The 72,089-nt window shown below is 36.3% G+C and overlaps 4 protein-coding genes across 16 annotated transcripts in view; 1 reads left to right on the top strand and 3 right to left on the bottom strand.

Annotated features, from left to right (window-relative positions):
• Positions 1-4,923, bottom strand: part of LOC136202855 (uncharacterized) — a 6,622-nt gene extending 1,699 nt beyond the window's left edge. For 2 of the 9 annotated variants that reach the window (XM_065993790.1, XM_065993791.1), the window contains exons 1-12: positions 4,644-4,923; positions 4,325-4,382; positions 3,600-4,168; positions 3,245-3,508; positions 2,766-3,155; positions 2,420-2,698; positions 1,450-1,760; positions 1,197-1,373; positions 990-1,100; positions 820-893; positions 649-747; positions 430-559 (exon numbers count right to left, since the gene is read on the bottom strand). In XM_065993790.1, the coding sequence (XP_065849862.1) occupies positions 848-893; positions 990-1,100; positions 1,197-1,373; positions 1,450-1,760; positions 2,420-2,698; positions 2,766-3,155; positions 3,245-3,508; positions 3,600-3,641 (1,620 nt within the window). In that variant the 5' untranslated portion in view covers positions 3,642-4,168; positions 4,325-4,382; positions 4,644-4,923 and the 3' untranslated portion in view covers positions 430-559; positions 649-747; positions 820-847. Of the gene's footprint in view, positions 560-648; positions 748-819; positions 894-989; positions 1,101-1,196; positions 1,374-1,449; positions 1,761-2,419; positions 2,699-2,765; positions 3,156-3,244; positions 3,509-3,599; positions 4,169-4,324; positions 4,383-4,643 lie in introns of all 9 variants that reach the window. The other 7 variants (XM_065993785.1, XM_065993788.1, XM_065993787.1 and 4 more) reach the window with 7 other exon arrangements.
• A 7,403-nt stretch (positions 4,924-12,326) lies between these two features.
• On the top strand, positions 12,327-17,555 carry LOC136202416 (uncharacterized). 2 transcript variants are annotated; one of them, XM_065993023.1, is made up of 7 exons: positions 12,327-12,370; positions 12,466-12,580; positions 12,948-13,045; positions 13,931-14,221; positions 15,546-15,782; positions 15,865-16,082; positions 16,876-17,555. In XM_065993023.1, the coding sequence occupies exons 4-7, from the start codon at positions 13,961-13,963 to the stop codon at positions 17,144-17,146; spliced, it is 987 nt and encodes a 328-aa protein (XP_065849095.1). In that variant the 5' UTR covers positions 12,327-12,370; positions 12,466-12,580; positions 12,948-13,045; positions 13,931-13,960; the 3' UTR covers positions 17,147-17,555. The 2 variants fall into 2 exon arrangements, with proteins under 2 accessions (XP_065849095.1, XP_065849094.1); XM_065993022.1 differs by lacking the exon at positions 12,327-12,370 and having other exon boundaries at positions 12,377-12,580.
• A 1,112-nt stretch (positions 17,556-18,667) lies between these two features.
• LOC136202415 (MLO-like protein 13) lies at positions 18,668-36,189 on the bottom strand. Of its 4 annotated transcripts, none has more exons than XM_065993021.1 (14): positions 36,067-36,189; positions 34,990-35,047; positions 33,607-33,824; positions 32,606-32,722; positions 30,036-30,090; positions 28,803-28,897; positions 27,089-27,163; positions 26,923-27,011; positions 26,796-26,845; positions 25,220-25,260; positions 24,567-24,764; positions 22,515-22,582; positions 21,432-21,492; positions 18,668-19,062 (listed from the first exon to the last, which is right to left on the bottom strand). In XM_065993021.1, exons 1-14 carry the CDS (start codon positions 36,181-36,183, stop codon positions 18,868-18,870), a joined length of 1,437 nt encoding a protein of 478 aa, XP_065849093.1. In that variant the 5' UTR covers positions 36,184-36,189; the 3' UTR covers positions 18,668-18,867. The 4 variants fall into 4 exon arrangements, with proteins under 4 accessions (XP_065849093.1, XP_065849090.1, XP_065849092.1 ...); XM_065993018.1 differs by having other exon boundaries at positions 24,567-24,602; positions 36,067-36,183; XM_065993020.1 differs by lacking the exon at positions 24,567-24,764 and having other exon boundaries at positions 36,067-36,183.
• Positions 36,190-38,828: 2,639 nt separating this feature from the next.
• On the bottom strand, positions 38,829-42,729 carry LOC136202271 (endoglucanase 25-like). The gene is made up of 6 exons (XM_065992789.1): positions 42,135-42,729; positions 41,747-42,057; positions 40,565-41,023; positions 40,025-40,160; positions 39,652-39,824; positions 38,829-39,553 (listed from the first exon to the last, which is right to left on the bottom strand). Exons 1-6 carry the CDS (start codon positions 42,514-42,516, stop codon positions 39,152-39,154), a joined length of 1,863 nt encoding a protein of 620 aa, XP_065848861.1. The 5' UTR covers positions 42,517-42,729; the 3' UTR covers positions 38,829-39,151.
• Between the last annotated feature and the right edge of the window lie 29,360 nt (positions 42,730-72,089).

Genomic DNA, 72,089 nt, shown 5'->3' with positions numbered 1-72,089 from the left:
TCTGACAAACATTTTGTTTCCTATAGTAACATTACACATCCAAAACTGTTTTCAAACAGTGAAAAAATACAAATTTTAAATATAGGTGAAATGAATAATACTCTGTTAACCGAGTTTTAAGTTTAAAATTGATTTTTTGGGTCATCAACGGCTTAATCTGACCAAAAATAAAAGATCAGAGACTTAATCTATCTAAATACAAGATTAAAAACTTAATGAACCAAAAAATGAAAGATGAAAGACCTAACAATGCTTTTTGCCATTTAAGTTTCCTAAGGAAGTATCTGTTTAAAGAAAAGAACGAGCGAAATATAACAGTGAATTCAGTGGAGAAGCTTTCAATAAAAATTGAAAATCATTAAAGCTTAAAAAATGCTCAAGAAATATAACTCAATGGAGAAGCTTTCAGTAAAAATTGAAAATCATTACCTTGGGGGAGACTAGCAAGCTTATAAACTCACTATAGGAGGGAGAATAAAAACATTATAAAATGTCGAGCCCAAATATTCGAAACCTCAAGAATCTCGTCTTCTGTATATGATGAAGTTCGTGCAAAAACCTTGAAAAATAGAAAAAGGTAAAATGTAAACAAAATATTCAAGAGTGATATACATGAAGATAGAAATTAAAATATATAACATAACTTACATTTGTTACATCTTCACAATCACGATGATGCAAAACTATGTCCAACATGTATCGCATTACAAAGTATCCACACTCTTTATATCCACTTTGTTGAGGACACTACACGTAAATTTACAATACAATAAATACAATTACAAAATCCGACTAAACAAACTTCAATATTGTACGTACCTTTCCAACAATCCATGTCCAAGGTTTTTTAACCCCCCCGTTTAGGTTCCAACTGTTGATAGGCTAAGAAAACCCTATAAATTTGAAGCAGAAACAATATAGGCATGTAATTATTATATACTGTAATCAATTAAGTAAATGGAAATAACATTAATACAATATACGAGTACCTATTCAGATGTGACTTAATTATATTGTGTCCAAACTTCGACGGCACTTTAGGATCAAATGAGTAGACTGCACAATTCTCCATACAAATCACTAGAAGAATCCAATGATTCCTACATTAAAACGATAAACATATGATATAAAACAATGTTTAATAAACATATACTGAACTTACAACTTTAAAAAAAGAGTAAAGTTCACGGATATACCCTTCATTGTATGGGAAGAAGATGAAACGCTTGGCTTTGTATCTTATGATTGTGTCTACGAGGTACTTCAAAGACTCGTCTTTTAAATTTTTAGTTTGCAACATGGTACTCAAAACTAGATTCGGGCACAGGAATCCAATTGAGTCGAGATAACGACTGTACAGACTTTTCAAAGCACTATATAATATAATAAGAGTTAGATATTTAAGGAAAAACTCAAAATTCGAAACAAAATAAGTTGAAATTATCTTACATCATGAACACTTCTAGAACTGAAGTACTGAGCCACTTTCCAGTTAGTAGATGAGTCACGTCTTCTACTCCAATATAAATCGTCATATCTTCAGAATGACCAAAAACATCCTTATCAACTGGAACCTCAAACATATGATTATCGGTATAATCATCCAACATAGACTGCATAAATTTGCACTTCTTAGACAACTTTGGTAAGGTAGCCTCATGAGGATCGATGGGCTTTTTTAGTTGTACAACAGACTCGTTTGTCGCGTGACCACTTTCACTCTGTTTCCTTTTATTCGTCCGTCCCTTCATACTGTTTGCCTAATAACCAATTAATTAGTAAATATTAGTGAATATCCATAACCATAGGAGAGGATTAAACTATCAAAATTAACATGAGTTAGTAATTCCCTATAGTAATTAATCATAAGGTATCTTAAAACATTCTATATATATAAACTGAATACAAGTTAAAATTAGGGTATTGCTATTTACCGCTCCCAAATTACTTATCACCGCCCTCATTTGGACAATTTTGCCCTTTTCATAAAAAAAAAATTCAAAACTGATTTTTTTTTTAGAGAGAATCGGCCAAATTTTGGCCTAGGCGTATGCCGCATCCACCTAGGCCAAATTTTGGCCGGTGCAAAATCGTAAAATTTTTAGTGACGAAAAATATGAAATCGTTCAATTTGTTACGAAAAATGCAAAATCGTCATAAAAAAATATGTATTATTTTCATGAGTTCTTTGATAAAAAAAACGTAAATTTTAATATTTCTGACTCGTAATCATCCATTTCCGGGGTTCGGGTTGTCACACGTCAATTATTTTCATAAATTCAATTATTGTTGTTCGGTTTTATGATTTTGTATAGAGAATTTCCAGTTTTTGACCAAAATTATGAAAAGGGCAAAAAAGTCCAAATGGGGGCGGTGATAAGTAATTTGGGGACGGTATTTAGCAGCCCACTAAAATTACCTGTATGTCGGCAAAAGGATCAACACCACCAGAGTGACAACTACTTTTACCCAGGGTAGAGAAAGCGGCATCAACCGGCCTAGAATCCACAGGGACATCCGCCTGACTTGGTATCTGCATTCCCATTTCTGAAAGAAGTAATTTGACCTGTTTCCTAATCTCTTCAGCTTGAAACTGCTTACTTCTCTCCATCGCTGCCACTAATCCTCTAAACTGAGCCTGAGTAATGCTTACTTTCGCACTCTTAATCAACAATGCTAGCCGACATGGTGTAGTTCCCTATAGTAATTAATCATAAGGTATATTAAAACATTCTATATATGAACTGAATACAAGTTAAAATTACCTGTATGTCGGCAAAAGGATCAACACCACCAGAATGACAATTTCTTTTACCTAGGGTAGGGAAAGCGACATCAACCGGCCTAGGATCCACAGGGGCAACCACCTGACTTGGTATCTGGATTCCCATTTCTGAAAGAACTAATCTGATCTGTGCCCTAATCTCTTCAGCTTGAAGCTGCTTCATTTTCTCCATCGCTGCCATGAAATCTTTAAACTGAGCCTGAGTAATGCCGCCCCGGCTATAAGACCCAAACGCAGTTCTTATGACGGCCTTACCACCAATTCCACGTACACGACCACCGGGCTCTGGCTTTTCTAGGGAACGATTTAAGACATCATCTGTGCTACATGGCACGAATTCCCTATCTATCCTCAACGGTTCCCAATGATCCTACACATCCATTTAATATTAATGTTAGTAACATGTTCGCTGATAATGTACTATTTAACATATCTAATTGCACAATTTAAAGCACTCACAATTTTTACTTTTACTTTTTGCGTCTTCTCATTCGGCACAATCAAATTACCTTCCTCGTCAATTTTGCTTCTTGCAAGAATCCAATTTCTCCCCTTAATCGACAAACTATTCATCACACGTTTTGATTCCCCACCTAACGGAGAGGATGAGGAATATAACCCTTTGTTGCACCATATAACTTCTTTTTGAGCATATGAGCTTTGCCCCATATAACGAGGATGCTCATCGTAAGACTTGCTTATTTTAGCTTTATCACTAATAGCCTACATGTATAGGGAAATAAAATTGTTAGTACACTAATAACAACAATAATAACATTACAACTAATAATAAAAAACTTAACAAAAATAATACCTTGAATTCCTCTTTAGAAACTCGACCATCTTCGTATGACATTTTTTTATCGGGAGAGGGTTTATTGTTGATGTATTTTTCCTTCAAATAGTATTTCCAACGCTTCGAAGCGTCATTACATTTCGATATCAATGCCGCTTTCTTTCTAAGATCGTCTAAAATGTGGAACTTTGCTATGAAACTGTCCTCTAAGGAAGCTATACTCTGCTCGGAAGAAAATCCAAAAGAATCTGAAATTGGCTTCTACACAGAGAGATAAAATGTAATCCAAAAGAATCTGAAATTGGCTTCTACAATAGCAAATGGGAACATGGAACGAATCATCAAAATGAAACCCATAGAGGAAATAGAATAAAGAAAATAGAACCAGTGATCGAAACCGAAATGACACAGGACTGCCACCTAGCTGACACGTGTCGTTTTGGTCAACTCGGTGGCAGGCACATGTTATCTAGGTTTTAGTTAGGTATAGTTTCGGTCAGCAGTGAAAGTTGAGTACTGCTGGTGTGGCAGTCAAGTGAATTACTCTTGAAGTCACAGCAATGGACCAATGATGCATTTAACCCATTCTAGAGGCATTAAGAAAGTCCAACAACACGCAAAAAAAAAAAAAGTGTAAAACAGAATGAAAGCAAATGGGAACATAAAACTGAAGAACAAATCATCAAAATGAAACCCATAGAGAAAATAGAATCAGCGAAGTTTAACAATAAGAGAAATCTAACCACAGGGACAAATGACGGTGACGTAGATCCAGTATAAGCCAAATAACAGACCAAAAACCTAAACCAAAAGAGAAAATGTAACAAATTAGAAAACATGTGAACCTGAATTCATAGTTCTGATCTAAATTTGGAACCGGCAACAACGGCATAGAGGGAAAATGCAAAAACCCATCGGATATCAAGTTCAGCAGTTGTTCTAGGCTTGAATTGAAATGCATGATTATTTCTTTGATTCATTACCAATCTAGAACTTCCTAAATCCAAATGAAAGAGAAATATTGAAGCTGAAAACGATTAGGTACTTAATATTGAAGCTTACCTGAAACGCTGAAAGAGAGCGGACTGACGGGCGAAGAACGAGGACTGAAGGAGTTTGAAGCTTCAATTCAATTGGATTTGAGCGACTCAAGTATAGCGTTTGGAAGAAGAACTTGCAAGCTTCAACAATTAAACTCAATTTGACGAGTGAATTGGGAAGAAATTCTCAAATTGAAAATTGGGAATTTAGGTTGTGTTTCGGAGTTGGGAGTATTCTGGAAGTTTGCGTTTGGAGTTGGGGCAAATTAGAAAACGGCAATAACAATTGGGGTCGGTTCTTGTGTGACCGATGCCAATGGTAAAATATAATATTTTAGCGACGATTGTAAAAGAAAACTGACGCTAATGACATTTAATTAGTGGGTTGCTACTTACCGTCCCCATTTTTCCTACTTACCGCCCGGAGAAAGACATATTAGCCCCTTCCCCTACACATTTAAAAATTTCCGAATTTTAGCCTTGGCGGGCCATTTGGCCCACCAAGGCAAAAATCCGGAAATTTTTAGATGTGTGGACAAATTTTTCGGAATTTTGCCTTGGCGGGTCATGCACCCGCCACTCCTTTAGGGATGGCGGGTCATTCACCCGCCAAGACAAAATTCCGGAATTTTTTTAAAAAATTGAATATTTTCTAAATTTTTTAAAAAATTAAGGGCAAATATGGTAGAATAGGGGCGGTAAGTGGGAAAATAGGGGCAGTAAATAGCAATACCCAATCATTAGGGTCAAGCGATCCGACCCCGATGATAATATTAGCCACGGTTTTTATTAAAAACCGATGTTAAAGACCCTTAATTTAGTGCGTATCTAAAAATGATAGTATTTGCGTCGACATTTTTGGGGCCAGTTCATACTAGCAACCGACCCTAAAGACCTTTAGCAATAGCTTATTACAGAGACCGTTGTCAATAAGGCGTCACTAAACAATATTTTTCCACTAATGAGTCCGAAGGACGTCACAGGATGGCTTTGGAGGTTATGACACACCCTTAACATGGATCCGGAGATAGAAGCAGTTATGCATAAAAGGAGAAATCACGGACCGGAGAGATAGAAAATCATCCCACCTTCTCCAAAAAACTATAAATCACGTGCGGCAACATCCCTTTCATCAGTTCCAATGAAACATCTGAAGAACCAACTATCTACAAAAGTTCGAGCCATTCCCGAATAACTGGCCCCTGTAAAATCTCCAAATGACAAAACCCTAAAGAGCTTCACGGGTCAAAGGGAACATCTGATATCATGCAAAATAATATCAGGGTGCATGTGTCCCAATCATAAGGTAACGAAGACATCCAGAATAACTGGAGCTGTCAGATTAATCTAAATAAAACATCGTTGTTCCTCAGAAACGTGGATCATTAGGAAAGCATCTGTTTACAACTCGAATTGAGCCCACTAAATCCACCAATGATTAAGGAAACTCGGATCAAGTATAACTCAACTTACGTAAATAACGTCCAAAGCTGTCTTTCGAGGAATTTGCCTTAAACCCTATAATTAAAGATAATAGTGTCCTATAAATATACCGTAAACCATATAATTAAGGTACATACACATTCTCTGTAATTACTCTCAATTGCTTAGTGCTCCATCATATACTCTGCTAACTTAGACATCAAAGTAGAATTGTCTGTCAACTGATCCCCGATGATCATCTTTTTGCCTTATATCAGGCACCAGAAAGATCACCTCAATCACCAAAATACTACTTTACATAATTTCTTATATCAACTACCAGCATTTCAATGTAGGATTGTACTATTTTAAACATTAGGGATAAAATTGTTTCGGCCGTCTACTTTTAGCATATTTCCTTCTTCACTTTATCTCAATTATATAGTCACATATTGCTCTTTGTAGTCTTTTTCTTGCTCTTTGTAGTTCATTTTTTTTCCTTTGTGGATCTTATACTAGCTATTGCCTGTATGGGTGAGAAGTTTTATCGTGCTGTATTTATACTTTGTGATTCTATAGAATGAAATTTGGTATTTTTATATATATAAAAAATTATATAGTCACATATTCAATTCAATGTCAATCATAATTTTGAATTGTATATGATTCATGAATTAATTCAACCCATACCTTTGCAATAACAAATGATAAGCAGCAAAATGAATGTTAGTCTGTTACAAGCACCCCCTCATAATTAATAGGGTCCACCAGCCTAAAGCAGTTTAGTTTAAACAATTTATACTTTTATAATGTTTATATAATAAAGGCTTAATACATCATTTGCTCCTGAACTTGTCCGAAAATTTTGATTGGTCCCCTGAACTTTTAAAGTATCCCGATAGCTTTTCAACTTGCATTAACTATTCAGTTAGCCCCCTAAACTTGCACAAAATATAATCAATTGATCACTCGGTCTCAAAAAAGTAAGTTAAATGCGAAAGATGTATTCCACACATCTCAATAAAAGTAAAACGACTAAAATCGGGGTATATGGTTCTAATACTAGACAAAACAAGTTTTATAGTTGAGCAAGTAATAATTTTCTTTTTAATCTATTTTTTAATTATGTAATAACATTCTAAGATGCGTGGAATACATCTTTCGCTTTTAACTTACTTTTTTTGCGACCGAGTTATCAATTGATTATATTTTGTGTAAGTTCAGGAGGCTAACTGAACATTTTATGCAAATTGAGGGAGCTATCGGGATACTTTGAAAGTTCAGGAGGCCAATTAAGTTTTTTTTATACAAGTTTAGAAGGCAAATAATGTATTAAGCCAATAATAAATTAATATCTATCTATATAATTAAAAATAGGTTTAATACATCAAAACCTCATAAATTTGTCCTAAAAGTTTGATTTTCACCATAAATTTACAAAGCGTTTTATTAGTCCCCTCAATTTACTTAAAATAACCTATTTGCCACTTAAATTTGTTTAAAGTGATTTATCAGCCCCCTGAAGTTGCTTACAACGATCTATTTGCCATCTGAACTTGTTTAAAGTGATATACATTGCAAATTTTTTAAATCTGTAAAAAAAAAAAATCAAAACTTAAAAAATAAAGGTCCAATTCGTAATTCTAAATCTGTAAAATAAATTAACCTTTTGTTTTGCATATCTTTATGACTCTTTTTTTTAGATTTAGGGATTTAATCGTAACACTTTAAGCAAGTTTAGGGGGTTAATAAGACACTATGTGAATTTAATGGTCAATCAACTTTTTTAGACAGTTAATGGGGCAACTGATATATTAAACCTAAAAAATATAAAGGGCTATTTGGTTATTGTGGTATCCAAAAATTTGTTATTTGCCTTTATGTATCATTTGGTAACATTTTTCATCACATATATTCTTATATGTGACATTTAGGGTACGTTTGGTAAGACGTAATAGACTTCGTAATGGAATGTCCATTACATCATAAACTCATTACTACGTTTGGATGCAATTTTTTATTTTATTGGAATGTAATAAGAAAACCATAGGTTATATTTTGTTCAATAAAGCTTGTAATCCCCATTACATAGAAAAAGAAGTTGAATTCTCATTACATTCAAAACATGTAATCCTAATTGTTACTCTCAAAGCTTCTCTAACCTCTCATTTATCAAATCTCACACCTCAATCTAACTTCTTATCATTCTCAAAAAATGCAAAAGATAGAAAAACATGAAAATTTAAAAACGAGAAAAAAATAATTTTTTATATATATATGCACTAATTAAATGGATTTCAGCTAATCTAATTTTGTATTTGATTTTTTTTTGTTTTTTTTTTGTTTTTTTTTTTTTGCATTTTTCATGTTTTTCGTTTTTCGCTTCATCTCATTTTTCACGTTATCATGTTTTTCGTTAATTTTAATTGTGCAAATAAAATTTTATGATTATATTTATTTAGGCAAACATAAATATTGTAATAGTAATTACATTGTTTAATTTTTTTTATTTAACAATCATACATGGTAACACTATTTCATTACAAATTTGATTACATTACAATTTTGATTACATTACATTGCATTATGGCATACCAAACGGACTTTTAATCCATTTTGGATAAAAACAATTAACCGATTTTTTAATTCTTGTCATATGACACAATATTTGACACCTAACATGTACACATGATAATTGTTTTAATTATTTTTTTCATATAGAATACGAATAAATGAGAAAAATATGATCCCTTATTTTTTCACATATTAAGTCTATGTGGATTTTTTTTAAAACAATTGTTCGTATATAAGTCATGTATTGAAAATTGCATCATGTGAAAAAAAAACTAAGAAATCAAATAATTTCTCATTCAAAATGGATTAAACGTGGTCTATGAGATTCTCATAGAGCAAATATTACCAATTGATATCATATGGAACAAATTACAAAAATTTTAAATACCACATGGAACAAATCCTATATAATAGAATATAATTTTGGATTATATAAGCTTATGTGGTATTTAAAATTTTGTAATTTGACCTCTTGTGATGTCGTTTGATTACTCATTTTTTTCTTGTCTGGCTTTTCACTTTAAAATGAAGATATTTAGGTGTTTGGTTAGACATATTTTGTTTGATTTTCACGGCTGAAAAGTAACTTTTTATAAAAGAAGAGAATCCATGCATTTTGAAAAAATAGTTTTTTCAAACAGCAAACAACAAACCGACAAACAATAAGAACAAATATTAGTTAAACCAAACAGGCCCTTAGCCCATTTTGAATGAAAATTTATTTAATTTATTATTTTTTCACATGACATAATTTTTAACACGTGGCAAATAAACTTAATGCGTGGATAAATAGAGAATTAATTTATTTCTTATTTATCCATATATTAAATCTATTGTCTATGCTTCAATCAGATCTGAACCAATGGCAACGGCTAGTGCTAGCCTAAATCAATATTATGTTTTTCTTTCGGCTCGATCGGGCATAGAAGCTTTTCTTAACTAAAGTATTCCCTTTCCCGTTTGACTGGTGCCCAATCCTTTTGGGATCTGAAAAACAGACCCCTGGATATCCCGATTGTGTTACTGCTTCTGTTTTCCAAACAAGAAGAATTTCTTTCACTAAATGTAAAAATAATTAAAACAATTATCATATATTAAATCTATCTGTATGTAAAAATAATTAAAACAATTATCATATACGTATATAAAATGTTAAAAATTATGTTATACGATAAGAATTAACAAATCGATTAATTTTCACCCAAAATAAATAAATATAAGTTATAAAAATATTAGTAAGGGTAAATATTATCCAATGGTACATAAGGGTAAGTAACAAAATCTTGATGGGCCCTTTATGCCTTTTATATATATATTTTGTAGTTTGTGTTTTTTGTTTTTTGTTTTTCTCTCCTTATTTTTATTTTTATTAAGAAAAAAAAAGTCAACAAAATTCTTCTTCCTTTTCTGTTTTTTCAAACGATAAGAATGAAAGCAACACTTTCTAGAAAACATATTTAAATTTCAAAACATGAATCAGATAAACAAGAAGCAATCCAAGTTGTGTTGATTCACAAGACTGGACCAAAGCGAATATTTTATTAATTTAATTAAAAAATTATTTATATTTTGACTAATTAATAAAAAAGGCTTAATACACTATCGGTCCTCAAATTTATTCAAAAAGCTTGATTGTCCTTTAATTGTTTTCGCAGTATATATGCATATTATCATATAAGTGATCCAAAATCAATTTTTAACGTACCATTATAAAACTTTTTAAAATTAAGTTTTATTTGGACTACAAAAGTAAAATTAAATACAAATTCAATTAGTTAATTATCATCTCAAATAAACAGGTAAGAGTTTGGAATTGACACTACTCGCGGATCCCTACCCGTTACCATCCCTATTTAGGGGCGGAGATAATGGACCTGAAGAGGCAGATCCTCTCAACCACCGAAACCACCTCTACTATGGATGATTTTGGATCTTTTGTTTCAAAATAAGATTTGAGATGATAATTAACTCATTGAATTTGTATTTAATTTATATTCAATAAATCATCCATCTAAAAATTGAATAAATACCGGGTACCATCTAAAAATTGAATAATAATATTTTTCAATATATAAAAGAGTTATGACGGATAACAGGTGTCTGGAAAGGTCAGACCCTCTCAACCGCCGAAACCACCTCTACCATAGATGATTTTGGATCTTTTGTTTCAAAATAAGATTTGAGATGATAATTAACTAATTGAATTTGTATTTAATTTATATTCAATAAATCATCCATCTAAAAATTTAACAAATACCGAGTACCATCTAAAAATTGAACAATAATATTTTTCAATATATAAAAGAGTTATGATATGTAACAGGTACATGGTACTTGAGTAGTGGCGAATACAAGATTGCTCGGTTTGGGGGCCGATTTTACACGTGGTGTGTAAAAAAAATTTTTTTGCTAAATCGGTGTCTAATAGAAAAAATTCGGATTTAGAGAAGGCCTAATAGGTAAAAAAATTAGAAATTTCGATTTAAAAAATGCCTAATAAACCCCAAAAAAATTAGAAATTTGGACTTAAAGAGGGCTTAACAGGCCAAAAACATTTAAATTTTGGATTTAGAGATGACTTAACGGGACATGGACCAATTTTGTGGTACTAATATAGCATATGAGCTAATTTTTTTGAAAACAGGAAGACCGGAATCAACACAACCTTAAATTTTATGGAGACAGGGGGGCCGAAACTACTTGTGGCCATAGTGGTTCCGACGGCTGGAGGGGCCCGGTCCCCCTATCTCCTCCCCTGTACCTGAGGATATTCCCATTACACTAACGGATAGGGCTGCACAAAACTAACCGGAAAATCAAAAAACCGATTTCTAAAACCGAAAAATAAATCTAACCGTAATCGATGGACTAGGTTATGGTTTTTAATTTCAAAAACCGATGGTTAACCGAAACCAAAAAATAAACTGATTATGTATTAATACACATAAAACCAGTATAAACATATGTAGAAATTTAATTATCAATATAAAAATATATATATTTATATTTAATTTTTAAGTTAAAAATATTAAAATAATTTAAAATTTATTTGTTTTGGCGATTTTATTAATTAAATTTAAAGTTAAATATTTTTATTTCATATTTAAATAATTATATTATTTTAAAGTGAATAATTATAGCTTTAAAGGGATATTTGCTACGAAAAATCATCAATGGTTAATAGACCGAAATATAAGTTAACCGACCAAAATAATAGGTTAATCGAAATATGGTTAACCGAATTAAATGGATTGGTTAACTGACCATGTGCACCTCTACTAACGGGTAATTGTTTTGATCTTGTAACTGTATCCACGCGTATCCGACCCTAATGGGACTACCCTGTATAAAAAGGTATGAAACTGAGTCTCATACCTTTTTATACAGGGTACATGTAGTCTCATTAGGGTCGGATACGTGTGGATACAGTCCCCGTTGCCATCCCTACCTCCATGTCCCCTTGTGTCCGCCCCTATGCGGGCTATCGAAATATTTTGAAATTTTAGGGGTAAACTAAGCTTTTTACACAATTTAAAAATAAAAAAAAAAACTATTTAGATTTTGACTAAATAATAAAGAAAAGTAAACGAGTTGGTTACCTCCGATTCCAAACAAACACATATTTGAACATTCTAAGAAAACCCAAATTAATTAATTAATTATTTAATAAATAAATAAAGATACACATTTATCTTTCTTTAAACAAGTTTTTTAAATTAACTTTAAAAAAAGATACCAGCAAGCAAGCATAATGTAAGACTCACGAATGACTTGCTAATCTCCCTGTCTGCGTTCATCATTCATCATCTCTAACAAATTTCCTTTCCCTTTCCTTTCCTTTTTCCTAGTTTCTCTGTTCCTGAGGACCGACGCTCGATCGGCTGTTATCGGCAGCGGCGGCGGCGGCGGCGGCGGCGGCGGCGTTTCAGTCGTACAGCGATATACGTATTTCTATTTACAAAGGTAAAGTTAAAGTTAAAGAAGTTTTCTCTCTACTCTCTAAGCCCTAATGGTAATGGATGCTTCAACTATTGTTTATTCGATTGCTTATTCTTTTCAGCTTACTAGTTACGCCTGTTAAACTGATTCTCCCTCTGTTTTTAGTTTCTCGAGTTTTAGATTTTTGTAAGATGGATTATCATTGGCTTTTTTTCTATTGTTATATGCCGAAATGGGTTAGCTATTGTGAAATCGAAAAAAATTCATGTATGTGAAGCGTAATTGGAAAGAAAAATTAATGTAGGACTCACGAATGACTTGCTAATCTCCGTATCTGCGTTCATCATTCATCTCTAACTCTAACAATTTCCTTTTCCCTTCCTTCTCCCAGTTTCTCCGTTCCTGAGGTCCGGACAACGACGCTGGATTGGCTGTTATCGGCGGCGGCGTTTCAGTCGTACAGCGATATACGTATTTCTATTTACAAAGGTAAAGTTAAAGTTAAAGCAGAAGTTTTCTCTCTATACTCTTAGCCCTAATGGTAATGGATGCTTTAACTATTTATTCGATTGCTTATTCTTTTCAGTTCAGCTTACTACTTACGCTTGTTAAACTGATTCTCCCTCTATTTTTAGTTTCTCGAGATGGATTATCATTGGCAAGTTTTTTTTTTCTCTTGTTATATGCTGAAAGGGGTTAACTATTGTGAAATCGAAAAAAATTCATGTATGTGAAGCATAATTGGTAAGAAAAATCTTTGATCAAACATGTATGTGGATTTTTTTTGAATGAATCGTCATGTAAAACCCTCTCCAATGCTCAAAAGAGGACAAAATTATGGATTTGATAGTCTTTTTAATCAATTTAATTATGTTTGTGGCTTGTGAATATATGTTTTTCATTTAAAAAGGGAAAAAATCATGGAGTTGTGTTTCTTTTTTCAATCAGCATGTGTTTAACTGATTTTCGTCTGTTCAACTGATTCCCCCCCTGTTTTTAGTGCCTCGAGTTTTAGATTCTTATAAGATGGATTATCAATTATCATCTGCAAGGTTTTCTGTTTTCTTGTTATCCACCAAAATGGGCATCTATTGTTAAATAAAAAAAAGTTCATGTATGTGAAGCATAATTGGTAACAAAAATCTTTAATCAAACATATATGTGGAAGTTTTTTGAATGAATAGTCATGTAAAACCCTCTTCAATGCTCATATGGTTTTGACAGTCTTTTTAATCAACATATGTTTGTAACTTTTTCATTTAAAAAGAGAAAAAATCATGGAGTTCTGTTTCTTTTTTCAATCAGCATGTGTTGACAAGTTGTAAAGTTTGGTTACTTTTTTCGTATTGAATATGGTTAATTTTCTATTTATAGGTAGTCTCTATAGATCTTCATAAACTTGAAATGCTAGAGCCCTCTGAGGAGTCAAGGAAAGAAGCTACAAATTCTGATCATCGTGTATATGTAAGGGAAGACAGTGAATATGTTAGGCTTGTTGTACCCATTGAACAAAGGGTACCTCCACAAATTCACATCTCACAGGCTGAAGCAAAATCAACATTTAAATCTTTGAGTTGGTGGACTAAAGCTCTCTCGTTTTTTGTTCTTACTATTGTATTCCTTTACTTTTTCTTGAAATGGGGAGTGCCATTTCTTTTTGAGAAGGTATTTTCTCTCTGCACTTGCCATGTCTTTCCTTTATCTAATGTTTTGCTTCGGTTTCTATGTTCTAAATCAATTCTATATATGCTTAGTTCTTCAATTTTTTGTATGCATTGCTTCAATTTCTATGTTCTAGATCAATTCTATATATGCTCAGTTCTTCAACCGTTTGTTCTTTAAGTTTTTCATTTATTAGGACTTGGTGGGTTATGGCTTGAACTACCAAAATCATAGTTGTTAATGGCGCGCAAAAGGCGCATGGCACACAAGACTCCATGCTTAGCGCCTTAACACCCTCAATTGCAGGCGCAGTCGCCGTGGCACGCCTCTGTGACATATGTGCAGTTTTTGGGGGTTTTTGAAGTATTTAATGTAGGTTTAATGTTCACCCTTGGATTAGACACTTCTAAAGGTTCAAAATAAGCAAAAAGATAATATTAAAAAGGAAGATACACGTTTGAATTAGAAGAGGAAGAGACAAAATCGCACAGTTATTGAGAGAGAGAAGCAGCGAAAAACAGAACAGATAGAAACAAAACAAAACGTACGTGAAAAGTGAGCAGCCAAAGGGAGAGAACTGTGGGATGATGATGAACTCGTGTTTGAAGATGATAATCTGACATGGGATTCAGTTAGTAGGGCTGTTAGAGTTGAAGAATGTGCTTATAACACTAGAGCAGTAGGAAGAAGGGTTAAAGTATCATCTTCTTGTGTTCGAGGAAAAGCTCCTGCATTTCTTCGAGACTAGGAGGAAAAAGAAAGTGATTGTTGATGAGGATGAAGAGGATCAGTTTCTTGAACAAGAGTTTGAAGATGTGTTAGATAAGGAGTGTGATACTGATGTGTTTGGAGAGTTTTGATGAGGAGTAGCCATTAGTCAACTTAGGATTTACTATTTAGTTGAACAATCGAAATTTAATTTAGAATACGGGGTTTATTGTATCTTAGATTTACTTATGATTAAGAATATTGTCATGGTTTAGTATTTCGTGTTGCTCCATTCTTTGAAGCCCCAGTGGTACAGCAGAATTGGCAACTAAATCGACCCTGCCCCTAAGTGTGCCGTGTGCATTCAATAACTATGATCAAAATTACACTCTATTTGACCATCTCTTTGTTTTCTTATAACCTTAAGATGACGGTTTTTAAATATTATCCTCTGAAAAGCTTTGAATGATACAAGTCCTTTTACTGCAAAAGCAACACACAGTGTGCTGCATATTTCACTGGCGTACACAGAAACACGTGTATGAATACAAGCTTGTAATTAAATATTTTAAATGAAACTGCCTGAAATATATGATAATCTTGCTTGATTTCGCTGTAGGTTCTGTTTCCCATTATGCAATGGGAAGCAACTGCCTTCGGCCGTCCAGTCCTTGCCCTTGTACTCGTTGCTTCTTTGGCTCTTTTCCCAGTGTTCTTAATTCCTTCAGGACCTTCTATGTGGTTGGCTGGAATGATTTTTGGTTACGGAATTGGCTTCGTTATCATCATGGTTGGAACAACTATTGGAATGGTCCTTCCATATTGGATAGGACTACTACTCCGTGACCGCATCCACGTAAGATAATTCTTGTTTGAATTTTATTTGTCCCCCTATCCAAACTGAGTCTAAAATAATCTTTGTTCTGTCAATTGCTCAGCAATGGTTAAAGAGATGGCCTAAGAAAGCTGCTATGATCAGACTTGCTGGGGAAGGGAGCTGGTTTCAGCAATTTCGAGTGGTTGCCATCTTTCGGGTTTCACCGTTTCCATACACAATTTTCAATTATGCAATAGTGGTGACAAGTATGAAGTTTTGGCCTTACTTATGGGGCTCAATTGCTGGAATGGTGCCAGAAGCATTTTTATATATATACAGGTCAGTTCTCATGATGATTTCCTAATATACTTATCTGTTATTTCCAAGTTATCTTATGTTGCACGGAAACGGACACAACAACAATAACAATAACAAAGCCTTAGTCCCGAAATGATTCGGGGTCGGCTAACATGAACCATCATATAAAACCGTGAAATCAAGTCGTGTCAGCGACACAAATTCTCTCCGTGCAACATAGAAGTTATCTGATGGATAAATATCTTTCACATCATCTGAATGCATACTAAAAATATGGCAAAGTTCTAACAACTTTTCATATTTCTCTAAAAAACGAAAAAGGAAAAAAAATGCGAATTAAAGTATCGTGAGGCCCTGATCTTTTATTTTCATTTATACATATTGAATACTTAGAAAGCTCAATTGAGCCCTTCGATCAAGGGCACGTGTATATTCATAAATGATTAAGGGCTCAATATAGAGGGCAAGCCTTGGCTCAACAGTAAACGTTGTTCCCATGTGACTGAGAGGTCATGGGTTCGAGTCTTAGGAGCGGCCTCTTGCCCAAAAAAATTGGCAGGGTAAGGCTTGCCCCAGTACACCCTTGTGGTGGCACCCCTACTCTCGCTTAGCAGGGACGCGTAGTGCACCCGGCTGCCCTTTAAGGGCTCAATATATGGGTTTATAACTGATCAAGGACTCGATGTATAAAAATAAATGATCGAGAACTCGATGCATAAAAATAAGAAAGCTTGTTCGAGGGGTTTTTTAAGATGCTTCGGTCCTTTCTTTTACTCCATCCGCTTTTTAAACTGGTTGCGATACTTTTATGCAGCGGTCGTTTAATAAGGACATTTGCTGATGTGAAGTATGGGAATTATCACTTGACTACTGTGGAAATCATATACAATGTCTTCTCCTTCATTGTGGCTATCGTTACCACGGTTGCTTTCACCGTGTACGCGAAAAGAGCGATGCATGAGCTCGAAGAGAAGGGTGCTACGGAAGAACTCCCTGCCTCCAGCCATGGAAGTTGTGAGATGGGGAAACATACACTTGAAAGGCGCAATGATTTCGGTTTGTCTTCTGAATCTCGTTCATCATAGTCCAGACATTTTAGAGAAAAAATTAACCTGTAAAGATGAAAAAAAAAACATATATATGCTAGAGGGGTTTTGCATTCCCTGATCATTTAAAATGCGTTGCACGGAAACTAACACGTACACAGAAACAGACACCGGGAACGCGGTTTCCAAAAAAATATAGCTAGGAAACGGTAATGATCCCACGATCAATTTCCTTATGGAAATGGAAAAGAAACGGAAACGGATACGAAACTCGGAAACATGGAAATGCTGGTGACGGAGAGTTTCCGTGCAACATAGATTCTGATTATTTCTTAGGCATTGTAACTAGGAATACGCAACACATAAAAGATGATTCCTATGCCTCTGTAAAATATTAGACTTTGGAGGCCATAGCTTCTGATGTTTATCAAATCGCTTTATTTGTTTAGTTAGTATTCCCTCCGTTCCACAATACATGTCCTTTTAGAAATTTTTTTTTGTTCTATAATAAATGTCATTTTGTTTCAATCTATGCTTATTAATTTACTTTTACCAAATATATTCCTATTTAAATTGAGTTTTTACCGTGGGAATAGATAAAGTTACTAGTGGATGCAATTAATACAAGGGTAACAAAGTCTTTTACTTAAAATTAATTGTATTTCTTAGTTAGTGTGCATTAACCTTAAAAGATATGTATTGTGGAACGAGAGTATTATTTTTTGGATAAATTGCTAATAACCCCCTTGAGTTTGACATTATATACAATTTGCCCCCTTGTTATAAATTAGCAATTTCAGTTCACACACTATCATTAAGATTTTGGAAGATAAAGTGTTCCATAATACAACGACAAATATAGAACAAAAATGTAATGGAACAAAAATGATTGATTTTTACGACCTTAAAATGAAAATTTTCAAGAATGAGAACCACATATATCATAGAATCACATTTTTTATTTTTCAAAATTACTATTTTCGGAGCTTTTTTTTCTCTTAACCAAACAATGCCTATATAACATCAAAACAAAAAAGTTAGAAGAATCAAAGTTGTTTGGAATATTATTAATTCTTAAAATTTTCTATTTCATCAACACTTTGATGCGTTAATTGAAATCTAGTGATCATAATGTTAGAAAATGTAAAGTTTAGTAGCTTTTATGCTATGTTTTGAAAGTTATTGGCCACAATATTAGTTGAGGTAAAGTTCAGTAGCCATGTGTGTAATTTACAATAATTTTGGGTATGAATCAGTGTTCAGTGTTCATAGTTATTATTAGAGTTATTCTTTATTTAATTTATTTGGTAGAATAGTATGGATGTTAAATTAAGGATTTATAATTTTAGGGTAAATTACACTCATGGCTATTGAACTTTATTCACTTTCATAATGTCATTAAACTTCAAAATATAACAGGAAAGCTACTCAATTTTACATTTTTAACATTATAATCATTAAACTTCAAAATATAACAGGAAAGCTACTCAATTTTACATTTTTAACATTATAATCATTAAACTTCAATTAACACCTTAAAATGTAACTTACCCGTATAATATAACTACTTTTAGCCATTGGAGTTGTAACATTTAAGTAATACAATGTCCAAATATAGCATGGATAAAAAAAGACAAAAACCAAGAAATAAATTTGTTTTGCTTTGTGCAAAAGATTTTGTAGAATAGAACCATGACATGGACAGCCCAACAAATAATTGATTTACAAATAAATAATAATAATTGAGATTTGACATTTAATTAAATGTGGGAATCTGCAGCCATTGATATTGCTGTTGTATTTGGTTCAATAAAAACCATTTCTTGTGAATTACTCTGAGTTATGAATTTATGAGAATGAGAGCTTCCTTCTTCATCAGTAGGCCTTTTAGCCCATCTACTTATCATTGATTGCACATGATCATGGAATATGCTTTTCTTGAAATTGCTTCCCATCTTTCCTCACCAAATCAACCAACAACAACCAGTTAGCAAATAAGATTAATAAATGCAATATGATAAAATTACAAATTTAATACATATAAAAATAATAAAAAATATGTACTTATTAAAATTATTAGGGAGAAGACCAGGCCATTGCCGGGCTCAGACCGGGTCCATCAGGCTTTTATGTAAAAGTACTAAGTCAAGTCCAGCCCAGCCCACTATAAATTTAGTTGGGCTGGACTTAGATTTAAAATTCAAATCTCAAACTCAGTCCATATAAACAAACCTAAATATATATATATATATATAATTTTTAATTATAAAAAATAAAATTTATATTTAAAAGTAAATATTTAATATATAAATTTATAAATTAATTAGTTAATATTAATAGGCGGGCCGGGATGGACCGACTCGTATTATTTTAATCAATCCCAAACCCGTCTAAAAAATAGACGGACTTTAACGGGTCTGGGTCTAAGCTTAATTTATAGGGTAAATTACACAATGATCATAATTAACAAATTATTTATAACTGTGTCAGACTCTTAAACAAATTTATTTAAATGTCAAACAAATTTATTTAAATGTCATATTTGGTGGTTTTTTTAAAATTGTTTTTATTTCCTGCAACTGAATAACTGAAAATTTGACAAAAATAGAAATAAAATTATGATATTCTGATATTTTAAAATTTAAAATCATATAATGATAAAATACATAAAAGCGATTTTCATAATTGTAAATAGTTTTTAAAATATGAATTTCTGTGTAATTTTCCCTAATTTATACTGTCCAAGCCTGGTCCAAGAGACACGGACCGGGCGGAACGGGCAGGTACCCGAGCCCGTGGATAGGTTAATGGGAGAATGTACCAAAATAGGATTATGGTTTTTGGGGAAGTATTAATTTAGACTTCACGTAAAAAATAGTACTGATATAAGCTTAACATTTAAAAAAGGTACCAATTTAGGCCTCAATAATGAAACGTAGGCAGGTACCCGAGCCCGTGGATAGGTTTACGGGAGAAGTACTGAAATAGGGTTATGGTTTTTGGGGAAGTATCAAGTTAGACTTCACATACAAAATAGTATCGATATAAGTTAACATTTAAAAAATGTATCAATTTAGGTCTCAATAATGAAACGTGACACATCATTCATATTACTCTATTAAGTTCTGTCAATTGTACGTGGAGAGAGAAATCAGAACTTAACAGATGAATAAGAATGATGTGTCACGTTCCGTTATAAAGATCTAAATTGATACTATTTTTTAAACGTTAAGCCTATATTGGTATTATTTTGTACGTAAAGCCTAAATTGATACTTTCCCAAAAACTATAGACCAAGCACTCCATCTTTCTTCCCAACGAGCTCATTTTTTTCTTTTCATTTGGAAGACGGCCTTGCGTCGGTTCGAAAGGAATGGTTTTCAGTAATGGTTTTCAGTATGTTTCCAGATAGGTAACTTATCCCATATTATTAACACCTAAATATAATAAAATAATATGATATATATTTTATAAAACAAAAATATAATTTTATAACTCAATTTAAATTATATAATTTAAAAAACTTTCAAATATTTTGTACATATATTTAAAGTTGAAATGCCAATTAAAATTTATTAGTATTGAAAAGATTAAATATTTTTTATAATATTTATTAAAATATAAAACAAAAATAATAATAATTAATATTTGAATATTTTTTTTCACATTATATATGTATATATATATATTTACGTTATTCATCATTAATTAAAGAGATAAAGTATCAAAACAGATCTATAATTTTTGAAAAAGTATCAATTTAGGTTCTACGTATAAAATAACATTAATATAGGTTTAACATTTAAAAAAATATATCAATTTAGACACCGATAACGGAACGTGACATTTCATTCATATTACTCTGATAAGTTTTGATTTCTCCCTCTACGTACAATTGACAGAACTTAACGGAATAATATAAATGACGTGTCGCGTTCCCAAAAACCTATATTAATGCTATTTTGTACATGAAACCTAAATTGATACTTCCCAAAAACCATATCTATTTTAGTATCTTATCTCTTAATTAAATGGTGATATAGTAGTAAGTTGAAGTTCAAGGTTGAAATTCCATTAGTGTCAAAGATTTTTTTTAAAAGTAAATATGAATAAAATTTAACCCGATCAAATCGTTCGGATTGGGTCAACCTCATGGTTTACCCGGTCAGTTCGAACGGTGTTGGTCAATTTTTAAAGGAGAAAAAATCGAACCACCTCCGATTAAAAAAAGTAACCGATTTCGGTTGAACCGTCGGTCCCGATCTAAACAATTATGGTAAAAAGAATCATTAATGGTGTTTTGGTAGAAATTTGAAGTATTTACCTGGGAAACTAAAGCATATAAAGGTAAGGTACTATAACTGCATATCACTTGAACAAGCACCCTGCAAAACACAAGAAATTATTAACAAAACAACCTAATAAATAGAGTAAAATGCATCTATTACCTCCAAATTATGCTAATTACACTTTATTTTATGAAATAAAAGTTTTTAAACTTTATATTATACTAATATTAGAGTCCAAATAAAAAAAATTGTTCAAAAAATTAACGAAATGATAATCTCGAAATAAATATTTAACCACAATTTATGGTGATATGAATAATAAAAGAATCAATGATGTAGTCAAACTTGTCTGTCATTTCGTTAGTTTTTAAAATGGATTTTCTTTTCTTTGGACTTTGGTGCTAGCGTAATATAAAATTCAAAGACTTCAATATCACGAGATGAAGTTTAGGATAGGGCGGCGTCCGACTCAATAAAAATTCGACCAAGTTTGGATCGATTTATAAATGAGTCAAGATTAAGCACGATTTTGAGGCTCGATTCGTAAATGAGTCAAGTTTGTGCACGACGGAAGCTTACGAACATATTTGATTATAGGTTTGTGAACAAGCTTGAATATAATGTTCACGAACTGACTCGTGAGCAATCTCATTACGATTATTTTGTAGTAATAGTAATTTTACAAAGAAGAAAATGTAAAACTACGTAGTTTTGTGTGAAACTTTGTTGTTTTAGTTTTGAAAACTACGTAGCTTATGAACATAACTAATGAGTTGTTCGCTAGCAAAGTTCATGAACAAAATTAACGAACTGCTTGCGAGCAAAGCTCGTAAAAAAATAAACGAGTTGTTCATGAGCAGATAATTTTCTTAATGAATTGATCTCGAATATGATATTGAGCTCAAGCTCAATTATCGAGTCGAGTATGAACATATCAAAACTCGGCTTGGTTCGATTACAGTCCTATTTAGAGACTGTAATGCTACAGACATTATAGTTCAGGATCATAATGTTAGTAGTGTCTTAATTTAAGGGTCATGAATGTATTTTACCCAATTAGTAATGTGTTTTTTTTTTTCAAATAGAAAGACTAATATTAATATGAATGAGTAAATTACCCCATGATAAGTCTTGGAATGATGTAGCCAAGTTTCTCCATGATGCATGATTCAAATCCATATGTGAACTGTTCCAAACCAATTTTTCTTGTAATTTGCACATTTGGAACTCATAATAAGGGTAAATTATATTAATGAATATTGAATTTACTCATTTTTACAGTATGACCTCTAAACTTCAAAACGTAATATAAAAGTCACTTAACTTTACACTTTGTAACGTTATGGGACACACAATTTCAATTAACGTCTCAAAATGATTGTCGATGACTTAAAAATAGAAATTCTTAAATTTTTTCGTTTTGAGGTCATTTAGGTATTGTTTGGTTAAAAGAGAAAGTGAATGTTTAGAGGAAGAAAACTTTGAAAACTGTGATTTTGGAAAATAATAATAAAAAAAAAAGTAGTTCCATAGTTAATGTTGTTCTAAACAACTTTAATTATTGTACATTTTCATTTTGAAAGGTTAATTTGAGTTTAGTAGCTATAATGTTAGAAAGTGTAAAGTTGAGTGACTTTTATGTTATGTTTTGAAGTTTAGTGGTCATACCGTAAAAATGAGTAAAGTTCAGTGGCTATAAGTGGAATTTGAGGTGGCAATTTCGATAAGAAGATACAATTTACAGAGACAACTCGACTGACACGAAAATCATTTTTCTAGCATTTATATATATAGGGATGTAAACAGGGGATTTGTAACAACCCGGTCCGGAGTGGGTGGCGCCGGGGTAAGAAGGCCTGAGCAAGGAGCGGCCTTAAAGGATGGCGATGGGAACAGGAATGAACTGAATCCCACATCGGAAATGGAGAGGGACTGATTGGGGCTTATTAGTAAGATGTGAATCTAATACATGCAGACGCGTTTTAAAGTCGTGAGGCCCAATGTGTTGGAATTGGGCCAGAGCGGACAATATCTACATGGTATTGGAACCGAGTTTTACAGGATTCTCTGTCCTTAAAACCTAAATGGAAACAGTTTTGTTTTGTCGCCATTCCAACCCCACGGGAACCCATCCCCAGTTTCATTATATTGTTTTAATATATATATCAAATTTTTCTATTTTATCTCCATTTGCTTGACATTTGGCATAATGTAGCGATAAATAATAAAATCAAATTTGAATTGAGTGATGGAATGAAAGAATAAAAGCAATCTTACCTAGTAACTCTAAAAAGAATCACAAAAACAATATATACATACAAAAATAAAAATAAAATAAACTGGAAATTAATCAGAGAATCCGTGGAGATCCTCGTGGGGACATATCGAGAACGGGTAGAGGGTTCCCCACAAGGTGGGGATACCTATCCCCGTCACTGCTTGTGGGGGACAAAACAACCCCCATCTAAGGATGTAAACGGGCACGATGGGGCAGGGCAAGGTAGGGAATGCATTTCCCATCCTTATTTCCCCCGCGAGTTAGACGGAGACCGATTTATCCCTATCTCCGTCCCCGTCCCCAATTTACAGATTTCCAAAAAGCTTATCTCCATTTTCCGCGGAAATCATCGTTTATGTTTCAAATCAAATTAGTAAAGCCTAAAACTTTTAAGGAGGAGTCTCTAATAATACCACACATCAACGATGATTCTCAAATTTTCCAAATCACCAAAAAAAAAATTTGAATAAAACCAATCATCTGGTTACAATGTATTTAAATCATCCAAAAAGATCAATTATCACGGGAATTTGTCGGAGATCCCCATTAAGGATTAACAGGGCGGAGATCACATTCCCACCACGGGAGACAAAATTATCCTCATCTCCCTCTCATGGGAATTCTTATAGGGGATTCCCCATCCCAACGGGGACAGAGAATCCCCACCCCATTTACATCCATATCCTCGTCCCCGTCCACTGAGATTCTAATCGAGGATTCCCCATCCCCGTCGGGGCGGATTTCCGATGGGGACAGAGAATCTCCGCCCCATTTACATCCCTACATATATATGAGTTAATACGATTTTGATACGAAACCCGAAATTACCACCTCTAATCTGTAATTTACCCATGATAATGATGATAAAATTGAAAATGAAAAAGGAGATTACCCAAATCCAGAAGAAGAAAGCAATCTCAAAAGAATTCTGAAATAGAATGAAATGAATCAAGTGAAGCATAACAACTGGATTGTGAAACCAAAAATGTTTATCTGATGGCTCTACTGCTTTATTATGCAATCTCTCATCTCCTTCTTGAGCTAAACCTGTTATTACATGTTCCAATTTTGCCCCCACCAGCAGCAAAAGCTATATATATATATACATATATGTTATTTCCACACTCAATTTTTAATGGCATAATACCCATTTCCCTCCCTAAACTAAGTCTTCAAACTCAATCAAAACCTTAAACTATCAAAATCATCAATCAGATCCCAACATTAATAAAAAATCATCAATTGAAGCATCGTCGAAAATTATATGGTTGGACAGTTTCAGACCCTCTTTTTTAAACCCATTTTGAACCAACACAGAGATTATCATGGTCTATATCAAATAGTTACAGTTTCTGATTTTAGGATAAAATGAGGACTCAATTGATAATTTTTACTTAGTTCAAGGACCTTATTGATAATTTTGATAATTTAGGGTCCTAATTGATCTGAAACTTTAATTTAGGGACCCAAATGAATGTGGTGCCATTTTTAATTAAACATGAAATAAAAATAAAATCATCATTTGTGTATCAACAAACCACTTACAATTATAGGCAAAAAGGCCAACCAAAAATAGGTATGCCATCCTGCACAAATTCATTCCTTTGCTAGAGTTATACATAAATAGATGTGATTAATTCAAAAATAAAACAGGATATAAAAATATGCAACAATAATAAAACTGGAGTTACATAAATTAAGATTTTTTTTTATAATTAGAAGTTTGACTAGTCAAAACATTTAATAGCGGTATTTGGTGGAAAAAAGTTTGAGATAGCGGATCTAGGGATAGCAATGGGTACTGAATCCACAGATATCCGGCACTATCCGACCCTAATGAGACGAGTATGAGATCAAAACTTGGGTAATGGGACGGGTATGGAAATACCCTCAGGGTACTCGATATCCGTTACCCGTCATAACTCTTTTATATATTAAAAAAATTATTGTTTTTTAGATATAAAATGTGAAATTTGAACTTCATCTGTTTGTACTCGATATCCGTTACCCGTCATAACTTCATCTGTTAAAAGCAATTAAATTGAGTTCTATCGAAAATGAAATTTCTCGACATTCTTGAGAGATTTAATTCGAACAGCTTGTATCAATTCAATGATATTTTATAGTCTTCATTTTAATTAATTTTCAAATATTATTTTATTCAACCATGATAAACATTAGTGTTTACAGTTTAAGGGTCTAAAGGTCCAGGGTTCGATCCTCGCCTTTGGGAATGGAAAGAATTTCCGTGGCCAGCAGTCTCATCCACAGAGGTGCAAACCATGTCGACGCTGGATACACTTAGGAACAAAAAAAAAAGTTTGAATCCCACAACCCGACCGGTTTGAGCAGTTCTCACCGGTTTTCAAAGATTAGAAAACCAAACCACCTCCGACCTGGAATTGGGACCAGTTTCGGTTAACCCGGGTTGAACCGACCGGTTCGGTTCTTAAAATCATGATTTACACAAAGTTATATTCGTCAAAAATATCCTTATTTATCATTTTGCACAAAACATGTTATTAGCATGATTTGCATGTTATATTTATAAAAGATGTCCTTATTTATTATCTATAATGCACAGAAACTTTCCATGACACTTGTTTTCCCGTTTCCGACAGATGTGGGAACAGAAACACTCAGAAACTGATACAAAACGTTTCCGGACACGTTTCCGTAACTACCCAAAATATGAAAAGCGTCCCTCAGTTTTTAAACGATTTTCCCTACCTATTTCGATTAAAATTCTGGAAATTTAAATTTTCTATTTTGTAGATCCTGTTTAATCTAATATTAGGAAAATTGAAACTTTCTATTTAAGAGATAATTCCTACGTTGCATCCTTTAATTTAAAGAACTTATCCATATTTCTTTCTCCTATAATCCTTATCTCTTGAATATTAATTGAGCTTGAACTTTTTCTTCAATCTTGTTTTTTTTTAATATATTATTATATTTTTAATATTTATAAATATGCCCTTATATTTTTAATATTTACACGTTTTTCCCACATTTCCGTTTCCAGCGTTTTTCAGAAATTACGTTTCCCAGTATCGTTTCCGCATCCGTTTCCGTGCAACATAAATCAACTATCAGTTAACAGAAAGGAAAGAGAAGTTACCTTGAACATTCAGTAGCAAGAAAATCACAACAAAAAGCCATAGGTACCAGCTGTTTCGACATGTTAATTATTAGTCGGTATACCGAATAATCGAAATTAAGTAACCGAGTTCGTTAAATATGCTCACCTTATTCCACAGATTCTCCTGAAATCAGTTTCAAGTGTCCTCAGTATGTAGCTGTGAAAATCGAACCGCGGTATATGCGGACAATGAGTCTGCATTGAACACGCTTCAAAGTGTCACCGGTTTAGTTCGGCATTGCAATTATGAAACCAAAAAAATCTGATCTGACCTGGATAAATCCATATCGAAGAGCAACGTAATCCGACTTGGTAATAGATCCGGTAAAATGCTTGAAAAACGAAATCTGAAACATAAACAATTCGGTTTCAGAAGATGGAATGTCAAATGTTTTTTCACCCGGAACTTCTTGTTTCACAAGGCGAATCCATCAAAGTTGATCTACCATTAACGGGGTTAAATACACCATTGGTCACTAGATTTTCATGGTTGTCTCAAAATGATCACTCAAATTCAATTTGTAAAATACCCCTCACGTATTGGGCCAGGAGCAATTTACGTCTAAAATGGTGCAATTTTACCCCTAAAGTTTGTAACCAAGAGCAATTTTACTCTTAACGTTGATAATTTTGGTCAATTTCAGACACTATTATAAAACACAGATATTTTTGTTCCTTATTTTGCACCAATTGCATATCAATTCCTTCTAAAAAAAGATTTCATGTTTTTTGTAATTTATTAATAGAATTGGAGATTAATATTTATAAATTCGGTGAATTTTTTATTTTTTTTATCTAATTCGTACAAAAGACAATATATTTTTATTTATTTATTTTCACATCCCAACATATGTTTGTAATTTGTTACTCATAAAATGACGCACGTGTAAAGTGTAGATGACAAGATTCATGACTGAGTAGACAATTTGATGAATTATTTCTCAAATTGACCCAATTTATCAACCTTGGGGTAAAATTGCTCTTGGCTTCCAACGTTAGGGGTAAAATTGCTCCTGACCCAAAACGTTAGGGGTATTTTTGCACCTTAATCCTAAAATCATTCAACTTTGAATTTTATTTCAATAAAGTCATTCCATGACTTCATGAGCAAAAAGACACACGAAATATGTGGCTTCCACGTCAACACTAGTCAACTTCATACTGAAATGATACGTGGCTGCCACCTAGTTGACCAAAACCATACGTGGCTGCCACCTAGCTAACATGTGTCGTTTCGGTCAGCTAGGTGACATCCACGTGGCGTTTTGATCAATAGTGAAAGTTGACTATTGCTGATCTGGCAGCCACATCGCGTTTCTGTCTTTTTACTCTCGGTCGCCGGATTGACTTAATTAAAATAAAATTCAAAGTTGAATAATTTTATTGAGACAAATTAAAACTGATTAACAATTTTGAGACAACCGTGAAAGTTCGAACAAGTAATCGTAATGTAAGTTTTTGAGCTGTTGAACTCTTGATTAAGAAGAAAAAAACTAGGCTTAATTTATATTTACACCCTTAAATTTGGCAAGTTTTGCCTATTGGCACCCTGAACTTTTAAAATAACATATCACACACCTATAGTTGGCTTTAAAAACCTATCACACACACCTAAAGTTCATTTTGAAAACCTATCATACACCTATAGTTGGCTCATTCGGACCTCCTTCACACAAATCTTTGACCATTCATCTTTGACAAATGAGGTGGCATGTGTGTTTTATAGAATAAAGAAAAGCGCGTGAGTTCGTTTTGTATTCCGCCACGTCTATCAAATATGACAGATCAACGATTTTGTATGCAGAATGCCTAAATGAGCCAACTATAGGTATGCAATAGGTTTTTAAAGCCAACTATAGGCGTGTGATAGGTTTTTAAAGCTAACTATAAGTGTGTGATATGTTATTTTAAAAGTTCGGGTGCCAATGGACAAAACGTGTCAAATTTAAGGATGTAAATATGCATTAAGCTACCAGACTTACTTACCATCCAGCTCACAATAGCTGCCTTTCTCCAATATCCTCTTGCATGTTTCTCAAAGAACAAGTGATGATGATCTTCTTGTTCCGGCTTAGCTTCACCTGCAAAACCGGAACACGAAACGCATTATTACACGTTCAACTTTTCGTGTTCATCATTGTAGTATATTTTTATTGATTAAAACGCGTTATTAGAACAAGTAAATGCATGTTTCTCTATGTTGCACGGAAACTCTTCTTCGTTGGTGTTTCTGCGTTTCGTATCCGTTTCCATCACCGTTTACTAGCTATAATTTTGGGTTAATATATGGGTTAAATGCATCATTGGTCACTGAACTTACATAGTTATCTCAGAATAGTTACTCAACTTCAATTTGTCTCAGTAAAATCACTCAACTTTGAGTTTTGTCTTAATTAGGCGACTCTGACGATTTCAGTAATTAAAACGCATCAAAATGATGACATAACTTACACGTCAGCATGAGTCAACTCAGATCTTTGACCAAAACGACACGTGACAGCCACGTCTCGGTTATTTTTATGAAAAAAAAACTAATTTTATTCTTTTTCATAAAAATAATGGACAAGTGGCTGTCAGGTGACGCATACCTGGATGCCACGTGTTATTTCGGTTAGACATATGAATTGACTCATGCTGACGTGTCACCCCATGTCATCATTTTGATGTCGTTTAATCACTGAAATCTCAGGATTGACGTAGTTGAGACAAAACTCAAAGTTGATTGATTTTATTGAGACAAATTAAAGTTGAATGACCATTTTGATACAACATATAAGTTCAGTGACCAATGGTGCATTTAACCCGTTAATATATATATATATATGTCATTGTATTTATCTGTTTTGTCACATATGCCCATGTATCAAATAAACAGCCAAATATGCCCTCGTATTTGTCTGTTTTGTCTGTTTTCATCACACCACTAAGAGTATATTTGTCTATCGTTAACAATTACGAAGGCATATTTGGCAAGGTGCGGTCGAGGCATTTTTTGTGTCATTGGGAAAACATTTATGATATATTTAGATGTTTATTAGATATAAGGGCATAAGTGACAACACTGACAAATGCAATGACATATGTATTCACCCTATATTTTTTAGAAACAGCTTTTCCCGGTATCCGTTTCCATTTTAGTATTTGTTTCTGTTTCCGTGCAACATAGATGTTTCTGCAAAGATGCAGATGGAGATTTATAACAATGTTGATTCCGGTAACCTTCTGATTTCGTTTCGTGCTTAATCGAATCTTCCCAAACCTTCCATTGTCGTATCTGCATTCAAAGAATCGGGCATCATTTTTACGAAATGTTTCGCTACAAAAGGAAATACATATCCATGAAACTGATTGAAATTGAATAAATAGAAGAGAAAACATGTTATTTGTTAAATAATAGCGGAAATAACGGTTAAGGTACAATATTGTCCCAAACGTTTTCGGGGACGAGCAATTTAACTCTTAAGTGAAGACATTAGGAGGCGTTTGGTATTCTCTAAACATGTAAATCCTAGTACAATGTCACTTTATTTAACGAAACATCTATAACGCGTGCTATTTATATTTTGTCATGGAACCGATTGAACTAAAAGCTCGAACTGATAGTTAAGGCCCAATCATAGATCTTATATTAATCTCTGACACACCCCCACACGCAAATGCCCCTTGCATAACACAGGCCCATCCCGCCATGTGTTTTTAATTCCACACAATAATGAGGTTGCCGGGACTCGAATCCTCGACCGTTTGGTCCTCGAGGCTCTGATACTATATCATAGAACCGATTGAACTAAAAGCTCGAACTGATAGTTAAGGCCCAATCATAGATCTTGTATTAATCTCCGACGTATTTTTATTGCTCTAGGATTTACCCATCGATGACGATCGACCCGCTCCTCACATTAAAGAAGAGGGAAAATAGCGGTTAAGGTAGAATATTGTCCCAAACATTTTCGGGGACGAGCAATTTAACTCTTAAGTGAGGACATTAGGAGTCGTTCGGTATTTAACGCATGCTAGTTAGATTTCTATTGCTCTAGGATTTAGCCATCGAGGATGACAACATCGAGCCACTCCTCGCGTTAAAAAGAGGGACAATAGTGGTTAAGATACAATATTGTCCCTAGTGTTTTCGGGGACGCGCAACTTAGCTCTTAAGTGAAGAAATTAGGAGTCGTTTGGTATGTAATCCTAGTGCAGAGTTACTTTATTTAACGAAACATCTTTAACGAATGCTAGTTAGATTTCTATTGCTCAAGGATTTAGTCATCGAGGAGGACAACATCGAGTCACTCCTCACGTTAAACAAGAGGGACAATAGTGGTTAAGGTACAATATTGTCCCAAACGTTTTCGGGGACGAGCAATTTAACTCTTAAGTGAAGACATTAGGACTCGTTCGGTATTCTCTAAACATGTAAATTCTAGTGCAATGTTACTTTATTTAACGAAACATCTATGACGCGTGCTAGTTAGATTTCTATTGCTCTAGGATTTAGCTCATCGAGGAGGACAACATCGAGCCAGTCCTAAAGGTTAAAGAAGAGGCAAAATAGTGGTTTAGGTACAATATTGTCCCAAACGTTTTCGGGGACGAGCAATATAACTCTTTAAGTGAACACATTAGGAGTCGTCCCGTATTCTCTAAATATGTAAATCCTAGTGCAATGCTACTTTATTTGACGGAACATCTATAACGCGTGCTAGTTAGATTTCTATTGCTCTAGGATTTAGCCATCGAGGAGGACAGCATCGAGCCACTCCTCACGTTAAAGAAGAGGGAAAATAGTGATTAAGGTACAATATTGTCCCAAACATTTTCGGGGACGAGCAATTTAACTCTTAAGTGAAGACATTAGGAGTCGTCTCGTATTCTCTAAACATGTAAATCCTAGTGCAATCTTACTTTATTAAATTATTACGTTAAAGAAGAGGGAAAAGGGTAAATTATACCCATGGCCACTCAACTTTATCCGTTTAATATTATGGTCACTAAACTTCAATACTTTACACTTTTTAACACCGGTGGCCACTCAACGCCTCAAAACGACCGTTGACGGCCTAAAAATAAAAAATCCAAAGCGTTAATAATATTCTAAGGAACTTCAATTCTTGAAAATTTTCGTTTTGAGGTCATTTAGGTTTTGTTTTGTTAGGAGATAGAGTAAATTTTTAGAGAGAGAAAGTTCCAAAAAATGTGATTTTGGAAAATAAAAAATGTAGTTTCATGATAAATGTCGTTCTGAATAATTTTAATTCTTGAATATTTTCATTTTGAGGTCGTTAACATTCACTTTGAGGAGTTAGTTAAAATTGAGTGGCCATCGGTGTTAAAAAGTGTGAAGTTCAGTGGCCATACCGTTAAGAATTGAAGTTCAGTGGCCACAATGTTAAAATAGGTAAAGTTGAGTGGCCATGGGTGTAATTTACCCAGAGGGAAAATAGTGGTTAAGGTACAATATTTTCCCAAACATTTTCGGGGACGACCAATTTAACTCTTAAGTGAAGACATTAGGAGACGTCCCGTATTCCCTAAACATTTAAATCCTAGTGCAATGCCAATGTTACTTTATTTAACATTTAACGGAACACCTTTAACGCATGCTAGTTAGATTTCTATTGCTCCATCGAGGAGGACAACATCGAGCCACTCCTAACGTTAAAGGCACCCCGAAAACCTCGAAAACGTGTGGGTAGAACGGTACTTTATCCCGGTAAAAGTAGATAAACATTTAAATTTGGTTATCAATGTGATGCCACAAACTTCAAATACGAGAGACATCGAAACGTTACCCTTGCCCCGCCAAGAACCATCGTCGTGGCGCAGAATATCACTTGCACGACGGCCAAAACGAAGATGAAAATATGCAGCTGGTGCAATGCTTCCAATGAGATCAGTTGGATCTTCCCCTGTGAATCAACATTAGCTTCATTTCATACTTTTATTATGAGCATATTAAATCTTATTGAAGTCCCTGTGTCGCATAAATTACACCAATGGTACCTGAACTATACCCTATTCACACTCTGGTATCTAGATTACATTTTGTCTCAAAAATATACCTGAAATAACGATGACCGGATCATTTAGTATATTTTACCGGTTAATGACCGGTCAACGTGACTTTCATGAGTTAATTACATCAATGGTATCTGAACTTTACCATAATTCACACTTTGGTATCTGAATTTTATTTTATCCTAAAAACATAACTCAAGTAAAGGTGACTGAAAAATTTAGTTCATTTCAACGGTTAGTGACCGGGTAACGTGAGTTTGACCATTTTAAACTAAACATTAGGACTCACTGTACACTCAATTAATATAAATTATAATACTGTCATTTAATATATATATATATATAGAGAGAGAGAAAGCTAAATAGCAGTATCGTAATTTTATGTTAATTGAGTGTATGATGAGTCTCAATTTTTAATTTAAAATGGTCAAACTCGCGTTGACCGATCATTGATCGGTCAAATGTACTAAAATATTGAGTCATTTTTACTTGATGTGTATTTTTTGAACAAAATAAAAATCTAGGTACCAAAGTGTGAATTAGGATAAAGTTCAGGTACCATCAGTGTAATTTACTTGTCAAACTCGCATTGACCGGCCACTGATTGGTAAAATATACTAAATTGTCCGGTCATCATTAATTCAGGTATATTTTTGGGACAAAATGTAATCTAGGTACCAAAATGTGAACTAGGATAAAGTTCAGGTACCATTGGTGCAATTTACTCCTCTCGCGTCTGTTATTGAATTATAATGCATCAAAGTTTTGTTGGTACCTCAAGCTCACAGTGAGCTACATTATTGCTTTCGGATAAGAGATGTCGTCGTCTATTCACAGCGTAACGAAAATAATTTTCGTGACTGCTGCTGCGCTCGGTTTCTTCTCTCTTGCATGGAAGCATGTGAAGTGCAAGATGCGGTGGAATACATATGCGGCTAATCGTAGTTTGCGTCACCGTAAGTAGTAGCGAAATGAACCCGAGAAGCATCAATTCTGTCAACAATCAAAACAATATTCGTCAGACTTTATAAACTTCAAGAGCAAAGAGTTTATCAGAACAAAATTAATTTAGGCCTAAACCATACGGAGCCCTAAAGTTGTCCATTTTTGTCACTTTGCCCCTCGAACTTAAGGGACAACCCATTAGCCACCCCAACTCCCTGAAAGTGACATAACCAGCCCCTTATTTTTCCTCAATCAGAGAAGATGTTGACCCGTGAAGACCACTCGTCTTTCATTTAACTTCCCATATGCAATGTGGCTTTTCTTTTGGGTAAATAATTTGTTAGCCTCATCCTTTTTACCTAACACACTGTTTAGACCCCCCTATTTTGAAAAACGCACTGTAAGATCCCTATCATTTGTCATTATTAACCTTTTAGTCATTCTGTCTATTTTTTTTTAGATATTTAACCGCTATATTTGGCATAAAAAGACAGACAGAAAATAACAGAGTAATATGGTCATTTTGTATTGTATTGTGGCTGTCTTGAAACCTAAGATATGTTCGGTTAAAAATCTGAAAAAAATAGACAAAAGGATGAAAGTGCTAATATTGACAAAAGATAGGGACCTTATATTGTGTTTTTCAAAATAGGAGGACTAAACAGTGTGTTACGTAAAAAGATGGGGACTAATAAATTATTTACTCTTTTCTTTTTATAAGAATTTGCAATGTGGCCTTTCGGGATGGTATTTCAAAGGTGTACGAGTTTAGATAGGTTATTGCAAAATATGCTCTACGGGGTAAATCTTTTTTTAAGGCAAAAGCCACATTGCATATGGGAAATCAACCAAAAGGCGATTGATCAAAATTTTCTCCGATTACAGAAAAATAAGGGGCGCATTAGGGAGTTGGAGTGGCTAATGGGTTGTCCCTTAAGTTCGGGGGCAAAGTGACCAAAATGGACAACTTTAGGGGGCTCCGTATGGTTTAAGCCATTAATTTATGATCATCATGAAATGTCATAAGCATAATGTGTAGAACTATGTTGCACGGAAACTCTTCTTCATTAGCGTTTTTGCGTTTTGTTTCAGTTTCTTTTCCATTCCCTAGCTATATTTTAATAGAAATAACGTTTTCCGGTGTCCATTTCTGTGAAAGATATGTGCAAAATGGTCTAGGAATGGGGAAGAAATAGTGAGAGTAAGATCAAACCTTCTTTTACTTTTTGTAGAGCTTCAAACAGTGCTTCTTGTTTCTTTTTCCGCAACAACTGAAACACAACATCGAAGTTTAGAAACTCGGGAATTATTACTATTTTATCAAATTGGTCGGAAATGACACGTGTCAACATTAAAGTTGATAAAAACACTCATAGCAGAAGTGGTGTACTATTAACTTTCGTCCCGGATGTAACCCCTATGCCACATAATGGCTACCTGAAGTGGCAGACCCTTAATTGTATTCTGGACCGGAGCAATGAACCTATTTGAAGCGGCTCATTTTCTACACCGAAAGTTTATGCCCTCAAGAGCGGACTAATAGGGTAATCAAGTGTCCAAACTCTCGACATGCTATGTTTTCTCCCCCATTGCTAGTAGGTTGATGGGTCGCACGCCCGGCACACATGTTTTGGCCTTGTGTAAAGAAAAATCATTATCGGGTTTTTGGAATTAGCTCACCCTCGCCGATTTCTAAGCAATTCCCCCTTTTGATAAATGTCCTCAAGAGCACGAGCACGCAAACATTGGTGAGAATCCAATGCCCCGAAAACCTAAGGGTTCCTCCACGCCGAAAATCAAAATTTATACGAAGCTTGGTCTAAATGGAAAAATAAAACTTAACCAAACCAATTGGTTATGTTAGGCTAGCTTACATAAAAAAAATGTTTTTTTCCATATTTTTAGGAGAAAAGAAATATTACAAGGGGGTTGCAGTGACCAGGCCCGGGCTCGTAGGCCTCCCATAGCTTTTTTTGGTTAACTCGAGGGAAAAAAAAAGGGACACGTCCCGTTTGTTCTGCTAATCATGCGTAGAAACGTGTCACTTTTGGACTAATTTGATCATGAATATCAAGTTTATTTTAGTGCAAATTCACATGTTCGATAGAATGAAAAAAATGCCTAAGATAGTTTCCCGAGAGAATGACACGTGTCAACATTAACACTTATATAAACATTCACAAATCATACGTTGAAACGTGTCACTTTTCGACTAATTCGACCACGATTGTCAAGTTGTATTAGTGCAAATTCATCAAGAAGAGAATGAAAAAAAGGCGAAAAATAGTACCTTTCCGAGAGAATGAAGAGCACGTTCGGCAAAAAGAGACATGAGAACGATGATGAAACAGACGAGGGCGACTATCCATGTCGGTGTGAACTGCAACGAGTTGGTCTCTTCTGCCATTTTTCTGCTGAGAATAACTACTTTCAAGGTTGCCTTCCAATTATAGAGGAATTAGATTGCTCAGAAAGCTGCAAAAGAATAAACAAATGTAAAAGTTAGAGGAAAAGAATATAATATATAGTAGCTAAAATGACAAAATCATGGATAACTTTCAAGGAAAGCACAAACAGCTGAAAAGAATTTCTTCAGCTTGACACAACCAATGAAGCACCGTGATATTTGGCGTATCCCGCCGTACCGTCTCATAAAAAAAAGGGCGGTCCGGTGCACTACGCGTCCCCGCTAAACGAGGGTCCCACCACAAGGGGGGGCAAGCTTTCCCCTGCCAATTTGGCAAGAGGCCGCTCCTAAAACTCGAACCCGTGACCTCTCGGTCACACGACAACAACTTTTACCGTCTCATATTTTTCAAAAATGCCGTTTGTGCTTCATAGGACACAACTTACATTAGAAATTTCCAAATGGCTTCGATTCTACTAAAGACATACGAGGAAACTCGTGAGCTGTCCAATTTGCTAATGGCTTCGATTCTACCAACAACATACGAGGAAACTCGTGAGCAGTCCAATTTGCTGCACTGGTAGAAGGCATTAAATTAGCAGATGAGGACTTCTAGTTCAATCCTGTCGTAATGCCTTGAATATGTATTACACACTACGACATGAAGCAACGGGGTCTCGTTGGGGATATCGTGGGTTCCAAGTCGGTTTACGTTAGATTGAGTGCTATAAATACTCTATTATGTAAACTCTAATTTGTAATCTGATTTTCGGCCTCCTTAATAAAAGCTATTCTCCTTCTACTCGTGGATTAGCCAACACAACATTGGTGAACCACGTAAAATCTGTGTTTCGTTTTTCGTTTATTTATCTTTCGCTAAATCCGCACAACAAATCCCAAATCAAGCAAGGATGAAATTAGATTCAAATTTCTCAATATAGTATCAGATTATCTAGCACTGACCGGACTTCTTCACGCCTAGAAGTCAGTTCAGTGTATATATTCAGTCTTGCAAATTTTATGTTCTAGATGTTTTGCCTAATGTCACAGACCAAATGTCGTGACATGTAGACAAGATGGATACTTGCTGGTTGAGCTTCAATGTGGAATGCAGGACGGCTATAATTAAGAGTACGTGCTATTTAGATGCCGCCTCAGGGAGTGCATCTAGGCACTAAACTAATTCGGGAGTTGTTCCAGCTCCCTGATGAGCCTATGGGAGGGTAAAAACCAGTAAGCATGGGAAAAAAAAAAGGGTGAACCTCGGTAATGGCGGAATGTCGGGGTGCCGCGCGGGAATTGCCTCTGCACGAAAACTCTTTCAAGGAAAACACAAACAGCTGATAAGAATCTCTTCAGGTTGATACAACTTACATTAGAAATTTCCAAATGGCTTCGATTCTACTAACAACATACGAGGAAACTCGTGAACAGTCCAATTTGCTAATAGCTTTGATTCTACCAACAATATACGAGGGAAACTCGTGAGCAGTCCAATTTGCTGCACTGGTAGAAAGGCCTTAAATTAGCAGATGAGGGGATGAAATTAGATTCAAATTTCTCAATGTAGTATCAGATTATCTAGCACTGACCCGACTTCTTCACGCCTAGAAGTCGGTTCAGTGAATATATTCAGTATTGTGACCCGACTTCTTCACTCCTAGAAGTCGGCTCAATGAAATATATTCAGTCTTGCAAATTTTATGTTCTAGATGTTTTGCCTAATGTCACAGACCAAATGTCGTGACATGCAGATAAGGTGAATACTTGCTGGTTGAACTTGAAGGTGGGATGCGGGACGGCTATAATTAAGAGTACGTGGTATTTAGATGCTGTCTTAAGGAGTGCATCTAGGCACTAAACTGGTTTTGGAGTTGTTTCCGCTCTCATGATGAGCCCATGAGGGGATGAAAACCAATAAGCATCACAAACGAAAAATGTTGAATCTCGGTAGTGGTGGAATCCTCTGTGCAAAACCTCTGATCTGGTGACAAATGGTATAAGAGCCGATAGTGTGCTGGTTGCGTGCATACTCCGAACACTCTTGCCGCGGTGGCATTTGAATCCGAGGATATGGATCGCGCAAGTGGGCGCTCTAAAAGAGATTGAGATGAGCACAAGTAAGCAGGGACCCGCAGTGAAAAATTCGTTAAGCACTCTACGCCACGCTGGTAGGTCCAAAGAAAGAAGTTCACAAGTGGGTCCTTTAGGAAAAAGAGATTGGGACGACATAAGTAGACAAGGAACCGCACATTGATCGGGACAATCAAAGAAGTCATGCACGAGGATGTTACATGAATCGAGTAGGGGAGAATGTCACAGACCAAATGTCATGACACGCAGACAAGGCAAATACTTACTGGTTGAGCTTCAATGTGGGATGCAAGACAGCAATAATTAAGAGTTCGTGCTATTTAGATGCCGCCTTAGGACGTGCATCTAGGCACTAAACTGGTTCTAGAGTTGTTTCCACTCCCCAGATAAACCAGTAAGCATCGCATGTGGAAAAGGCTGAACCTCAGAGTGCCGCACGGGAGATGCCTTTGCGCGAGAACTCAGGTCACGTGACACTGCTCATTGGTAAGCTCAAAGAAAGCAGAGTTCAGGAAAAAAAAAAAAAAAACAGATGGGAGAGAATTAAGACATTGATATAAAGTATCTGTTATTGTTCATAAATTTCGAACTGTTCCGATTCACATGTTTCAAAGAATACAAGATTTGATATCATACAAATTTATACCATTTATACCACAAAATCAAAACAAATAAACATTCCGTGATACAACATATCGATATCGATGTCAGATAGATGCCCACCGCATTGTTTTTCCTATGCCACGGCTCCTCCATGTTTGTACTATTGGTTAACTTTTCAAGGCAATCTAACTTTGATCATTTGGTGCTGCAAAATTATCTACCCATAAGCCACACAAACAACGTATTGAAAACGGGAGCTTGAGATTTCGGCTTAAGGTTTCCAGGGAGCTGGAGGCGGTGGTGGAGTCGGAAACATAGGAGGAACAGCGGAGAAGATGGTGTTCTTGTCGATTCGAGTACTCTTGTCACCTGATAAAGCCACAAGTGCAGCAACTAAACCTGCATTCCCTGCAAGAGTTGGCTCGGTGTAATTGTAGTTGGTTCGAACATCTTTGAAACCATCGTGCTTGTCGGGACCAGCAACCATGGCTCCAATGAGTATATTCGGGTTTGGCTTTTTGCTGTCTCTCCATTTCCATCCTCCTTTACAGTTATACTTTACTTTATTCTTGGGGATCGATGCACCCCGATGATGTGCATGCTTCGGGTAATGATTACCAAAACCGACAACGTAACTCATTTTCCGAGGATTTTTGCCGAGGATATAATCAATCTGTCATAACAGGAGAACAAATGATTAAAATATTGATAACTATCTGCTGAAAAGTTCCATGACAAACTAGTTTATGAAGTACACAATAGAAGACGTACCTGCGTTTTGGCAAAGTCGCGAAGGACATTAGTTGAGTAGAAATTTGGTCCGCAGTACCATCCGGGTGTATCCGCAGCTTCGAGATAATCACTAAATAAAGTAGCTAGGAAAGCTGCATTAACAACATATTGAAGAGGCTGAGGTGCTCCATGGTTTAACTGTATTAATCCTCCTGCAGGACATTAAGAAAGATTAAAATGAGATCCCAATAGTGCATTTTACAACATGAACATCGGGCCTATGTTGCACGGAAACTCTTCTTCACTAAAGTTTCTGTCCGTTATCGTTCGTTTCCTAGCTAAATTAACTTAGAAATAACGTTTCCATTTCCGTGCAACATAGCATCGGTCGGATTGATAAGAATTGGCTTACCTTTGGTGCGGTTAAAGCTTGTGAAAATCGGTAGATAGGAACACATTATTATACTTGTCTGATTGTGGAATGTCCTTAATATTTCTTCATATGGATATCCAGGGCTCAAGAACAATCTCAAACGACTCAAAAGCACCTGATTACACAATCACAAGGAATTATTAGCAAAACGGATACGATATCCCCAAAAAATAAAATTTCATGGGTAATTTTGGCATGAAACAATACAAGACAATGCATCCCGGTTAACTTGCTGATACATAGATGCAGAATTGAATGAGATAATAATGAAATGCATCCAGATAGAGAAAAAATTAATGCCATCACAATAAATATAGCATTAATTTCATAGTGCTATGGTGATAGATATAACTTCACCCGGAAGAAAAAGGAGAGAAGAACTAAATATCACTTCATCTATAGATGCAAATCAATGAAATCAAACAAAATCTAAGAATCAAGAACATGCCAAAGAGACATGAATTTCAAAGTTAGCTGATACTGATAAAGACAGGAAAATCAAGAACTTTAATAACAGACCTGCGAGCCGGTAAGCTTGTTATCCCAGCTATGGACACCGTAGAACGGCCCTCCCCAGAAAGCACCAGCATGCTTGGCAAGAGTAGGATGTGTAGCAAGGGTAAGATAGGAAGAATTTCCAGTAGCATAGTAGAGCCAAGAAGCACCCCAAATGAACTCATCCCAGTAGCTAGTTGAGTTATAGAAAGTGGCAGCTTCCGTACCTACACTGTATCTACCCCGCTGATCCCTCGAGAATTTAAAGAGAGTTGTAGCACCATGGACAAGTTTCTGAGAATAGGCCTTGTTATCTTTGAAAACAATTGAAGCAGATGCTAAGGCTGCAGCCATTTCTGCAGCAAGATCAGAACAAGAACTACATTGTGTAACAGGACGGTCGTAATCAATGTCCTCCGGGCGCATCCAACAATAATGATCATTATGTTCCGTATTTCCTCCAGAAGTATCCCCTTTACCAACCTGTTAATCATGGACAGACAACATTTACATATATCAGATCCCAAATCCCTGTTAATCATTGACAACCTATTTTGCACGGAAACCGACACATGAAACCTTATATCTAAAACATAACCATCATAAAATAGCCTTCAAATGAAAACAAACACGGACACGAAATAGACACGGCCATGGACACAAAACACTACTACCTAGCAGTGTCAGTGCAACATAGTTGACAACATCTACATATATCAGATCCCAATTCCCTGTTAATCATGGCTAATCTTTTGGTAGGTGGATCCAATTAATCGATTCCGTGATGCTCAGGTTAAATCCCAAATCCCTGTTAATCGTTGACAACATTTACATATATCAGATCCCAAATCCCTGTTAACCATGGCTGATCTTTTGGTAGGTGGATCCAATTAAACTATTCAGTGATGCTCGGGCTAAATCCCAAATCCCTGTTAATCATGGCTAATCTTTTGGTAGGTGGATCCCATTAATCGATTCAGAGATGGTCAGATTAAAGTCTACTATGTATACTACAAATCGAACTCCGCACCTAGCTTAACCAGACCAGAGGCCAATCTTAATTGGTTTACAACACATGGATGAAAGAAGAACAATGGAAATCAGCCATCATAACCTTAATTAAGGTAAAAAAAATTGAAATTCTCCCTTACAACAATAGATAATGCTAGTACTATATGCAGCTGAAACATAGAGACATGGAATTACCTGAGCAGCAATGGTGTTGATAGTGTCGGCAGTATGATTAAAGGTCTTGAGAAAGTAATCAGTTCCCCACTTAATAATTTCTTTGACATGAGCGAGCTCTCCAGCAGCTTCATACTTAGCACTATATTCAATCACACTCCAGCTCAACATAGTCATAGCAAATGCTTTTGGAAAATGGAACTTGATAGCATCTCCAGCATCATAATATCCACCCGCCAGATCTTTAAAAATAGTACCAGTAGCAGATTTACCATCGTTCATACACGAATTACCTCTCCAGGAAACATTATTATGCTTAGGGAGTTTTCCAGCTGCAAATCAAGTAAACAAAATGAGAAATCCGGATCCAATTTCAGATCAAATCAAATTAGAGTGAGAAATGAATTACAGCGTTGAGCATTGAAGAACATTAGGGCTTTATGCAACGCGAGAGTGTAATTATCCGGCGGAGGTTTAGAATGATGATGACGAGGCACAGTCTTGACAATCAACGTAATAAAACCGGCTAAAAGAGCAGAAACAACAAGAGCTCCGACAGTCCATACAAAGATCTTCCGACTGACGATGATACAACCGAGATCTACATATTTTTTCTTCTTCTTCTGCTCAGTCGGACCTAAAAGCCAACTCTGCTGAGTTTCATCCAAAGGTCTGGATAGAGCTGCTCTATCTAGATCCTGTAAGTTCCTACTCCGGTCATCGTCGGTGGCGGAATCAGCTGTGTTAATCTCCAGCGGTCCGCCCCATGGATCTCGTCCATACATGCTCATAGGCTGATTTTATTCAGCTCAATTGAGAAATTGAGCCGCCAGTGCCGGAGATCTGAAAATGTGGGTAATTTAGAGAGTGATAAAAGGAAAGGAGACCAGAGTGGAAAGGAGGAGGAGGAGAAGATGGTAAAGGTAACGCCTTTTTTAGTTTGGTAATGAAGGAAGTAATATGGAAAGAAAGATGCGAGAACGTATGGTGGTGGACAGTGAAGAGTGATGACGGTGGAGAGTCAATAATACTGCTCTGCTACTAATAAATTAATAATCAATTAATTAACTAATTAATTAATTAAGGTAAATTCCAAAAAGGTCCACGTCGTTACATTTTTTTTCAATCGTATGTGTGGTTTTTTTGAAGGGCTCAAAGTATTATTTGGCCTCTAATCTATCCAAATTTATATTATTTGGCCTCTGACTTATTATTTAGTCATATTTGGCTCTGATCTATTCTAAATTGGTGAAATTTCATCCAATTTGGATTCAAACTTAATCGAATAATTATCTTATTGATAAGTAACGATATTTTGACACTTGAATTTAATAGATTTTAGTATCCAATTTGAATTCAAACTTAATCAAATAATTATCTCATTGATAAATAACGATATTTTGACACTTGAATTTAATAGATTTTAGTTTAGGATTTGTTTTTTTTTTCTTTTTTTAATCTAATTAATTATTTCTACATAATGTGGGAAAAAACTTTAAGAAATATCACGTTTCAAGTTCAAGTGTCAAAATATCATTATTTATCAATGCGATAATGATTTCGTTAAGTATTCATACAAATTGAGTGAAATTTCACCAAATGGGATAGGTCAAGGGCCAAATGTGACCAAATAATAGGTCAGGGGCCAAATGACATAATTTTGGATAGATCATGGACCAAATAATGCTTAAGCCTTTTTTTAATAAAGTGCACAGTAATGAGCAATTTTACTTTTAATGTCTAAAATATGTAATTTTACCTTTAATATCTAAAATATGTAATTTTATCTTTAATATTGGTAGTCAAAAGCAATTTTATTCCTAATATTGGTAAGTTAGATCAATTTTCAGATATCACTATAAAATACAGATGTTTTGTTACTTATTGTGCACCAATTTTAAAACGATTCGTTCTAAACAAAAAATTTCACTTTTTTTGTGATTTAGTAATAGAATTTGATAGAAAATGAAAACCGCTCCCGAAATCGCGATTTGCGTAAACTCTGCCCTCGCCGCCCACCGCATTACCGCCGACGATTCCTCTTGAGAGCCGTCGCCGATCCCCCTTTCTCTCCGCCGTCGTTGGCTGTGGGAGTCCGTCTATCCCTCCGGCGCTGAGTTAGTGTTAGTGAGTGGCTGTGTTATCGCACCGTTCGTGTGCGTGGGATTGCATTTTCTGTTTGAGGCGCCTTTGTTCTCGTTTCTTGCATCGCTTTCTCGAGTTATCGCCGCCACTTCCTTTGGATTTGCCGCTTCTCGCCGCCGCCCCACGAGTTGGAGCTTTCTGCAGGTTCTGTTCTTGGGCCTGCTCCGACCTTCATCAATACTGAGTTGGTAGCCGGGTTAGTAATTTCTGCCCACTTTTGTTTTGTGCTGGTCTTGGCTATTCCCTGTTCGTTTTTGGTGTGTGGTTGGCAGTATTGCTCTGGTTGTTGGCTTGTTTTTGTGTGCATTGGCTGTGTATTGTTGTATTCAGGTTCTTCTGTTTCTTGTGTTTGGTGGTTTGGGTCTTGGTTGCAATTGTGGTTTGTGGCTGTTTAGTTTTGTGTGGGTTTTTCATCTCTGGCTGTGGGCTTGCTGTCTGCCGAATTTGTTTCCCTAGTTTAGTCGTTAATTATGGCTGGTGTGGAGAGGGCCATTGGCAACCTTTCATTGTCGGATGGAGAGGAGGAAGCATTGGATCTTAGCGGACCGTCTTCCAACCCTATTGCTAAAAATGGAGGGTTAACCCTGATTAGGCGTTTTCTTACTGAGCGCTCTATTAATACTGTAGCCATGAAGGCTAGAATGGCCACCATATGGAGACCGGGTAGGGGAGTGGCTATATCGGAGCTCTCAAACAATAAATTTGTGTTTGAATTTTATCATGAAATTGATTTGGCCCGTGTAGTGGAAGGGGGCCCTTGGTCCTTTGATAATCACCTGCTAGTGGTTTCACTCTGGAAAGATGAACCGTCACCTGACTTGGTTGATCTGTATGTTGCTGATTTTTGGGTTCAGATTTATGATTTGCCTATTGGGTCTATGTCGGAGGGGGTGGGTAGACAGATTGGGGACTTTATTGGAAAATTCCAGGCTTATGATATCAATAATAACACCGGACTTCGTAGACAATTTATGAGGCTAAGAGTCTCAATTGACGTGAGAAAGCTGTTGAAAAGAATGAAAAAAATCCGAAAAGGAAAGGAGGAGTGGGCTTATATTTCGTTCAAATATGAGAGATTGGGATCATTTTGCTATATATGCGGACTGTTGGGGCATACTGATAGATTTTGTGATAAGATCGTTACCTTGAAACCTGAGGAGATCACTAGGGAGTGGGGGGACTGGTTGAAGGCTCCTGTACGCAGGGGCGGGGATGTGTTGAGTGTGAAGTGGCTGAGAGAACCGGGTAGTCAGACTATGACCTTCAATTCTGGGGGTGGACCTACTGTGGAAAACACTGTTAAAACCTTGAAAGCAGGGCAGAAGAGTGGGGGTAAGGAAGCCGGGAAGGAGAATATCCCAGGGGGACAGGAGGGGGCAAAGCTGAAGGGTAAAATGGTAGCAGGAATAGGGAACCCAACTATATAGCCAGTGCAGGAGAGGGAGATAGTGAATATGGCTGTGGATAGTGATGATGAGGGACTTGAGTTGGCAGATGATCGCAAGCGTAGGCGCGCAGGCCCGGATTCGGTATCAGTACAGGGTATTGTGAATAAGCTGCAGGGGAATGGGTCTGATCAGGTTCTTAATACTCCGAAGGGGACAGTTTCTACGAGCCAAGTAGATTCTTCTTCTTCTAATGATACAGAAACGGCGAGGTCTGCGGAGCAGGCCCGCCGAGGATTATGAATTGCCTAAGCTGGAACTGCCGGGGGTTGGGGAACGCCCGGGCAGTTCGGTCTCTCAGTGAGCTTGTTAAGACAAGTAAGCCGGATTTGGTCTTCCTGATTGAAACTTTGGTTACTAACTCCTGTATTGATGGGCTGAGGAGGAAGTTTGGCTTTGAGGGTTCGTTTGTAGTTGATTGTAGAGGTAGGAGTGGGGGTATTGCCCTACTTTGGAGGAAGTCTGATATGGCTTCGGTAGTTTCTTTCTCTGATCACCATATTGAAGTGCAGATGCATGATGCTGGGAAGGGGGATTGGAGGTTGGTAGGTTTCTATGGACATTCTAACCGAGCCAATCATGTGTGGTCCTAGAGTCTCTTGACTCAATTGTGTTCTTGCTCGATTCTCCCTTTACTGGTTATTGGGGATTTTAACTGCATTCTTTCTGATTCAGAAAAGGTCGGGGGTCCGGGCTACCCTCAAGGGTTGATGCGCCGGTTCTAGGAGGCGGTGGAAGAGAATCTTTTAATTGATCTCCCTACACAGGGTAATCAATTTACGTGGGAAAGGAGTCGGGGTTCTAGACTGTGGGTCAGGGAGAGGTTGGATAGGGCTATGGTCACTAGTGCCTGGGCAGACAGATTCCCAACACATCGGCTCCGTACTCTGATCTCAGCTTATTCTGATCATGCACCCATCTTTTTAGAGTTCGATAACCCGGTTAGTAATGTGAGGCGCAGTCATTTTCGCTTTGAACAAGAGTGGCTTTTAGATCCTGAGTTTAAGGTGTTGGTGAGGACTTATTGGCTAAGTAGTAGCTGCCATAACCTTGCTGCAAAGCTAGCTGCCTGTGCCAGCAGCATGGAACAATGGGGAAAGAAGTATCGGCTGAGGTTTAGAAAACAGATTGAGGGATGCAAGAAGAAGTTGGACAGGCTTGTGGATAGCAGTGTTCCGGCTGATGTGGTCAGTTTCCTGCAGGCCAAGAGTGAGCTGAATTCCCTACTTGATTCTGAAGCAATACATTGGCAACAAAGGGCTAAGAATTTCTGGCTACAGGAGGGGGACCAAAATACTAAGTTTTTCCATGCCTGTGTCAAAGCTAGAAAGCAGAGAAACACCATTCGCCACCTTAAGGATGGGAATGGTCTGATAGTAGAAGGAGTATATGATATGGGGATTATTGCCAATGCTTATTTCTCTGATCTGTTTGCTGGTCCTACTAGCCCTTGCTATGATGCTGTGGATACCCTTGTGCCTCTTGTTACACCTGAAATGCAGGTTGACCTGTGCTCCCCTTTTACTTTTGAAGAATTCAAAACTGCCATGTTTCAAATGCACCCTGATAAATCCCCTGGTCCTGATGAGTTAAATCCGGGTTTCTTTCAACATTTTTGGGATCTCATCGGTCCCGAGATTGTTAATGCATGTAAGGGTTATTTGGCCCGCAATGAATTTCCTCCACACCTAAATGACACAATAATTGTCCTTATCCCCAAAATTGACAGGCCTGAATGTATGAAGGATTTTCGCCCTATTTCCCTGTGCAATGTGCTTTATAAATTGATTGCCAAGGTTCTAGCCAATAGGCTCAAGATTGTGTTACCTTTCTTGGTATCTGAGTCTCAATCAGCTTTTGTCCCTGGTAGGTCTATCTCTGACAGCATTATGGTGGCCTTTGAGTCTTTACACTTTATGAAGAGAAAGAATAGGGGTAGAATTGGTGAGGTGGCTTTAAAATTGGATATTAGCAAGACCTATGATAGGGTTGATTGGACCTTCCTGAGACTTGTTATGCAAAAATTAGGCTTTCCTAGGATGTGGATTGATTGGATCATGTTATGCATTTCTACCATGGAGTACTCTGTGTCGATTAATGGTACATTTGTGGGCCCGATTAAACCTGGCAGGGGCCTGAGACAAGGCGATCCCCTGTCGCCATACCTTTTCATACTGTGTGCCGAAGTCTTATCTAGCCTGATTACAAGGGCGGCGAATGAGGGTTCCCTCCATGGGTGCCTCATTGCTAGGGGTGCGCCAACTATTACACACTTGTTTTTTTGCAGATGACAGCTTCTTGTTCTTCAGGGCTTCTATGGATGAGTGTAACAAAATTGGAATGATCCTATCGGAGTATGAGGCAGCTTCTGGTCAGGCTATCAACCTGCAAAAATCTGGAATTTTCTTTAGTCCGAATGTTGGCCTGGATCTGCGAAATGAGGTATGTAACTCTCTTCAGGTCTTTCATCCTCTGGATACTGGTCGCTACTTGGGTCTCCCTTCACTAATTGGGAAGTCCAAAGTGGCAATTTTTAGTTTCCTCAAAGATAGACTCAGGAAGAGGTTGAGTGTGTGGTCTTTTAGATTCCTTTCTGCTGCGGGTAAGGAAGTGCTAATTAAGGCAGTTGCGCAGGCTCTGCCAACTTTTTGTATGAGTGTCTTTAAACTGCCTAAATCCCTTTGCCTGGATTTGGAGAAGATAATGAATTCTTTTTGGTGGGGTATGAAACCAGGGGGTAGGAGATCGATTCATTGGCAGAGTTGGGACAGGCTTAGCAGGGATAAGAAAGAGGGAGGTTTGGGTTTTAGGAGCCTCCAAAAATTCAATATTGCCTTATTAGGCAAACAGGCCTGGAAGTTGATGGTTACTCCAAATTCTTTAGGGGGTAGAATGTTCAAAGCTAAATATTTCCCTAGAGACCCTTTTTTTTCCTCCAAATTGGGCAATAATCCTAGTTTTGTTTGGGGGAGTGTTTGGAGAGCCATTGAGGTATTGAGACTGGGAGTTAGATGGAGAATTGGGAATGGGAAGTCAATTTATGTATGGAAAAATTCATGGGTGAATACTGTGGCACCTTTTAGGACCCAGGGTGATGCTGTTATGCAGCAGGATGATACAAAAGTGGCTGACCTGTTTGTTCATGGTAGGAAAATCTGGGATAGAGGGAAGGTGGAAGAGTTATTGACTGAGGCAGATGCCAGAATTGTGTGTAGGATGGTATTACCAACCAGAGAAGTAGAAGATGGACCAATGTGGAATTTTACCAAAAATGGCATGTACACAAGCAAATCTGGGTATAGAGCGCTTTGTGATGGATATGGTAGAGAGAACCAGGATGATGGGTGGAGTAGAATTTAGAAGATGCATGTCCCTCCAAAAGTTAGAATGTTTGTTTGGAAGTTGGCATCGGGTTGTGTGGCCACTAGACATAGACTGGCAGGGAGGGGGTTGTCAATCCCAACGCAGTGTCCATTCTATCATTCTGATACTGAGCACGACCATCACCTCTTTGTGGACTGTGTTTATGCCCAAGAATGTTGGAACCTATCCGGGATCAATACGGATGTATTCCAACCTGATTAGCTAACGGGTTTTATTTTGCAGGTACTCTTGTCCAATGATCAGGAAACCATAACCAAGATGGCAATGACGCTTTGGGTCATTTGGAGTCAAAGGAACCAGATAGTCTGGGAGAGCAAAATCCAATTACCAGAAACGGCAATCTCTCTTGCGGGTAACTACCTTGCTGCCTGGCGCCAGTCCCAACTGAAGAACCCCCCCGTGGCTGTCCGTCATCTTTGCACGCCCTCAGTGGTCCAAGCCAAGGCAGGCATCGCACAGAATCGCCCAAGTCCAGCTCCTCAAGCGGGCCTACCGCTCCCCGCCCGCCCTGCTGCGCAACGAAGGCCGCCCATGTCCATCACCGTCGACACCAACGCTAATGTTAACACTGTTGCCCATCATCTCGAGCGTACATCGCGGGCGACAACGACACAGGTACGACATATTAACTGGTCTCGCCCCCCTTCTGGCTTTGTCAAATGCAATTGTGATGCGGCTACCTTTAAAGCTGAGTCTCGAAGTGGGGTGGGAGCTCTACTTAGATCCTCTGATGGATCCTTCATGGCTTGTCGTAGTCGCTTAATCCCAATTGTTGACGATATTAGGGAAGCTGAAGCATTAGCTCTACGTGAGGCATTGCATTTGTGTGTTTGTCTTAATTGTATTAATGTCTTAATTGAAAGTGACTCGTTGATTGTGGTTAATAGTGTCAAATCGTCTGATCCAGACTTGTCTGTTTATGGGTCAATTATTCAGGATTGTAAGTTTTTACTACATTGTCGACACGATTATAAAGTGTCTTTCTCTCCACGCCTAGCGAACAGGGGAGCCCATGTTGTTGCACGACATGCTCTGTCCAATGCTAGCGAGTTTGTGTCTTTTTCTGCCCCGGTTTGGTTGCAGGAGACTATTGTTGCTGATTCGGTTTAAGGAATGAATATCATCTTTGTTTCAAAAAGTAATAGAATTTGATATTAATATATTTTTTTGTTGATAAAAATGTCATATTTCATTCTATAGAATCACAAATTACAAATACAACACGATAAAACTTCCCACCCATACAGACTATAGCCAGTATAAGAACCACAGAGGAAAGAAAATAGACAACAAAGAGCAAGAAAAAGACTACAAAGAGCAGTAAAAAGACTACAAAGAGCAATAAAAAACCATAAAGGGTATAAATACAACAAAATAGAAATCATATACTCCTCCGAAGTCGAATCCCATCGAAAAACAGCTGTAATCCATTATTCATCATCTAGCCTCTTCCGGCTATTCGGATCTGAGTCATTTCTTTTTTTGCAACCACGCAGATCTATAGATTTACGGACAAGATGAACCTTTTCCGCTCTTGCTAAGACCGAAAAAAGAATAAACGATCAAAGTATAGCTAGCAGGTGTAGATCTGGCGGAAAAGAGATTCGAGAAAGTATATAGACTTCAAACTAGGAATAAAAGATAAAACAGAAGCTAAAAAAAACAAAGACTAACATAAATGGGAGGAGGAAGAAGGAAGACAAGCTTCCTTTTTTCCTCCTCTAAAGGAACCTGAACAAAAGAAGGAAGCGAGACGAAGCGTAAATGATAAAATTTGTGACTAAGAAGACAGTTTGATGAATTATTTCTCAAATTGACTCAATTTGTCAATGTTAAGGATAAAATTGATTTTAGCTGCTAACATTAGAAGTAAAATTGCACAATTTTAAACGTTATGAGTAAAGTTACTTTTAACTGTCAACATTAAAGATATTTTTACACCTTATTTTATTTTTTTTTTTCTAAATAGGGTTTGAGGTTTTTTTTTGTACTTTTTATTCGTTTGGCTAAAAATAAAAATCTTTTACATTAAAAATGTTAAAATGAAGATTAAGAACTTTAAAATATTTTGAAGTCATCAATAGTTATTTAGAGGCGTTGATTGAAGTTTAGTGACTATAATGTTAGAAAGTGTAAAGTTGATTGGCTTTTATGTTATATTTTGAAGTTTAGGAGCGATACTGTGAAAATGAGTAAACTTTAACTAACGCTTCAAAATGATCGTTAACTGTCTTAAAATGAAAATATTCAAGAATTAAAGTTTTTTAGAACAAAATTTACCATGAAATCACATTTTTTATTTTTCAGAATCACAACTTTTAAAAATTTTCTTTCAAAAAATCATTTTTTTCTCCTAATCAAACAACATTTAAATAACCCCAAAACGAATAATTTGAAGAATTAAAGTAATTTGAGGTATTGATTGTAGTTTAATGGTTATATTATTAGAAACTGTAAAATTAAGTAATTTTTATGTAACGTTTTAAAGTTTAGTGGTTAAAATGTGAAAATAAGTAAAGTTCAGCAGTATGTGTGTAATTTACCTAATAAAAATGATATGTAAACATGTGAGTTGGATAGATTGATTTTGATTAAAATAAGATTCAAGGGAGGAGAGAAAGACGCAAGGACAGTCTGTCTAAATTTTCGCTTACAATATTGTCTAAAAATGTTAGGGTAAATTACACCCATGGCCATTGAACTTTATCCATTTTCATATTATGGCTACTGAACTTCATTTCTTTCCGATATGGCCACTGAACTTTACACTTTTTAACACCCGTGACCACTTAATTTTAACTAACTTCTCAAAATGACCGTTAACGATCGTTAACGACCTCAAAATGAAAATATTCAAGAATTAAAGTTGTTCAGAACGACATTTACCATGAAACCACATTTTTTTATTTTCGAAAATCACATTTTTTGGAGCTTTCTCTCTCTAAAAATTCACTTTCTCTCTCCTAACCAAACAACACCCAAATAACCTCAAAACGAAAATTTTCAAGAATTAAAGTTCCTTAGAATATCATTAACGCTTTGGATTTTTTATTTTTAGCCGTCAACAGTCATTTTGAGACGTTAAGTGGTCATCGGTGTTAAAAAGTGTAAAGTCTAGTGGCCATACCGGGAAGAAATGAAGTTCAGTGACCATAATATCAAAATAAATAAAATTCATTAGCCATGGGTGTAATTTACCCAAAAATATTATCAATTCTCAAAATCTTTTATTTTGTGATAACACAAAGTTTATTGTCGTAATATTATAAAATACTACTGTAACAAAAAAAAATTATAAAATACTACAATTTTTCTAATTATATGAGTTATTCTAACGTGTTTCATATGAATTAAAAAAAATATAATTAATATACAGTCAAATTAATCATATTGATTAATTTTAAAAAATATATCTTTTAGGTAATAGTGGAGGAATATATCTTGGAATGTTAAAAAAAAATATATGAATATAGGGTTATAATTGAACCGAACCGAGTTTTGACTGTTCAGACTTGGTATGTTAGAAAATTGACGAGTCCGAACTCGAGCTCAATATTCTATTCGTGAGATGCTACGAACTTGTTAACGACTTTGGCCTACTCATGTTCGGCTCGTTAGAAAATTGACAAGCTCAACAATATGTTCGTGAACTGTTTAAGAGCTTGTTAACGAACAGCTCGCTAATTGATTCATAAACTTCGATTTCGAACAACTCATTAATTATATTAATTTAATTTTTTAACACAATATTATATAGTTTTAAAAACTATAAAACTAAATTTTACACAAAACTACATTGTTTTATATTTTCCCCTTTATAGAAATATCATTATTAAAAAGATAATCGAATCAAATTTGTTCACGATCGTGTTCATAAATTATATAATCGAGCTTGTTCATTAACCTATAATCGAGTATGTTCACAAGCTTTCTAGCCAAGATTCACCATGCTCAAACTCAGCTCGTTTATAAATCGAGCCGAACATGATCGAGCTTTTATCAAGCGAACACTTGAACCGCTCAGCTCGACTCATTTATAGCTCGAAAAACCAAATTAGAAATTCTTCGAAAACTAAAATGATTTATATTTTGAACAAAAAAATCACTTTCTAAAACAATTTATATAATGAGATGAAGGAAGTATAAAGTCGAATGACTTTTATGTTACGTTTTATAGTTTAGTGGTCATACTATGAAAATAAGTAAAGTTTAGTGGGCATATTTATAAATTACCCAATAAAATAGGGGTAAATTACATCATAGCCACTGAACTTCAATTTTTAACGGTATAGCCACTAAACTTTACATTTTTTAACACCGGTGACCTCTCAATTTTAATAAATTCCTCAAAATGACCGTTAATGACCTCAAAATGAAAATTTTTAAGAATTAAAGTTGTTCAGAATGACATTTAACATGAAACCACATTTTTTATTTTCCAAAATCATATTTTTTGGAGCTTTATCTCTCTAAAAGTTCACTCTCTCTCCTAACGAAACAACACCTAAATGACCTCAAAACAAAATTTTTCAAGAATTAAAGTTGCTTACAATATCATTATCTCTTCGAATTTTTTATTTTAAGACCGTCGACGGTCATTTTGAGACGTTAAGTGGCTACCGGTGTCAAAAAAAGTGTAAAGTTCATTGGTCATACTGTTAAGAATTAAAATTCAGTTGTCATAATGTTAAAATTGGTAAAGTTAAGTGACAATGGATGTAGTTTACCAATAAAAAAGATATGTGAACATGTGAGTTGAATAGATTGATTTTGATTAAAATAAGATTAAAGGAGTCCAGAAAGAGACAAGGACAGTCTGTCTAACTATAACTCTTGCTTAAGCTTCAGTTTCACTTGTTGTTTGGTGTTTTATTGCTACTTTAACTACTATTGGCTGTTTGAAAATTCAATTCCAACTAATGAAATGGAAGGTACACCCAATTTCAATGTATCCATTTATTTTTCCTATTATTGCTCTCAAACAATTCACACTTCAATTCCATATTTTTATCCGATTCGGACAGGACATCAAATCAGATTTAACTTGATCGGATCAGATGATTCAGATTAATCAGATTAGATGGTTCGGAGTGATCAAATCAAATAATATAATAAATAAATAATATATATATATATAATTAATTGGGATAAAGTGTAAAAATACTTCTAACATTTACAATCATGAGCAATGTTATCCTTAACTTTTAAAATGATGCAATTTTACGCCTAACATTTATAGTCAATAGCAAATTTACCCTCTAACGTTGGCAAGTTGGATCAATTTCAAACATTATTATAAAATGTAGATATTTTGTTTGTATGTCTGTTGATTCTTAAAAAGAGATTTCATGTTTTTTTTAACTTTTTTTTAATGTAGATGACAAAATTCATGATCGGGAAGATAATTTGATGAATTATTTCTCAAATTGACTTAATTTGTCAACGTTAGAGGTAAAATTGTTTTTGGCTGCCAAAGTTATGAGAAAAATTGCACAATTTTGGACGTTAGAGATAAAAATTGCTTTTGGCTATAAACGTTAGTGGTATTTTTGCACTTTATCTCTAATTAATTTAAAATTATATATATCCAAAATAAATTATAAGTAACTTTTTGGTTTGTTATTTTTTTTATCAATTTGAGACTTAAATATATAACGGATAAATGGAGTTTATAATAACTTGAAATACGTCAATACATTCTATGGCATACAGTCTTTCTAAGAATATATTAAAATCAAAACGGAGAAGTGATGAATGAAAAATTGATACTGAAAGTGAACCATTTGAAATGGTTTGGAAGAGGATAAATGGAAATTAAACTTTATCTCACATAGGAAAAAAATGAGAATTTTAACTTGTTTATAAACAGGAGAGGATGTAGGGGGTCAAAGGGGGCATTTGTCCCCCCCCCCCCCCTCCCAAATAAAAAAAAAGAAAAAAAAAATTTAGTCCAAAACGACGTCATTTTGGTTCCCCTCAAAACAACGATGTTTTGCCTTTGAGTTTTTGATATAAAAAGAAAGGTTAAGGTGCAAAAATATACGTTTTGGGTCAGGAGCAATTTTACCCTTAACGTCTAAAATTGTGCAATTTTACATCTAATGTTGGAAGCCAATAGCAATTTACCCCTAACATTGATAAATTGGGTCAATTTGAGAAATAATTCATCAAACGGTCTTCTCAGCCATTAATCTTGTCATCTACACTTCACGCATGTGTTATTTTTATCAGTAATAAATCACAAACATATGTTAGGATGTGAAAAAATATTAAAAATATACTGTTTTTGTAAGAATTAGACAAAAAAAAATCAAAAAAATTATAAATATTAATCTCCAATTTTATTATTAAATTACAAAAAACATTACATCCTTTTTTTTTAGAAAAATTAATATGCAATTGGTGCAAAATAAAGAAAAAAAATGACTGTATTTTATAATAGTGTCTGAAATTGATTCAATTTATCAACGTTAGGGATAAAATTGCTCTTGGCTACAAATATTAGGGGTAAAATTGCACCATTTTAGACGTTAAGGGTAAAATTGCTCCTGACCCAAAACGTTAGGGGTATTTTTGCACCTTAACCCTAAAAAGAAACAGTATAAGTAGAGGCAGCAGATCGTTTTCAAGCTATGACAGATCGTAGATGTCAATTGCCACCTCGTAATCGTCAATCTACTTAGCATTAAAGTTTTTTTATTATTATTTTAAGACATTTTGTATCGAATAACAATTATGTACTAAAATATATATTTTTCAATTAATGCTATTTTGTCTAAAAAAAATTACATAGAGTTTTGCTCCCCTCCCTCAAATTCTGGATCCGCCATTGTTTATAAGTAAATGGTTTTTACAAATTTTAAACCAATTACTAGAAAGAAAGACTCTCATGTACGAGAGTGCAGTTGAACCGGTCTATTTTTTCTGTTTTAATTACAAAAATCGTTTAAACATAATAAATAGGCGTATATCAATTTCCTTTGGCAGGTTCAATACCATAATTTTTGCCTATTTTTAAATAATTTTTTGCCCCTATTATAAAATCGATTCAATACAATTTTCTTTTTAATAAATAGCAAAAAAAAAAAACCGGGGTTGCTTCGGTGTTCATATCGGATTATTGAAGATACAACAAACCAGCTCAATTGGGATCGAATTCCTTGTCGGTTCTAATTCAACCGGTCCGACCGATCAATCTGGTCCGATTTTTATAACATTGTTCATATCTGCTCACCAACAAAGAAAAGTAAATGATAAAAAAAATTGAACTTTTATATAAGAAATTAAAGAATTTGTTTGATCAAATTTTAAAATTATACTACTTTTAATATTATGACCGCTATTGTTTCATGACATAAATAAGTTTGGTTTTGATATCGTACAAATACGATCAGGACACACGTATTCTCATCTCGAGCTAACAAGAATGCCTGAAGTAATGAGGATATTCAGATCAGACTGTATTGGAACAAATAACATTCAAAACATGTGGACCAATGATATGCACTATGAATCTCTTCAGACCAGGACCGCTAATTCACATATATGATTAAGGAATCTCAATTTGGATATATCATTAACTACCTAAAATATGTTCACTATTCGAGAGTCAACACCTATCATCCAAGGAAGTTAGGATGAACATCTTTATCGACTATTGAATTTGCCCATGACACCCTACAAATGGAATGTGGCTTCATAGTCACGGTATATACATACATCCACTGAAATTATTACTCAATTGCTTAGTGCTCTCATCTTAAACTTTACTTAGGCATCAGAGTGGGGTCGTTGATCCACAGACTCGTCTTGATCCTTTTTTCTATCTTAATCCAGGCATAGAATGAAATCTTGCCGTTGTTGGAGCACCATAACACAGATTCAGTCCTATCAAATTGGTGCGGCGAGTGTGGACGAACAAACACTCCATCGTGACTGAACAAAATAACACAAAAAATCCATCTGCTTGCACCTTGTTGAGCGATTTCCGCAAGTGCACGGTATACGCTTGTAGTAATAAAAGATATCGATCCCACAGGGAACGTTTTTCAACAAAAACTTATTTTGAATCGGTTAAATTTACTTTTAGGTTTGTAATATGGAAAAATCATTTAATCGGTTTTTGGTTTTGAAATTGCTAGAATAAGAATTAGATTAGAATATGAAGATGTTAGAAAATATCTGATTTAAGAATGAATTTGCAAAACAGGAACGTTTTAGTACTTTAGAAAAGTAAACAAGTATATTTGTTTGCATTAAGCAAAGAAAACAACTTTAAACTTTGTACGAATTATAAAAATGAAATAAATGACGGAACCTCTAATTAATTGGCTTTGAACGCGACAAAACCCTTTCGGGATAGTTGACCTTAATCAAATTAAAACTCTTTCGAGATAATAATTTGTCTAAGTGTTCAACAAAGTTTCCTTGTAAAGATTTTGAATTAAACTACGTTTTAATGAAAACACCAGCAGTCACTTTAGTGGATTGGTTACCATAAGTGCTGCATAAAAATCTATCGAATAGAACGGACTTTATTAGATGAAATATAAATTGATACAAGTTTACAGAGAACATGGAGCATTGAATTCTTCGACGGCGTGCAAGTGAACGGGTTGTCAATCCTTTCCTTGGGTTTCGTTAGAGTTTGTCAGGCTCAGGGGCGAATCCTCTACTCAATCTTCTTGTTGAATCTTCATAATAGAGACTGGATCGGTCTACTACCAAAATGAAAACTAAATTGGAACAATGTCTAAACGCTACTGAATTTGTTATTATTTAGTAAACAATGTGTGTACATCATATTGCTTTTTACAGAATCTAAATCTAACTTCTGAATCACTTGACTCGAAATTTCTGCATAAATTCTACACTAATCTCTTTCTTCTACACATATAACATTATTCTTCAACTCTCCATCAACTCTTTATTTATAGATGTTGAAGAGTCTTGATTGAAGTGTCGTGTCCGTTGCGAAGGATCGTATCCGTTGCGAAAGGACGTCTTTATCCACCCGAACGAACGCGTTTCGTCGAAAACGAAAGTGTGTAACTAGGCTTCTTCAAACTCCTACTCGTACCGAGAATATTAAATTCTCTATCGAGAATGGGGAGGCAACAATTTGTACTTCGGATGAAGGGAAGGAGGGGCTGAGGGACGCGTGTCGCGACCGTGAATATTGGGGGCCGCGGTCGCGGCACGGAGCGTTTTTCACCTCTTCGGCTCTCGTTCGTGTCCTTGACTTGGCGTTATTAATTTTCGTCGTCTTCGACTCTTTTTGTAGGGCTTTTCTTCTATTTTTAAGCTTTTTTTACTCCTATTTGGATTTTACCAAATATTTATGTACCTTGCATGAAAGAAACATATTCGGGAGTAAAAGTATTCTAAATAGGTATAAATAGCATAAATTCGTAGCAATATTGATATAATTATTGATGATATTTTAGGTATATTTTGGGCTTAACAAATCTCCACACTTAATCTTTTGCTAGTCCCGAACAAAATTTCACTGAATTTATTCTTTAACTAATATCGTTATGAAAATAAAACATATATCTCTGTTTTACCTTTTAAATTAGTTAAGCCGAAAAGACTAACTTCGCATGGAAAATTTATACGCAAAATATCAAACTAACTTAGTATAAATACGATATATCATTCGTCTTGTATTTCCAATTTTTTGTATTGAAACATTCGGGATGAAATAAGCACGCATATTATTGAGTCTTTCGTCTCAAGGCATTTCAAAGCACTAAAATTTCCTTTCCCAAACCTATATGAGATATATTAAATGAATAAGTTCTTAATTTTAATTTTTTTTTGCTTGGTTACGCCCGAAATAAGGGTGGTTTCAACCGTAACCTTATACGTATTTTATTGTTTTGTGTTTGCTTAAGAGGTACCGACCATGCCATGGGTGGACGCAATCGTTACTTTAAACTTATACACGCTTATTATTTTTTTTTTAAACGTTCCTTCCATACCTCGATTGTGATAAGGGTGGTCGCAACCGTGGCCAAAAGTAAACGGTACTTAATTTTCTTCCCTTTCATACCTCGATTGTGATAAGGTTGGTCTCAATCGTGGCCAAAAGTTAAGAATTCAACTAATTGATTGATTAATATGAATTATAAAATTGTAACTTGGGAAAAAGAAAAATAGCACATTCATCCTATATTGATTTAAAATTCAACATGTATTATGGCTAAAGTTTCCTTAAAAACTTCAATTAGTTTTAATGTAAGACGAATCAAACCGAGCTAAAATTGTTAGTTCAATTTAATGCTTATAAACCTAATTGAAAATTTAAAATAAGATTTATTGAATCATGATTTCATGATATAAAAATAGAGATTGAATAAAGAATTTTTTACTTAAATACATTCACTCGAGACAATTTTATTTAAAATCGTAACGGAGATTTGTGAAAAATTTGAAAAATAATACCCGTATAGAAATATCATTTCTAACGATAATGATAACCTAAACAAATAATCATATTAACTTATGGTTAATTTATGAACATATAAAAAATGTAAAGTTAATAAAAATAGCGTTTTAAACAAGTTTATGTTGCAAAATACGTTGCATTTGCATATAAATGATTCGTTGCATTTGTTATTTGTGCTAGAAAAACGAAAATGATGTACATCTCCTCCCACACTTAAATTGGACCATGTCCTCATTGGTGCAATAGCGAGATATCAAGAATAATAAGCACAAAATAAAGCAGACGAAAGAAAGATAGGAATTAAGCAAATGAAACAGTCAACATAAAATTAAAAATGGAAAATTGTACCAAACATATGAAAATGAAAATTATACCAAATTATAACAAGATAAGAAAATTAAAGAAAACAACCTAAGCTTGAGGTGGGGAATCGGGAGGTGTATGTGACGTCTCCACATTGCGGCGTCGGAAAAAGGAAAGCATCCGATGCCGAGTTGATCGATGTTCACGCCTCAAAAGGTTGAGGTTGTCATTCATCACCATATTGTTTTCAACCAAATCATCAATTCTTAAATTCATTTGACGATTGTTGGAATTGATTTGGTTCAAAATCCTCCGCAAATCTACCGGATCATCCTCCGCTTGAGGTGCTTGGGGTTGTGCTTAAGCCGGTGGTTCATCCTCCTCACCTTCCGCCGCCTTCGGTACCTACAAATTGAGAACTTGAAGCGCCACCACCCATAGTGCCACGAAGATGGGCAATTCGGGTAGCATAGGAAATAAAGATAGGAGGTCCTTGGGGAAGCAATAAATGAGCTCGCTCAAGAGCCGAATGTCCAAAAGCGGAATAAACCCATGGTAGGTTGACATGTCATATTCGGCCAATTCACCCCGTGCTCCCAACACAATTGCGGTGATAAAATTACAAAGAGGGATTTGAATGGTACTAGCCCTCGAAGCACAGAACAAATTATCAAACAAAATACCAATGCTATCAATCCGCAAGCCTTTAAGCAAACTATCCAAAACATACAAATCCCGAACCTGAATCTTGGAACTCTCAACACGACCAAACAAGGAGAAACTCAAATACTTATGAAAGAAGAACACACAATTTTCCTTAATCAACTTGCTTGAAGTGTTTTTCGAATTAAAATAATCTTGATCCGAGAGAGTTTGCCAAACAGCATCATTATCAAAATCCCTAGGCTTATCATAAAAATCAAAAGTAGGGAAACCAAACATATATCCCATTTCTTTATAATCAATGGTGTAAGTAGTACCCTCATTCCTAAAAGAGATTGAAGTTTTCTTCTTGTTCATGGTCAAAGTGACCAAAAATTCCACTACATATTCATTAATACGCGGGAAACGCATATTAACGAATTCTTGCCAACCCAAAGTTTCAATAAAGGCATCAATTCGAGTAGAGAAATTTAATGCTCTTACCAAATGGAAGTCTAGGAAGAGCATCTCCACAAATTGGCGGTTGGCTTGTGAAAAATGTTTGAAACGAGCGGCTTCCTCCTTCGAATAGATATCGAAATAAGCTCTGCATTGAACCCGAAGGCGATTAGCTTCCGTAACAGAGGGCTTGTTACCAACACGCTTAGTCCGAACCATGGTGATGGTGTTGAGGGTTTTTTTTAGGGTTTGAGAAGAAGAAGAAGAAGAAAAAGGAATTGAGAGAAAGAGGAAAGCTTGAAGATGAGTTTGGGGGTTTTGAATTGGAAGTGATTGAAAATAGAAAAGAGGATAGAAATTGGAGTGAATAAATTGGGAAGAGTAAAAGTAGATTTTTGGGGAAGAGTTTGGAGTAAGGGATTGGGTAAAAATAGAGGTGATGTGAGGTTTGTGTAAGAGGTAGATTTATATAGGGTTGTATAGGTAGGTGTATAGGTAGAATAGGAATAGGAATAGGCAAAATTTGGTGTCAAAATCGGATTGAAATGGGCATATAATACGCGTGTCGTGACCGCGAATGGCAAAGCCGCGGCCGCGGCACGCGAACTTCAGGCAATTTTCGCCCTGAAAATTGGCCGAACTTGCTGTTCATACCGAGAATTTATTAATTCTCGGTAGAGAATTGGTCAAAATGGCCAATTTGGGTGCCTAATGACTTGGTTTGTGCATTTTTGTTGGTGGAATGGTTCCTGAACGTAATATTAAGTGTTCCTGCACTTAAAACTTAAATAAATGACATTAATTGCAAGGAAAACCAAAGGTTTTACCTTAATAAATTGAATTAAAGTATAATAAATTGGTGATGAAGAATTAATGAAACGTAAATGTGCATTTATGCATATAAGTTAAGAGAACCATATTAAATGCATAATAAGTGCATGTTAATACATATTTAATACATGAATTGAATTGATTAAATGATAACTTAATTCATTGAAAATAAATTGAGGTACAAATAGAATTAAATGTGGATATACGTGTGGAAAAATAGAAAACCATATTAGTTCATGTGAATCCTTTTTATCTTAATTTGAGTAAGAAAAATTAGAATCGACCCATATGAAATATGCTAAGTATAGATAATGGATCAAATGGATAAGTCTAATAAAATTAAGAATTGAACTAAATAAGATCTTTATTATATTAACATATGTACAAATAATGAAAACAAACCAATAATTAATACAAAACAAAATATATACAAAAATAAAATGAAAAACATAAACTATTTTACATATTCATCCATATCAAACGGGATATTTCTAGCCTTAATACGATCAATTTGAAATTGCACGAAAGTTTCACGTTCCGGTGCAGACAGAAAGTGAGGCCCTGCTCGAAAGACACGTTTCACAAGTCCTTCGTGCTCGAGAAATTCATAGTCAATTGTCGGGAAGAATTCATCATCACTCCAGGGAATATCAATGGTACCCTTTGTACCAAGAATTATTCCACAGATTATATTGCCGAACCCAATCTTCTTATCCTTGGATCGAGAAGCGGCGACAAGATCCTCCATCAGAATTTTAGAAGAATCCACTGCATTTCCCTGGAATATATCTCCAAGAACATACAAATCAGTGTCACGGACTACACTACTGAATGTGTGATAGGGGTCAAAAACCCCTATCTTTGGGTACGGTTTTAGGACGGTTTTTAGGTTTATTTGGCTAATAAGCGAGCAATTCGCGTATTTAAATGCTTTTGTGTGAGTTAGTTAGAAATTGGAAGCATTCTATTTACTTTTCGTCGTTTAGGCTCGTTTTGTGATCAATTTAGGCAAATACGGCCGAAATAACACGCATAATAGAATTCCGTTATCTTTTGAAGCTAATTGGTCCGTCAAAAGTCGCACCAAACGAGGCGTTTGCTCAAAATAAGCAATTGACGGATCAATTCGGCTTTTGGACTAATGTTTTCTGGAGTTTTTATGCGTGTGCAGGTGTAAGTTCGTACAAAAAAGGGCTTGGAAGTCATCCGGTACGGATCGAGCACGCTTCGGGCGAAAACGCTCAGCGAGCAGGGCCCCCCGGGCCATTTCTGCTCGCCGAGCAGGGCGCCAGGCGCCTGCTCGGCGAGCAGACTTTCCTGCTCGGCGAGCAGACATGCGGGAATTGGTCAAAAAGACCAATTCCGCCCCCACGAAGCCACGTTCGGCCCCACATCTTCCTACACCAATAAGGACACGAAATTAGGTCAAAACGAGACCCGAGACGCGTCTATAAATAGGAATTTTCAATTGTAAATTAGATATCTTTTACTTTTGTAATTAGCTTAGCTTCCACCTTGAGAAATCCTCTCCACCTCCTCCATAACCTTCAAACCTCCATTGAAGACACCTCCGAAGCTCCGTTCACCGAGGATTACTCAAGCTCCATCCTTAAATCCTAGAAAGACGCCTGCATTGGTAGACAGGTTCCCTGAAAGGGATTTTTCTTCTTTTATATTCTGTCTAGCCTCTGATACATGCTATGAATTCTAGGTTTATTGTAACTTCATGACAATTCCTTCATCTTTGATATATAATATAGATTTTGTTTATTCAATTGTTTTGATGTTTTAATCTTTGTCTTACGCTTTGTCTAATTGGTTTAACTCATTCGATAATCCCAAAATTAGGTTGGCACATATTGCGAGCTGAATCTGACCTAGTCAGTGCCTATAGGATTGACGACCCTGTAGAAGATTAAGCCCAAATTACTGAGCCTTAGAGCTAGTTTCGGCCTTACAAGGGAATCACGAACTAGGGACTTTAGGAGGATAGGTCGGGTTAATCGCCTTGGACATAAGCGACTTAGTTTCAATTCAATTGCTTAAACACTCTATCATTGTTATCATCGTATTCCTTCATGTTCATTCAGTTAATTGCTTTGGTAAAAGATCAATTAGGGGTAGAGTAATTTAGTTAGGGTTAGAATAACTTAGTCAGAATTAGATAATCTAGTTAGGATTAGTGCAAACCAACCTAGGAGTAGATTAATTAAACAAAACCAACTCAAACCCCTTAAGCCTAGATAACATCCGAGACTTAGTAATTCGGTACTTGCAGGAATAAATCCTGTGGACGATAACCTGGACTTAAACCCAGAAATTTATTACTTGATAACGACGGGGTACACTTATCCCTCAGATCGGGTTCTTCACGGAATCCGCATCAAGTTTTTGGCGCCGTTGCCGGGGATTTATTTCTTCTGCAATATCGAACCAAAGGTCAACTTGTTAGTTTAGGCATTCTTTGTGAATACTTTCCTTGTTAATATCATTCATATTTGTATAGATATATATACTTGTTGATATACTATTACTTAAATTGGATCGTTCTTCCAGCAATTATGGACAACAGAGCATCAAACTCGTCCATGAACGATCTCAACACAAAAATGGACTTCCTGGTGGCTTCATACAACCAAAATAACCAACCAAGGATACCATTCTGCGAGAGATGCGGCCAGAATCACCCCGGTAGGGTATGCCATATCAACTATTACGTACCTAGAGGTGAGAATGTAAGTTATTTGGGTAATCATCAAAGGTATAATTCTGAACCCTCAACTTACAACTACTACGATCAGGAGCATACACGATATCCACCGGCGCCCTACGTGGCACCTATGGATACCCTTCCATGTCCTCATTCTAACTCGGATTTTTATGGCAGGCAAACAGGGTACTCAGAAGGAATAATGACTCTCCTAAAAGAGATATCCGTCCGACTGGCAGCCAACGAGGAGGCATGCAGGACCCTGAGTGACCAACTCGCCACAATCAGACAAGAAGAAAGGGAATGCCACGAGGCGTTCCTCTTGCAAGAAGAGGCGGCTCAAACCATCGCCCTAAGGAGCGGCAAGGAAGTGGATACACTCGTGGCATCTCCATCGCAAATACCTCTGTCACCTCAGGTAAGTAGGGAACCGGAAGTGGTAAGCAACCCCGGTCCCGCATCTGAAACTTCAGCCTCTGAAAAAGCTGTAGAAAAAGTGGTTAGGCCTTATACACCAAAACTGCCATTCCCTCAGAAGCAGAAAAAGGCCAACCTAGATAAGAAATTTGCCCGGTTCTCGGAAATCCTTAGTAGATTAGAAATAAACATTCCATTAATGGAAGCACTAGAGGAGATGCCGAACTATGCAAAATTTCTTAAAGACATGTTGTCGAAAAAGAAAAAGTTTGGGGAAAACGAGATAATGGCTTTAACAGAACAATGCTCGGCCATAATCACCCATAAATTACCCCCCAAGCTTAAAGATCAAGGGAGCTTTACCATCCCGTGTAGGATAGGCAACATGCACATAGATAGGGCATTATGTGATTTAGGAGCAAGTATTAATCTTATGCCTCTATCAATTTTTAGGAAATTGGGGCTCGGAGAACCTAAACCAACAAACATGACACTGCAACTAGCGGATCGGTCAATTGCACGGCCTAGAGGCATAGTTGAAGATGTGCTTGTAAAGGTGGACAAACTGATCTTCCCGGTCGATTTTGTGGTCCTCGACATGGAAGAAGATGACTCCGTCCCCATTCTCCTCGGGAGACCGTTTCTTGCAACCGGTAGGACACTAATAGACGTCCATGGAGGTAAATTGGTCCTAAGGGTGCAGGACGAAGAGGTAACATTTAACGTTTATGAATCTATGAAATTTCCTCAAGAACGCTCCAAAAGTTGTAACTTTGTGGATGCACTTATAGATGAATGTGTTGAGGAAGTTGATCTCGATATAAGAAATGCCTCTTTAGAACTCGGTCTAGGTGGTGAGACATGTGAAAACTCAAGTGAGCCATTTGAAGATCTCCCACCTGAAAAATGTTATTGGGTTAAGGGTAGAAAAGAGGACCTTGATCGTGAGATCAAACCTAAACCTAAGACCTCGTTGGAGGAACCTCCAAAATTGGAGCTTAAACCCTTGCCCAACAACCTGAAATATGTTTTTCTTCAACCTCCCACGGATTTACCCGTTATTATTTCTTCTTTGTTGAAAGTTGAACAGGAAAAAAAATTGGTGGAGGTGCTGATGGAACATAAAGGAGCCTTTGGATGGTCAATCCACGACATCAAAGGTATCGACCCCAAAATCTGCACACATAGAATTTTTCTTGAGGAGGAGATCAAGCCATCTGCCCAACCTCAACGACGGCTCAACCCTAACATGAAAGAGGTGGTAAAAGTCGAGGTTATAAAACTCCTCGACGCAGGTATCATCTTTCCAATTTCTGATAGTCAATGGGTAAGCCCGGTTCAATGTGTGCCCAAAAAAGGGGGAACAACAGTAATGGAAAATGAAAAAGGAGAATCAATCCCAACTAGAAAGGTTACGGGTTGGCGTGTATGCATAGATTATAGGAAATTAAACGAGGCCACCCGTAAAGACCACTTTCCCTTACCATTTATTGATCAAATGTTGGAACGATTGGCAGGGCACGAATTTTTCTGCACTTTAGATGGGCTATCTGGCTATATGCAAATCCCTGTGGACCCTTTGGATCAAGAGAAAACAACATTCACTTGCCCCTATAGGACTTTTGCATATAGACGGATGCCTTTCGGATTATGTAATGCCCCTGCCACGTTCCAACGTTGTATGATGGCTATGTTTTCTGACATGATCGAGGAGTTCCTAGAAATTTTCATGGATGATTTTAATGTTGTAGGACCTACTTTCGACCAATGTCTTGAAAACTTGGACCGAGTCTTAGAACGTTGTGAATACAAGAACTTGGCACTTAATTGGGAAAAGTGCCAGTTCATGGTCCAAAACTGCATAGTATTAGGACACAAGGTGTCGGGGAAGGGGATCGAGGTCGATCCGGCAAAAATTGAGGTGATTGAAAAACTGCCACCTCCTACTAATGTGAAATTAGTTAGGAGCTTTTTAGGACACGCGAGGTTTTATAGACGATTTATAAAAGACTTTTCAAAAATCACTAAACCCCTCACTCAATTATTGCTAAAAGATGCTGATTTTAATTTCAATGAAGAATGTATGCTTTCATTTAAATTGCTGAAAAAGAAATTAATTGAAGCACCCATTATGGTAAGCCCGGATTGGTCCCTTCCCTTTGAGTTAATGTGCGATGCTAGTGATCTGGCTGTAGGAGCCTGTCTTGGGCAGAGGGTGGATAAACTTTTTCGCCCAATTTTCTATGCTAGCAAAACCTTAAATGATGCACAACAGAATTATTCAATAACTGAAAAGGAATTGCTAGCCGTAGTATTTGCCTTTGACAAATTCAGATCTTATTTGGTGTTATCTAAGGTAATTGTTTTTACTGACCATGCAGCCCTGAGATATCTGATGAGCAAATAGGATGCAAAACCTAGGCTGATCCGTTGGATCTTACTACTCCAAGAATTTGACATCGAGATCAGAGACAAGAAAGGGGTAGAAAACGTGATAGCGGACCATCTATCCAGGTTAGAGTCAGATCAGCAATCCTTAGAGCATGGGGCAATAAAGGAAGTATTCCCGGATGAAACACTATATTCGGTAAAAACTCTCCCCTGGTTTGTAGACATCGCGAACTACAAAGTCGGTAACATTCTTCCTCTTGATTTAGATGCAAATAAAAGACGTAAGTTTTTGTTTGAAAGCAAACAATATTTTTGGGAAGAGCCCTATTTATTTCGATTCTGCACTGATGGCATGATTAGGAGATGTATACCTGAGGAAGAGGTAGAGTCAGTGATTAACATGTGCCACTCTAGGGAACCAGGCGGCCACTTCGGGCCAGATAGGACAGTGGCTAAAATTCTCCAAAGTGGACTTTGGTGGCCACAAATGCATAGTAATGTCAATAATTATATTAAATATTGTGATGCATGTCAGAGAGTAGGGAATATTTCTAGGAGAAATGAAATGCTTCAACAAGGCATACTCGTCTGTGAGCTATTTGACGTTTGGGGCATAGACTTTATGGGACCTTTCCCTATGTCACACACCAACCAATACATTCTTGTTGCGGTTGATTATGTCTCTAAATGGGTAGAGGCCGAAGCCCTACCCACAAACGATGCTCGAGTAGTGATAAAATTCCTGAAAAAGAATATCTTTACCAGATTTGGTACACCCCGGACTATCATTAGCGATGGGGGATCCCATTTCTGCAATAAGCAGTTTGACACATTGCTTCAAAAGTATGGCGTAGCCCACAGGGTCGCAACACCTTACCACCCTCAGATAAGTGGTCAGGTAGAAGTGTCAAACAGAGAGCTAAAACGCATTCTTGAGAAAACGGTAGGGAATGCTAGAAAAGATTGGAGTCTTAAACTGGACGATGCTCTCTGGGCATACCGGACAGCATTCAAAACTCCCATAGGAATGTCCCCCTACCGTCTGGTTTTTGGGAAATCTTGCCACTTGCCTGTTGAATTAGAGCACAAAGCTTATTGGGCGCTAAAATTTCTAAACTTTGACCCTAAACTTTCAGGTGATCTACGGTTAACACAACTGCACGAACTGGATGAGCTCCGATATAACTCTTACGAGAATGCCAAATTGTACAAAGAACGAACCAAGCGGGTGCACGATAAAAAGGTACAGCGGAAAACCTTCCAAAAAGGCGACCAAGTGCTACTCTATAACTCCCGATTGAGATTCTTCCCAGGCAAGCTCAAGAGTAGATGGTATGGACCATTTTCAGTTCTTGACGCACATCCCTCCGGTATGGTTGAGATCATGTTGAAAGATGGAACCACCCAAAAATTTAATGGACACCGACTTAAACTTTATCTCGGTAAAGACACTTCGGGTGTCCAAATCCTCCGGCTTCAAGATGATCAGTAAGTTGTCTTCTCGACCCTAACTTTTTACACTCATATTTCCTGATCTATAATGCAATGTTGGAACTTATTGCATATTTTAAGTGTGAGGAGGAGGGGTAGACAAACTTACAAAAATTGTATAAATTTTTAAATTTTTGTTGCGTCGTGTCTAGTTTAGGTTTGCGTTTTGGCGTTTTATTATGTTTTTGCATGTTTAGGACCTAAAACTGTGAACCTCCTTCGAATCTAAACTTCGTTATTTGACTTTGAGGGCTGAGAACCGAATCTAAAATTGCATGACAAATAGTTTAGGTGTGGGACACAACTCTTGTATCTGTAAAATCATGAGCTACAGTTGCATTTAGACCCTACTTTTGAAGAAATGCTAAAATCATTACTTAGGTAGATAACTTAAGAATTGAAGGCATGTAATATTAAACTTGAGTTTGGGGAAAACTAGTAAACACAAAATTGAAACCCAAAGAATTGTGAGTTGAATTTGAGCCTAAGAGCGAACATCAAAAAGCTCTTTTTCTTGACATTTTTGTGTGAATGCTTTGACTTGTGGAAGATTACAGATTTTGCACCTAATACTGTGTTGAACCTACATGCAATGATTTGAGATGATAAACGATGAATCAGCCTCATTAGAATTAACCTTTTCTTTACCTTGTTTTTCTTTTTCATCCACTCTAGGAAGCCCCTTTGAGCCGACATTTTTGTAGTTTATAGATTTTTCTTTCGCTCTAACCCGTTTTTGCGAACCACAACTTAGTTCGCTACTTAACCCTTGTTTTTGCAAAGCTCAAATTGAGCCTTTGTTTTTCTCTAGCGCTTTATCGTTGTTTATGGCATTATAGTAGCAAGCCAAAAGGCTAAGAAGTGAATGAGCATCACTATCCCAAAAGAAAAAAAAAAAAAAAAAAAAGAAAAAAAAAAGAAAAAAGAAAAGAGACGAACAAAAGGGAAGAACTCCATTCCCTAGTTCTTAGAAAAATCAAAAAAATGTCTCAAAGAAAACATCCCAAGAAGAAAACAATAAGGGACGAATAAAAAGCTCAAATCACTTCATATTTGCTAAAGCCATTTAAACTTTGTTGTTGTAGCGATAGAACACTTAACCTTTGTTGTACCTTTAACCCTCTAACCACATTACAACCCCAATTAGAGGCTGTTTTTGATATCATCGGAGTCATATAGCATAGTAGAGGAACTCGGATAAACGTTCAAAATCAACGTAATCCTAAGCAAGAATATAAGCCGAGAGTAAACACTTTAGCCACCAAAATTGTGTGAATGAGTGAACTACCTATGGTGAGGTGTTTTACTTAGCGATCCCCTCAAGCTCGTTCAATTGAACATGTGTTCCTTTACTTAAAACTATGATCTATTGTAATTGAAATGCGGCTTTTGGATATCGTGTCTCTACTTTGTATTTCCGAATGCATGTAATTACAGATGCTCGAAATTGTGTCAAGCACCTAGTCAAACTGGGGAGTTTTCTAGATTGCTTGTGATGGCGGGTTTAGTTTTTTAGTTTACTTGGGGACAAGTAAAATTTTAAGTGCGAGGAGGTTTGATAGGGGTCAAAAACCCCTATCTTTGGGTACGGTTTTAGGACGGTTTTTAGGTTTATTTGGCTAATAAGCGAGCAATTCGCGTATTTAAATGCTTTTGTGTGAGTTAGTTAGAAATTGGAAGCATTCTATTTACTTTTCGTCGTTTAGGCTCGTTTTGTGATCAATTTAGGCAAATACGGCCGAAATAACACGCATAATAGAATTCCGTTATCTTTTGAAGCTAATTGGTCCGTCAAAAGTCGCACCAAACGAGGCGTTTGCTCAAAATAAGCGATTGACGGATCAATTCGGCTTTTGGACTAATGTTTTCTGGAGTTTTTATGCGTGTGCAGGTGTAAGTTCGGACGAAAAAGGGCTTGGAAGTCATCCGGTACGGATCGAGCACGCTTTGGGCAAAAACGCTCAGCGAGCAGGGCCCCCCGGGCCATTTCTGCTCGCCGAGCAGGCTATGCCTGCTCGCCGAGCAGGCCGCCAGAGGCCTGCTCGGCGAGCAGGAGCCTGCTCACCGAGCAGGCCACCAGGCGCCTGCTCGGTGTCACGGGGGTAATCCTAGGCCCGGCCTAAGCCCCGTGTGGCGCCTCGACTTCCCCAAGTCTCGGCCAGCCAACTCCTACCGAAGGGTCCCGTCAATGCCTCTGTCGGTATTCCGTCCCGGAAGGGTCTCCCTGTGGGGCAACCTCGCCCTAGAATGGGCTCGCACTATGGGGCACTCACCGGCCCCCATAATGTCCGTAGGGTTCCACCCTACGGAGACATCCGCCTTCCTTCCCGAAGGACGTATGCCCGACTCTCCTAGTCTCTAGTAGACTAGGGCGGATCACTTAGGCCAGTACCGATTACTGACCCCGGGGGCGGCGGAGATCCATACGCCAGGGTAGTCCCTGTCCCCCTATAGTGTTTCTTATACCAACTCGGGTCCTCCCATCCGCGTACGTTGGTAAGCTCCATACGCCACACAGCTTGCCACTAGGGTTGAGTTTGCCTATGGCCAAACTCCCCCCCTTACACTCTCCCCCACTTAGAGGATCAACGTCCCTGTTGATCGGGTTTGCCTCTTCTGACGAAAGCTTCCCCTTTTTGCTTGAGTGTCACTAATGTTTCGCTAAGCTGTCGGCCTTCTTCCACTGATCTCCGCTTGCCTTTGAACTTTACTTGAGTCTCTACACTGCTCGCTTTTCTCTAAGGACGGCTTGAACTTCAACCATCCTTTACTTGGGTTTTCACATTGTTCACTTGTCACTAGAGATGGTTTCCACTCCGACCATTACTTTGCTATTTTTGTAGCCTGCGACTTGAACATCTTTGACTGAAGATCTTTTCTTGCGCTGCAATTATAAGTTTTCTTCGTTGGCGCTAGTAGAAGTACTTTTCAAAGGGTTGTGAAGTTTTTGACAAATTCTTTTCACATCTGCTAGTGTTTCCATTTGAGTACTCTTCCTCCACGGAACATCCTCTGATACTGTTGCTCCCCGGATCACCCTTTAAGTCGTTTTACTGTTCCAAGTGTTAACTCTTCCGTAATATACCATAGTATACCTTAATCTCCTATGATACACCATAGGGAGGATTTTGCATAGGGCCTACTTGAACTCTCCCCCACTTAGAGGGTCAATATACCATAAGGAGGGTTTGCATCACTTGAACTCTCTCCCACCTAGAGGATCGACGTCTCTGTTGATCGAGGAGATTTTGGAACGTCTTCGAAAACCATCGATGTCGATGAGCCAAGAAAGAAGTCACTAATCCTTGCTTCGATTTCAACATGTTCATCTTGCAATTGTTGACCTATTTCCTGTCTTTGGAAAGAATTTACCTTGCAAAACAGACTATAAGGAAACCACAATTTCGTAATATAAAAATGTGAATGTTGGTAGCCGAACACTTTTTTGTTAAGCCTACCCACATTCGCAACGGAAGCAAAATATGAAGACAATAATATTATCATCATTATTCATAATAGAGGGATAAGAACTCTTACACGATTTTGCAAGTATTCAAATACTTGATTTACCAAAGGGTTGATATTGATGGTAAGACGGCCAATGGAACTAGATCACTCTAGACGGATGATGTTATTCATAGATAAGTAACAATGTTACACCAAGGGTCCCATCTCGTAGTAGTAGGGGGGCAATTA

This window comes from Euphorbia lathyris, chromosome 8, assembly GCF_963576675.1.
Source record: "Euphorbia lathyris chromosome 8, ddEupLath1.1, whole genome shotgun sequence".
Taxonomy (NCBI): domain Eukaryota; kingdom Viridiplantae; phylum Streptophyta; class Magnoliopsida; order Malpighiales; family Euphorbiaceae; genus Euphorbia; species Euphorbia lathyris.
The sequence above is the reverse complement of the archived record's forward strand: the minus strand, read 5'-3'. Positions and strand labels throughout refer to the sequence as shown.

Bases quoted from the DNA above. Each gene is read 5' to 3' on its own strand.
- LOC136202271 (XM_065992789.1), bottom strand. From the start codon at position 42,516: ATGAGCATGTATGGACGAGATCCATGGGGCGGACCGCTGGAGATTAAC. The intron at 42,058-42,134 runs GTAATTCATTTC...CTTGATTTGCAG, and splicing joins GTTCTTCAATGCTCAACGCT to CTGGAAAACTCCCTAAGCAT. The intron at 39,554-39,651 runs GTACGTCTTCTA...CTGTTATGACAG, and splicing joins GCGACTTTGCCAAAACGCAG to ATTGATTATATCCTCGGCAA.
- LOC136202415 (XM_065993021.1), bottom strand. From the start codon at position 36,183: ATGGCAGAAGAGACCAACTCGTTGCAGTTCACACCGACATGGATAGTC. The intron at 28,898-30,035 runs GTTACCGGAATC...CCGGTTTTGCAG, and splicing joins GCACGAAACGAAATCAGAAG to GTGAAGCTAAGCCGGAACAA. The intron at 22,583-24,566 runs GTAATCTCCTTT...GGTTTGGAACAG, and splicing joins CTTTCTTCTTCTGGATTTGG to TTCACATATGGATTTGAATC.
- LOC136202416 (XM_065993023.1), top strand. From the start codon at position 13,961: ATGCTAGAGCCCTCTGAGGAGTCAAGGAAAGAAGCTACAAATTCTGAT. The intron at 15,783-15,864 runs GTAAGATAATTC...TCAATTGCTCAG, and splicing joins TACTCCGTGACCGCATCCAC to CAATGGTTAAAGAGATGGCC. The intron at 16,083-16,875 runs GTCAGTTCTCAT...ACTTTTATGCAG, and splicing joins GCATTTTTATATATATACAG to CGGTCGTTTAATAAGGACAT.